Source organism: Pyxicephalus adspersus, chromosome 6 (genome assembly GCF_032062135.1).
Source record: "Pyxicephalus adspersus chromosome 6, UCB_Pads_2.0, whole genome shotgun sequence".
Taxonomy (NCBI): Eukaryota; Metazoa; Chordata; class Amphibia; order Anura; family Pyxicephalidae; genus Pyxicephalus; species Pyxicephalus adspersus.
Window position 1 is genome coordinate 80,191,363 of NC_092863.1, and position 72,089 is coordinate 80,263,451.

The window sequence follows — 72,089 nt, forward strand, 5'->3', positions numbered from 1 at the left end:
GAGTGACCTGATGGGACAAGAACTGGCCATTGACTAATAGTCTTTTTTTTACTAGGGATTGTTAAACAGAATAAATACCTTTAGTATTTCGGACTCTCATACACGCCAACACATCATTTTATTTATTTGTAACTACATTGGATATTACATGTTTTCATTTATTTACTTTTAGAAAATATCATTTAGTTGTTGATATACGAGATAGTTCAACCATGGATGCAGTTTCACCAGCATCAGAGGTTCCCTACATTTATATAAAGATTATATGGGTTGTAGGACATTGGAGGATATGCAATGTCAGTTGTCTGCTTTTGTTCCTTGCGATAATGTTTCCAGTCTATACTATTTCAAGGTAAGAAATCTTGATTTTTATCTGGTAAAAGCACAATACAGTGTATTTGAGGAAGAATTGAGGTTGAGTGTCATATTGAAAAAAAGTCAAGAACAAAATGACCTCAACATCTAAAAGAAGTACATATCGTGGCCATCTGGACTGCTGATAAGGGGTCAGTATTGTATTTTTAAGCAAAGGATTATTCACAGAGTATTATGGGGCAGGTCAGGATACTGGAGCATACCTACCCTTTGTCTACAATCCTACTTTAGACTTCCAAAAAATGTGAAATAGCTGAAAGTTTAACTAAAATGGAAGATCCCCTCCTATGATAGCCATCACCCTCTTCAAATCACCAACTATATGCCAGCTAAAATTATACCTGTTACAATTATACTTCCCTTGCAGCTTTCTTCTGACATTAACGCCGTTTCAGGTTTCCTTCAAACACAGAGCAGATGAAGTCAAAAATGCAGATCTATCATGCTGGGGCACATACAGCAAAAAAAAACATACAGGGAATTTTATCTTCCGTTATTCTACTATCTAAACCCCTATTCTATTGAATAATATATAATAAAATAGGTTTTGGCCACTTTTCGGTTAAATATCATGAGTACTCAACAAGTAACAAATAAGAACATAATAGGAACTTTTTTCCTACACAGAAAAAAATTGATCATGGAGCAATATTAGCCTTGTTGGCTATTCCTTTTGTTTTATAAAGCATCTCTGTTCATTGGGCCTGACTCTGGCCTTATGGGGTATTTTTTTATTTAACCTCATTGGACATTGGATCATTTATATGATGGTAGATGAGTTGCAGACCCAGCAAACAATATTAGTGACCCCTTCATAGAAACAATATAGCAGACACTGTGATGACAGCAACACAAATGTAAGCAATGTCCAAGACTGCAATGTGCTGGAATGGAATAGTCAAGGATCCCTATTCAAGGCTGGTTGTCAGTGCAGCTGACTTTGTATTGCCTAGACTTTTCTTCATTTCTGAAAGTAGAATATGTCTGCCAATAGTACGAGTTATCTGTAACATAGTTTAAAAGAACTGTCATTAAAAGATAATGCTGCTTCTTTTAATCAGTCACATTCTCTTTGCTGTGAGCTTTGTGGTTGTATGACTGTATGACCAGGCGCTAAAACTGAATTCACTCTCACTTTTTAATGGTGACCATACACCATACAGTAAAGCTTGCTGACAAATGATCACTGTGCAGATTTTCCACTGCAAATGTTTTAAAATAACAATGGTTAAAGGATAGATCTAAAATGCTTAAAATTTGTAGTTCAAGTGATACCCTTAATTACCTAACCTGAGATAATAAACATTCAATCTTTTGCTAGTATCCATTTGGCAGGCTTTACATTATAAACTATAGTTCTGCTGTAAAATGTTCCAATAGTAGTGATTAATTCCCCATCGGAAAATGTTTGGTGAATGTCAGATTCATTGCTTTATTAATAGACCCCTAAAGTCTACATTGTTTTAATAACTTACATTAAAGTAGAACTAAAGTCCCACTTTGAAAAATGGGGATCAGGCAGGTGGTTATTGCAGAATGTGAGAGATGATGCCTGATTGCAAAATAAAACATACTTACCTGGTTGTTCCCATTCTTTAAAAAAAAAAAATGCATGCACAGCTCAGTGTGTTTGGAAGTGCCAGGTATACCAACATCTCCTGGGGGTGCTGGGACTGAATGAACTTCTGTGCACATAGACAGGAGTTATATCATCGCGGCCCGGTCAATCAAGATGACTAAAGATCAGGAAATGCTGAAGAGAAGAAAAAGAAGATGGCAGCATCCATGATGGAACAGGGATGTGTAAGTGATAATAAAAAATGTGAGTAGGTAGGCAACTTATTTTATTGCAGAGAGGTTGCCTTTCCATTGTACAATAAAAAAACTTCCTGATCACAATTTCCTAATTTTTAGCTATAGTTTTGCTTTAAAGCCTGGCAAATCCTGAAAGCTTGCAATCAATAACTCAAATTACCAATGAAGGATATCACTTGATCTGCAAACATTCTGCATTTTGGGCTTAGATATCCTCTATTTACTGTAATTTTAAAACATTTACATGTTGAAAGATTAGGTCCAATGCTGAAAAATTATATATATATATATATATATATATATTAGTTTCATTTTTTTTACAAAATTTTCTGCAAAAGCAAGAAAAAACAAGTAAGTTTAGCTTATCAGACTTCCAGTTTCTTTGTATCTCCTGTGAGTTAAAGTGTTAAACGTTGTGACATACAAAATCTCAGCTACCTTTGTAATGGAGATGAAGAGAACAGAAAGTGTTTGTAGGTTATTTATGGGAGATGAGCCTTGGGTGCCAATGCTGCTCTTCAGTAGAATAATTGAAAATATTGAATGCCAGTTGCATGGATGTCTGTAGTTTTATTAGGCACAGACTTGAAATAGGCATCATGTAACTCCAGATCTGCATACTGCTCTCCATTCGTTTACGTAGAATTTTGAAGCTATTAAACTAGGATAAGGGCTAGATAACTAGCGGTTTCAGAAGATGGTCAGCAATGGCAGCCCCATTTATTTCGTAGATCAGATTCCTTTTTGAGGCAGATAAATATTAGCGATAAAAGACTAAATCCAAATAGTGATTATGAGCAGAATTTGTCTAATATTGTGTTTATTGTTGCCCATAAAGGCAGACCAGGCAGCCAGACATTTTATTATTATAGAGTATTTATATAGCGCCATCATATTATGCAGCACTGTACAAAGTCCATAGTCGTGTCACTAACTGTCCCACAAAGAAGCTCACAATCTAATGTCCCTACCATAGTCATATGTGATTAATGTAGTCTAAGGTCAATTGTTAGGGAGAAGCCAATTAACCTAACTGCAGCTAATTATTGTAACGCTTCTCCATTACTGTCTGGTCCAGAACCCTCAACCAGGGTTCCTCCAGATTTTGTAGGGTTCCTTGAGCAAAGAGCAATTTATGTCTCTTGGGTCAGTTTAAGTGACACAAATTATTGTTGGCTATCTGTAAGGGTGCAATTCTTTCCACTAGCCAGCAATGTAAGAGGCATTCTTCCTACTGCCAACCAAGCTGATGTACTGCAAGTTGTGGATGTTGTTAATATTGTCAGGGGTTCTTTGAAGACCTTAAAGTATTCTCAAGGGTTTGTCCCTGTTAACAGGGTTGAAAAACATAATCATAGGGTAGGGATGGGTCCATAGCAGCCTGGGCTCAGGGAAAATGGGTTGAATCATACTGGCCAACAATCAACCCAAAAGGCTAAAGACAACCAGAAACAGAAAAAAATACTGTGGGCCAGAGCTTTGGATTTAAGTGAGTATTGCAGATTTATTTTAACTTCTGAGGTTCCTCTTCCTTTTTATTTTACTTGCTTGCAGTGTTGCACCGTACCACCACGCATGCAAAACCTGGGCAGGAACCAGTACAAAAATAATGCTCAAAAGCCTTTCCTTCCATGCAGAACCAAATCATTCCCATTTTTGCTTGGGTGCTCACACCTGTACTTTGAGGTGTGTTTGCAAGACGTATTGAGGTGTCACCCAAAATGAATAGCTCTGCAACGTACTGCATTATCAAACATTGTTTTTGTGCATTGCAGTAATAGGCGTTGTATCATGTGTTGCCACAATGCGTAGTTGTGAAATCAACCAATAAAATATATTCCTGTTTTACACACAAATAAAAGTATGCTTTTACAAAAGCTACATTATACTGCGGATGACCTAAACCGCACCATCAATGGCTCCCTGTATAGTTACATTTGGCACTACATAACACCAAGATATCACAGGCTAATAGAGCTTTTAAAAACGCACCTTCCATTTTATTTCCTTTTTTCCAGCCGCACAACTAGGCGCTTAGTAGAGATATCATTTGAGACTGATTGAGATTGGTAGGATGCCGCCAACATTGACAACACATATAAAAATGTACTTACTCCCAGCAGCGGCACCTAAATCACAGATTATGTGGTGTCAGCGGTAATGGAATGTGGATGACAAATAGGTCAGAGATGGGATTATTACTCAGCCTAAATGTACTTTTGAGTACCATAATACAGCAGATGGCCTAAAAGTAGAGCTTCACACCTGTAAATATCACATCTACTGTCTGAAAATGCCTTTCCATGCATTGGTAATTTATTTACAGGCATAGTGCATCTAACTTTACTAAAATGCTTTCTTGCTGATTTAGTAGGTCACAAAAGATGATATTTTACTTAAAGATAGAGTTTGGTTGGTAGAGTCACCATCTTGATGCCTAGTGGACCGCAGGGATGGCATTTCTGCATCCTAATTCCGAGCCCCGATCCCCCTTCTGGAATTCTAGGTTGGTTCTACTCTTCTGATGCAAAAAAGCAACTGTCGTCATACTGGACCATGCAACTGCCCAGAAACACAGAGGGCATTATTGCCCAGCTACCCAGACATATATAGAGGTAGCAAAAACATTTGTGAAATACACTTTAATCAAAGATTTTTATATGTAGTTCAAGACTTTAAGAATGCTGTTAAAGCAATTCATGTGTTTATTACAGCAATTGCCTTTGTGATGGCAATGGGAGAAGGATAATTACACCATATTGGGGATGGAACAGTGCAGCTGAAAAGAACATTTCTAGCACTGGAAATTGGAACCTTTTTCTAAGTTCTATTGGTGCACAGCTTTCCCAGGTGATAAGCAGAAGCTTTGGCATAAAAAAGTTGGTGTTGTCTCTATGACAAAAAAAAAACATAATGAAGCATTTTTTGAAAATTGAATCCACTCCCTATGACTATCATTAGAGAAATATAGAGCTGCCATTAATGGGTACATCCTAAAAATGTTAGACCATCTCCAGGCCCAATACTTTGCAAGTCATTGACCTGGAACAAGTAATCATATGAGGAAAAGTCAATGTTCCGAATCTGTACCAATTCAGTTATACAGAAGGGTTTGAAACCATTGGATAAAAATAAAGCCATGCAACTACCATTATTTAAAAGAGGGTAACAATGGCTGCCTTCATATTTCTTTAGCAAGGGGGTCACCAGATACAAGCAATGCTTGTATCTGGTGGACTATAATAGCTATAGGAAACTATGAGCAGACCCCAACAGTGACAGGCAGAATTTGAATACTGCTCTTTAAAAACATCAATTTTACAGGTTTAGGGCCCATTCCTACCCATAACATGTGTTAGCACACAGCAATGCCACTTACAGTACAGTAGAACCTCGGTTATCCGCACCCACAGGGAATGGCCGATTCTGGATAAGTGTAGTTTTGGGTTAACTGACGTTAATTCATTTTTCCTTTTCTCAGCCATTCAGCACTAGACTTTAATGGGGAGACTTATCCCCATTCACCTCTAGTGCTGAATGGCTGAGAAAAGGGAAACCCTGATGACGGCTCAAGCGTCATCAGGGTTTCCCTTTTCTCAGCCAATCATGGAGCGGAGCAATCAGCGGAGCATGAATCATGCAGAACACATGCCACAGCTCCGCTAGGGCTGCAGGAGCAATCAAGAAAGCGGAGCTGTCGGTGCCGGTTATCTGAGTTCCGGATTACCGGGGTTCAACTGCATTGTATTCAACGGTGACCAAAAACACTGAAGCAGCACACTTTATTACCACACTACCCTGTGTTGTGGTGCATTGAATTAGGCAAAATAGAGCATGCTCTATTATGTGTGCGTCAAAAGGATTAGAATGCATTAAAACAACAAATATTAATGTGGTAACAAACAGGAAAAGTGTAAATGGTGAAGAAAACCTGAATATCAATTGTAATGTAAATGATTTTCCATTGTCCCTGAGAATATGAAACGTATTAGATTATAGTTATACGTAGGCAGTTTCAAGCTGAAAAGAAGGCAGCAGACAGAACTGTCATCCCACGATATTTATTAAATGGCTTTTCATATTACAACAAATGCAAATGCTTTATACACGATTGGATTGGATTTAGTGTCTCTACCCTTTCTACACAAAGGTGGAGGCCAATTGTAAAACCCAGAGGACGTGTCTACTAACCTCGTCATATCATTCCTACAGACCTGTGACAAGAATAATGAGGAAATAAAGCTTTATGCTATGAATACGTAAAGCAGATTTTATCTGCTCCCTTTTACAAGAATATGGCTTGAGAGTAACAGTAGGCAAATAAAACCAATGATTCATTCAGGGTAAGGATTACATCATCTCATTTATTTCCGTATTGGGTTCAAAGCGAACATTAACCTTCACAGTCACAAATGAACAATACATCCCAGGCTTTTCCTTAGCAATCTGCAGCACTGCATTATTCACAGAAAGGTGTACAGGATTTCATATTATAGTATATGCACAGAATATGGAAAGGGACAATGCAGAACAGAGGCCGGGACAATCACCGCCATACTGTGACAGTACATATGTCATGGGATGATGGCCCATCACTGTGCAATCACAGCAGATTCAATAGATAGATAATTTGAGTATTAGCTAGAATATTTATAGTAAGGGGGATTCTGGAAAACATGCTCTGAAAGCAGAACAGAGCCTTTGTATAGTAGTAGTAGGTGGCATCATGGGAAATCATTGCTTTTGGCCAATCTTTGCTTCCACAATCCTGGTTTACAGCACAGATATGGCATAATATATCATAGCACCAATTATTTCAAAATACATTCAAAAATCTGCGCAGTGTATAGAAACAATGGCTTCAGCAGGGGAGCTTAAATAATCAGACAGATTATAATGAAGAAATATGCTCTGTATTTATTATTAGATTCATTCCTGAACTGATAAATGATCAAAACCTGATTTGGGACTTGCTGCCTTCTATAACTTGATATCAGTAGTAACCTGATCAAAAATCAATAGGAATTCTGCCATTGCTAGCTAAACGAGGCACAAAGTTATGCAATGGCTAAGCAAATGCTGCTTCTACCACCTCAAACAATAAAAAGAACAGCCTTCCTGATTAATATTTGATTCATTCTTACATTCAAATTGACAAAGGTCCTAGTTGGTAATATATGTTCTAGCAATTCAATGTTTTTAGAGAATCAAACATAAAACCCATAGAAAAATTGCATGGTGTTTGCCTTAATATATCAATGGTCAGAGAAGGGAAATGCATTGGAGTGAATGTGGAAAACAAAACTAAAGTATTTGGTGTATTTATGTATTGCACTTTAAATGACCCCTGAGATGCTTTTGGAATGAGCACTGTTCCTAGGTGATTACTATGATGCCCTATACTTGGCTTAGGGATATAAAAAAGGGGTTTCCATTAGGTAGGGGGGTCCTGGTTTTGAAATCTGCCATTATGAAACAACAATAACCTTTAAATGGTTAAATTGATTTCCTTAATATTTATTCCAAGGTGTTTTTTATTAATTTGAATAGATGCACTTTTTTTAATGTGAGTACAGATACTTTTTCATATTCACCTATATTTTTAATGCACCACTTGGAAAACCACAAATCCAGAGCTTGGCTCCAGAGACCACAAACATGGATTTGCATAGCATACGATGTAAAAGGATTTACACTTTAGTTTTATAAAAATGTCCATGTACATGTCTTTTAACACTTATTGACATGCTATGCTGTATTTTTTGCCTGAGATGAAGTACAGGAACATGAAATGTTGAAATAACACTATAGCAGTGTTCTCCCCAGCCCCTTTAAGCTGGGCGCACTACCCGGCACCTTTCAGTAACCACCCGGCTGATTTTTGGATGTTTTTTTTAAAAGTTGGGTCACAATACAGGGGCTGCCACCCGCCTAAAGCTTCTTCCCACCCAGCCTAAACAAATGCTGGGGAGAATACTGCTATAGTGTAATTTATACCCATAGGCAAGCTATAACTCCATGTGTATTAGACAATTTTTCCAACTTTCCTGCCAACCTGATTTGCTGATCAATTGGCTTGTATTGTATCCATACCAAATGGAAATATTAAGGACATTTCCCCTCTAGATGGTAAAGTAGGGGAAAATCTACTCTGCTCAGTGTCACACACAACTTGGTAATATGGATGGCCAGTCGGGTGCACTAATTCGTACCAGAATGTGTATAATAATAATATTAATATTATTATTATTAATAATAATAATAATATTATTAATATTATTATTATTAATAATAATAATAATAATAATAATAATAAACAGGATTTATATAGCACCAACATAATATGCAGGGCTGTATTCATTTTTCTTTTAGCTTAATGAACTTTTAGAATTTACATAAGATTAAAAAAAGTATTAAGACTCCTGTGTAACAACGCACCTTATAAATATCAGCTTTAAAGAGAAGTTTGGCTTTTTTACATGAAAGTAGCTATGTTTCTAGTGTAGATATAGATGATGTTAGAAGATCAGTGCAAAATGAATGGTGGGGAGTGACTGTGGAGGTCAATAGGTCTGCAGTGCAATTCATTGTACCCACAAACATATATTTTCCTCCCTACAGCTAGTCTACAAATATGAATCAGCTCTGATACCGACCTGTAATCTGTGTAGGACAGATCATAGTTTTAGGACGGACAAGCACTGGCTGAACAGAAAGACATATGCTTTTGCAGGATTAGGTTTCCCCAAAATGGTGAATATTGACCTCATGTTTAACAGGGCTGTGTGATGGGTTGATAAAATGGCTAAGGGGTCAAAAAGGGGTACAGTAAATATTTTGTGGTTTATCACTGGTTCATATATAGTGGAAGGTTGACAATCGTGGAATGGGGTCAATAAATTTTTGGCATTCTCTGTAGAGCTTCACAATAGTCCTTGTATCAGAGGTGAGATGTTTCCTGGAGTTGGATAGCAGCCACCAGCGAGAATGACTTTGAGTCATCTCTATAGGCTTTGTGTTGTTACTGGCCTCGTTTACCAAGGTGTATGTCCTTATGCACGTGTAACCATCCATGAAGCATATATTAACTTGTTCATTTCCTCGTATTCTCGCTCATCTTATACTTTGTTGGTGAGCCAGTGATTACATTCCTAGAGATGAGTGGTAATAAAGAACTGGTTGCTGTTTACTAAAAAATCAGCTTTGTAACATCCAAAATGGCAGCTGCTGATGCCAAGAGGAAGTGTTGATAGTAATCAAAAATAAAAATGTATAAATATTTAATGTACGATTAAAGTAGTATTTTTTTTTTAGGGAGCTCTGGGGAGAGATTGACAACTTCCAGAGCGAATACAAAGTGAGATTTACCCAACGAGGGCAGACATCACAAAGATTTTCACCCTCATTTACAAAATTGTTTAATTACTGTAAGCCCACATTGGACAGATTGTGTTCCCTTCCTGTTTTGGTGATTACAAGGAAAAGAAAATACATTCATCATAGCTACAGAATTATCAGTAAAACAGTGGCAGCTCTAACCATTCCCCAATGGGAATGAACTTCAAAACAATTCTTCACGGACCTAATATTTGAAGGTAGAGTGGAGTATTTCATCCACAAAGTTCAATTCAACTGGTCCAAATTCTGCCAGTAGCTCAGCTCGCTCTGATCCGCCCAAAGCTCGTACTTAGAAAATAGAAAGTCACTAGAAAGGATGAGCTGAGCTGCTAAGATAACAGCCTGGACTACTTGGCTATTTTGTGAAATGTAACTATTTTGGTACCTGTGTACCCCTCTATGGGCCAGAGCAAATTTTATCTTTCCACTATAGGTAAAGTATTATGGAGATGGAAAATATGCCATTCTAGGTAAACTTAAGACAGAAAAAATGTATTGAAAAATGTTGTAATATTTGTATTAATATTATTATTTCTAATATATTATCTATAATATTATATATATTATCTATTATTAGTTCTAGATTAGGCTTTTTTTATACTTTAATATAGGTTTTACTATATATATATATATATATATATAAACATATTTCATATTCTATAATTTTTCCTGTTAAAAATAAACTTATGTTTTAGAAAAGTAATTGGTGATGTTTTTTTTTGCACATTTTCTTATTATGCAGCATTTACAAGAGTTACATATAAAAAAAAGAAATAGAAAAAAAGAGAAATCAAGAAAATAATAGTTAAGGAATGGAGAGGAAATGAGTCAATTGAGGGTGATTGGGTTTCAATCGAAACATTTAATTTGATTATAGTTAGGTTTATTACACATGGGTACAAGGATGTAATATTTTCCCCTATTGTCTTATGTCCACTTCATTAAGTCTCCAGCTATATCAATATACTGTATTGTATTATAAACATCAAGTGTTTGCATGAATTACTTCATAGTACCTGCAGCTACAGAGGTCAGTTGGGGGTTGCTGTAAAGCTATAGTATACTTTTTGTTAATTATTTGTGAAGAATATGGAAATAATTAAATGTGCATTGCCTGGTCACATTATCTTTGCAATTTGTAAAACAGTTAATAACATTTTTGGTAAGTATGTTCCAAGGAAATCTTGAAATAAAATATATTTTAAATGAGAATTAAAACACACCACTTTCATTTGTATGTTAAAAATGTTGGTTGCCCTTACCAAGATGTTGAACCTTTGTTTTAGAATTTCACTGGACAGCAGTTTTGGAAATGTCCTAATATTCTTAGCATTGTGTGTTTATTTAAAGCAATAAAGAATGTGATCCATGAATTAGGAAAGAATTATCATTGACCAGGATGTCAACGGAGACCATCAGGTGAAGGACAAACTCTGCACATCCCTGCCAAACCTAACAAGAGTACTGCGGTAATCTGATTTCACCCAAAAAAAGTTGGATTACAACACACTGATATCAGTTTTCCGTCATTCCTTTCACAAGAATTCAGGACAATTATGAGCACTGAATAGAAAAATACCGAGTTTGCTAGAATATATTTAAAAGTGCCAACACTCTCCTGATCTAACCCGTTTCTGGAACTACCACTAAATTGATATTCCTTGCAACCATAGGACCAGTGTTTGTTCTTTAGAAAAGAGCACCTAGAATCCTAAATTCCATTCCAGTAACTGCTGCTCTCAGAATTTGTACAGGACATGAGAAGTAATTTATTTAGGCCATGACTGCTGTCCTGTTTCTTTGGTTGCCTGTTTCCTGGGGAAATTTATTTCCAGTTAGAATAGAAATAGGAAAAAAATCTGCAATGGGTACACAGACAGGTGTTCTTGATGTCCCATTGGGGAAGCTTCCTCTCACATTCTGATCAAATATTTGGTGACAAAGCAGAACAAAAAGGGGAAATCTTGATGGGGACATTCAAAATGATCATTTGGGACTGTTCCAAGACCACAAATGCCTTGAAAAAGTCCCCCCCCCCCCCCAGAAAGAGCATGGGTGATGCCATTGTCTTCTTGAAGTTCCAGTCCAAGCAAGTGGATTCTAGTGGGATTTCAAACTCCCAGCACGGTGATGTCACCATCACCATCCCTGATGTGTCTGGGTGGCTTTGGGCAAGAGCTGGAAGCTCAAAGTTTCAGTCTTTTGGAAGAGTGCGTTCTTGTGGGGGTTCAAGCTACCAGTTCTTGCTAAAAGGTACAATAATGTCACCCACACTACCCCCGGAGGAGTCAGGAATGTATATCTAAAAAGCAAAGAAAAAACCTTGGCTTGGTCTTGGATGCACCTTTCAAGCAGGAGTAAGAAGCTCCTGTCCATTACAAGAAGAGTAAGAGTAAGAAGTAAGAAGAGTAAGAAGTCCCAGTCCATTACAAGAGTTCATTCTTGTGGGGTTTAGAGCTCCCATCTCTTGCCAAAAGGCATTCGGTGGAAACCCTTTTGGAGGCGCTGCTTCAGTGGGTCTGGGTATAGCAGGAAAGGAGGACACGGACAAGGAGTGGAAGCCAGAACTGGATTGCTTTTATAGTGACAGTAATCTGCAAAATATAACATTTTTATAACTTCACATACCCATGTGTTCTGTTTAAGTACAGAATACAAAGACAGAAGGCAGAACTGGAGTTGAGGACAATTCTATGTTTACATAGGCAAGGAAGACATTATAAAGACAGAGAATGGGAAGAAATATCCAATCAACTGTGTGATGAACCAGAAGCCACAGAAATAGTTACAGTGAACGATGTCAGCACCCGGAGCCCAGAGCTGGTGAGCATCACAAGACCCAAGCCACCAACCTCAGAACATATGACCATGAATCAGGGTGCCGCAAGACCGACTTCACAAACCTTGTATTTTCTGCTGACATTCCAAATCCTCTCCGTTTCCAAACCTTGTAGTTTCTGCGGACTTTCCAAACCCTCCCCCTTATCAGAAGATGTAATTGTGATTACAGAATAAAGGATGGACAATGCTGTAGTTTTCAAAACAATCTTTATTTTGTTTGAAGGTCTAATACAATGTTTTAAAGCAACTTAAAACGAGACACAGAGCTTTATCAAAGCTATAGCTCAAAGTTTCAGAGGCACAACTTTATTAAATTGCCTTGTAAAGGCAAATTACTACTAACCATCCTTTCCTCCCCCAAACAAAAGACCAAAGTATTAATGGTGTTTAACAAAGTTAATTTTCTTTAATGTTGAATAAACATTAAAACAGAATTTCTGTTTGAAATAGGAATAAAAAAAAAAATAGCAGCACATTGGGCAGCTAATGCAGTCGTACGGTGACATGTAATAATGGATTTATTTGACGGAGCAAGTCATAAGAGTGACGCATTCAGCTGTTGAGGATATAACAATTTGGCATGTTTCGCATCTGCCAGGAAACGAGAAAAAAAAAAACACTCATTTCCAAAGAGAACCTGAACACCACACAAAGAGATGTGACCAACACAATATACCATGAGTATATACCATGAGTACCCAGGCCTACAGCCAAATGCCCAGATATTCAATGAAAGATGTTAAGTCTAGCTCACTGTGTAATACAGGCTACACCTAAAATCGAAGTGCCTTTATATGAGATATACAGATTAATGTAAAGGTTTTAGGCATGAGTTGGAACTGTGGATATCTGTGGTAAGGTAATATATATATATATATATATATATATATATATATATATATATATATATAAAAAAAAAATCAATCCACACAACATATCCAAGCCATCTCTGGAAACAGGTGAAAGCTAATAAATAGCGGTCTCCTTTTTCAAGAGATAACTTACCCAAAGCAAAAGAAATTTGCAGCAGTGTGGGAAAAGTTTTCAGAATATACTTTTCTTTACACAAAGGCTGAATGGACAGTTTATTTATCGATTCACCTGGATACAATAAATTCATGTCATAAGGTAAAAGATGCCTGATGTCACAGAAAATTCATCAAATCCAATTAAAGAAACAGGCTACATTCTCCAAAGCACCAGCTTCACAAATAGAAAGCCTAGTGCTAGCACCATGTATGCCAATCGGTACATTTATAGGTCAAGAAAACATTCGATTTTTGCCAATTTTTTATACCGTTACAAAAACATACAGGAAGCCAACTCTTAGGGGAATCAGCAATGTGAAGTAACCCATAGCACCAGATCAAAAATTCACTTTCACTGGTCTCTTATAAAAAAACAAAAAAAAACCCTGAAGTCTGATTGGTTGCTTTGACTTCCCACACATCATTGCTCTTTGCATATAAGTCTTGCATTTAGCTTGCCATCTGTCATGGTACAATTTTAGATATCTTATGTTCCAACCCAATCAACCTGGTTTCTTTGTCTAGCTTATGTTTTAGGTACATAGCTTTAAGAGTTATTTACAATAAGAAAAATACAAATCGGTGAGCTTTGGCACTCCAGAAATTGCTTAAAACGTGATCAAATACTTGCTGAGCACCATGGGGCACGTAAGCCCAGCTTATGGCTAGATTAAAGGCGACTCATGCATATTCACAATGACTTCATAGATTTAAAGGACTACCAAACGTAAAACCACGAGTTGCTTTATATAAAAGATTTCTTTTTACATTCATACATAAATTACATAGTTAAAAAAATCCTGCCTGTAAAACCAATGAAAGTCACTGAATTCAGCCTCTTCTAGGCAGTAGTTAGTTGATATCAGACAGCAGTCATTTCTAAACAATGATAGGTAAAGATTTGACATTCTGTAATTCTCTACATTTTGGCTGCCTTGTTTCTGAATCTCATCACAGTGTTCCAACTTGTATTTACTTTTAGTAGCCCTTTAAACCAATTGATTTCCCTACTCTTAGCAAACACAATATACACGTCATTAAAAAAAAAGTATTTACGGAAACGATTGAGTATAGTGTTGTGCTTCAGAAATCGCCATGGTGTACCTTATATAATAGGATGAACAGTGCATTTCATAAACTTGGATCTTCCTTAATAAAAAAAAAAGCTTCAGCTATTTATGTATTATTACCAGTATGAGCGATTAAAATAAACTTTACCAAAAAGGGGAAAAAAATATGGCTTAAAATCGGGAAAATAAAATCAAGTATGCTTTTCCCGGAGTCTTACGGAAATCTGCATATGAAAAATAATTGTCCTAAAACCTTAAATTATCAAAATGTCTATAATAATCAAAGTACCAAACATTTTCCCTTATCACTGTCATACAATGATACAAGGGTTACTATTCACGCATACAATAATCAGGCCGTAGGATTCCAGCGCTTAACATTTCTGAACAAATGAGAAAGTATTAGATGTTTATAAAGTTTAACATGATGGCATTAACACGCAACTGATTTACAGAGTGCGGAAGCAAAAAATAAGTTTGTTACAAGAGCAGGAATAAAAAAAATCTGAAAATGCACAGACCCCAGAGTAAAAAAAGTTTGGTTTTTAGAATACGCCATGTAGTTCGTATAAATACGTTGGCGTCCAGGACTTGAAATCTGCAAGCTATTTGTAAATCCTGGAGCGTCAACAATGCACAATAACTGAAAATCGTTGTGGGGTACTAATCACCCCGGTCTAATGTGTAAAGCAATGTACAGTGGCTAAGGTACGGTAGTCAAATAGCCAAAATAAAAATGTATATTGTGTCAGTAAATACAAGGCAGGCAGTTGCAAATACTATAGAATACAAAACCCGAGCAGAATGTACCACTGCTTGAAACAGCCACCAAAAAAGAACAAAGGTTGAAAAAAAAAAAAAAGTTGACCTGTGTCACAGCAGGGTTCAAAGTGCCAATACGGTAAAACAATATGGTACAGCCAATGACAACTTTGTATCCTACAGTATGTCACACTTATCTGGAAGCCATTCCATTAAAATCTTTGGAAACCAAAAATTGGAGGTCAGAAATTCTGATTCAGAAAAAAAACAATTTTTATTCAGGGCTTTGAATAAGCAATTGTTTCCAAATTGCCTCCCTTTTCTTTTCTTTTTTCTTCTTCCAAACTCGTTTTAAAGTTTCTTGTAAAACCATTGCAGTGACATGATCCTATGGCAGGGTTAGCATGCTACAACATTGAAATGATGGGTCTATCTTTCAGAAAAAAAACGGGAAACAGGCAGAAAGTTTTTTGTGCGTGCTTTCCACCCACTTAGAAGCGGTAAGGTCCCAGGACGAGAATGTCCCAAGCACATTACCAAAAAATATAAAGTACCATAATTCAAACCATTATACAACACTGTCAAACTCTGATTCTTTGTTTATATATTTATATATCTTTTTTTTTCTTCTTTATTAAGAAAGCAGCTTTGAAGCTCATTAGGCACTGCCCAACAATGCATTAAATCAAATATTTTAAGGGAACTCTCAATTTTCTTCTTCTTTAATCTTGGGCTTAAGCCAAGTTCTCTGTACATTGTATGGTAAAATAGCTCTTGTTTAAAGTTCCTCGATTCTCTTTAATTTCACCATTCTCCTCTTTCCTACAACATACTGCACAATTCTTAAACACAAAAATAGACAACGAAAACTATAACAAAAAAAGGTAACATTTCACGGATAGAACGGTATGTTATTGGTACGTATAAAACAACAAAAATAACAGCTTAAAGGAAAAAAAATGGATGTTGCATAGCATTAAGGATTCAGCAGTCAGCAAAATAAAAAGTTGACAGTTTGGTATTGGTAGGTTCCATTTTGATAGCTAGTCCCCAGTTGCTATGTACATATATATATTTATATATATACTATTTATAGTCTTATTCCATTTCTTTTTGTCACCATCCGTGTTAAATAAGTTTGTCTCAAGACTTAAAGTCTTATTAAAACACTTCCTGGCACTTTGCTGCATATACTCATTTGTGGCTGAATTGTGAACCAGTGTCCTTATGCAGATTTCTCTTGTAGAAACTTCTGAAAGTGCCATTCTGCTACATATGTTTTTGTTTAGGAAAATTAAACAATCTGCAAGGCTGTGTGGGTAGATCAGCTGAGCGCTAGGCCACAAAGTCCTCCAAAGGCTGCAATGGAACGTTTTGTGTTCCCCAACCCTCCCACCCCACCCCGCTCCCCCAAAAAACAGTACTTTTAACAAAAAGACACCTTGGCTTCTTGGATCTGCGGTGACCAACATTCAAGCTGGTAAAGCTTCAAAAGAATGTAAACAAGCACCATGGTGAAGGCCTCGAGGAACCTGCAGGCCTGGGAGATAGGCTTGTAATACCATATCTTTCTGTTGCTGTGCTTCTTGGGTTCTTTCAAAGCAAGCACAATAGCTTAGAAACATACATTCACAGCTTAACACTCATCTCCTGCTTCCATGGCGAAAGAAAGCTCTTTTCTCATCTGAAGGTAGCTTTGATACTGCAGCTCAATCTTGTGAAGTAGGCGGACGAGGGAGCTTTAGGATTGGATTTTATCCCTTTGCCGAAAACCGGCATCAGCTTAGTCGATGGAGAGTTTGTTAGGTGTTCATCGCCTTTGCTGGGCATATACTGGATATGCTAGTGTGACGTTCAGAGAGTCATTGTGCTGTACAAGTGATGTATGTTGGTAATGTAGCACCAGTTCTTTTAAAGAGTTATATAAGTTGTATGGTTCCGCAAATCCATAGCCAGTAAGGGTCTTGTTTATGACACAGTGCTTGACCTCCCCATCGGCCCTGCAGGGGGAAAAAGAAAAAAAAATGCATAAACAACTCATTTACTATAGCAAGACACAAGATAACAAAACCTATTCTTTGGGTACCAACCCTACATCCCTCAAGACAGTAAATACTGAATCTGCTTCAAATGTATTGAAAGCCCAACTCCAGCCATATTGGTTTTGTTTGCTTTGTACAGAGCTGGCAGGAGTTAAGATTTTTATAGTTGTGTGTCCCTGATGATATTTTCCTTTCTGTCCTCCAGTTGAGTCAAATGATTTCTGTACTCGCTGTCCCAGTGCCCCACTATCATTTCCCAATCTGGGCTCTCCAATGATACATTAAAGTATGGTAACATGAATAAATATACGTACACCACGGAGCAGGCGTAGCACCCTTGTTTGCTGCTCTCCCGTACGAGGAATGTACCGTCACGCTTTCCGCGTAAGAGATTCTCTGCTTGACTTCTGTTAATGTTTCCTACGTTCCATGTTCTTTCATCGTGGTGGGGTAGGTCCTCATCTTCCACCATGGAGTATTGACTAGAATGGAGAAAATAAAAAGAAAATGAATCTGATGAAGCAGCACAAAGTATCTTTTCTTTAAATCTAGTATCTATGCTTGAGGCCCTAAGACAACATTGTATATATCATTGGCTCTTGGGCCAGAAGTTAAGGAACTCAGTAGGTTGGTTATACAGCTTAGGGATTGTGATTATGACTTTATTCTTCTGACAAAGCAAATTCAATTGCATTGTTTGAAGTTAAATCTGGAAGGTATGTAGTAGTGTATACTTGTAAATTGCCAGATCCGACCTTAGGATGCTTTTGTAAGAAATGCTAACACTGTTCTGATTTTTAATCTCTTTGCTGCAGTTCGGCAAATGAGAGTTCCTATTCTACAGTTACCCATCAAATAAAGTGGTCAGAATTCCGATAACCTTAGAGTCTAAAAAAAGCTGAATTTGACATTTATGCAGCCATACTACAGCCAAGAATGTCAAATATGTCACCAGATCACCCCACAAAAAGTTACCCTAGATGACTCAGTAACACTTACTCTTCTGTGTTTTCGCTGCCCAGCCACTCGTTTAGTTTCTTCAGTCGAACACCTTTTTGTGTCAGCCACCTGAAAAAAGAAGAACGAAGTTGGGTGAGCTTACGTCACTTTCACAGGAGGAATACAACATGTTAAAAGAAGAGAAATGTAGGAAGATCCTTACATTAAGTACTGATCTCTGGTCTTCCTCAACTGTATGAGATCTGGCTTAATGCTATTCATACGTTTGTCAATTTCACGGTATTCTGCGGCCTGCTTCTTCAGGTCTTCTTCAAGTCTGCGTTTACTGTCAACAATTTCACTGATTCTTGACTTTAATTTCTCGTAATTGTGCAAGATCCTAGGGTGGGAAAAAGAAAGTGGTTACGGTGTATGTCTAGATAAAATAATAATAAAAGAATAAGAACAATGTATCTATAACACCGGCCAGAATACCAGTGTGCACCTAACTTCCTGTTGGGATAACAGTGCCTATGCTGCATGGAAGCCCTTAAGCAACATTGACCCAGCCCAAGTTCCACTCTGCTGAACTGCAAACTCCACCTGGATCCACTTTCTGCTATTCTATGTTCTTTTCCATATTCTTTCCTTATTCTGCTTCTGATTCCCAGGAAACAGCTAGAGAAGGCTCTAGAGAGTGATGTAGTTCTGGGGGCAAGCCTACATCGATAGGCACCAAGCTTCAAGCAGCTGATCCTGCAAGAATTTTACAATGCAGGGAATGGCAAACTGAAATTGATATATGTTGTTTTTCACTGGAGAAACAAGTGAACAGATGTTCTAGAAGGGGCTTATGAGGTTTTTGGATAAAACAGTCAAGCCTTTTGAAACCTTTTTTAAGTTCTCATACTTGACAATTGCATTGTGCTCCCTATTAAGCCAATAAAAACAGAGTCTTTCAAAAGGGCCACATTACTCCACAGATTAGCAAACACTTGTCTCGGTTGTAAGCCCTTTTCCCTTTTAAGCGAGAACATAGCGTTCTGCATCTTTAGAAGGACTCGTATTATTAGAAGGAAACAAATCTTTTTTACATGAATGTCCATCTATTGGAGGTGCAGAAATCTTTGTGTACTGGTGGTCTAGCATCCATGGTGCTTGTTCTTGAACTTCAACAATATGAAGTTCATTCTCCTTTCAGAAGCAATTACAAAGTACATTACTAAGTTGGGTTCATTTGCAAATCAAAGTCCCGGCATTTGCATCTTTCAACATCCTTTACAAGAACAAAACTCAAAGATTCAGCCTTTATGGCCAAAGAAAAATGAACAACAGTGACCTGCATACCTCTGAATTTCCTTCTCGTTCCCCTCGCGGCGGAATTTGTCTATGTACTCCTTGCTGTACTTCTCTTGCGTTTGACATTGTTCTTCAAATATTTTAATGGTTTCATTAAATGCTTCGATGGCTGTTCTTTTCATTTGAATTTCCTGCAGGGATCAAAGAAAACTTTATGTTATATCTGGCACAAAGAGCCAAGGCCTCACCAAAGAATCATGGGAGTTTAAAATCTTATAAAACGGTTTATTTCCCATATCTAGGTATTAGAGTGTCTTTGATGTATGTCAGTTTTCATATCCCTTGCTACCATGTAGTTACTAAAGTTACCTTCCCGGTGGGTACTAATAATTGCGATGTTCTATTTTACCTGAGATGTCCTGGTGTAGTCCTCATACAGTCTATCATATTCCTGATTTTTCTCTTGGAATTGCAGATTGTATTCATGCAACTTCTTCCCGACCGCCTCTATACTGTCTTCTTTTACTACTTGATCCTTGAAGAAAAGAAAAAGGTGGTCATTAAATAGTTCCAGGCAGGGACATTTTGAAGACTGTATAATCATGCACAACATCAGCAAAGTCCAGGGAAGCTTCACCTACCTGTTGTAGTCTTGAGACCGGATACAGAAGCTTGACGTCCAGTTTTGGATTATACTGGGCCAAAGACTCATTTCGGTAGTGGGTAATAAGTTCAACCACCGAGTTAAACGTAAATGGTTCAGAAAAGCCATACTTCCCGTCTCGGTGGAAGATTTTAATGAGTTTGTTATTTCCCCCTTTCCTAAAAATAAAAAATGCACAGGGTTAAAGTCATGTAAGGAGTAACACAGATGAGTAACTTGGGTTGGCTGATGAAGAGAACACCTGCAAATCGCGCCGTCTCACCTTAGTGTAAGCGTGTAGTCGCCATGCATTTTTGTAGATGCATCTCGTACCAAGAAGGTACCATCAGTGGTATCACGTAGCTTCTCATTAACCTCCTCCCTGGAGAAAACAAAATAGCAATCTTTAGATCATACTCTGCATATGCTTATGGAGTACAAGTCCCTATAAACAATTGCAAATTTCACAATACTGCACAGAGCTATATGGAAGTCAAGACAACACAAAAAAAAACCTCCCACAAACACATGGCTAGACGTGCTGCAACATGATATCACATTTTCCCGTCTAATATGCTCCATTCAAACAACTATTTTTGACTATTCATTTGATCTCAAGGTATTTGGAGCTGCAGTCAAGTAGTCTGACACTTGAATCATAAGTGGGTGTTGTGTGGAATCTGGAGTGCAGGAACAGTTGCTAGATACAAATCATAAAAATAACACTACTTGTAGGTAAATTGGGCGTTTGTCCAAACTAAAGGATCCAGAAGTGTGCACAAGGGTTAAATGTATGTACTGCTTGTAGCCCTGGTGCAAATACATTAAAAAAAAAAAAAAGAACACTAGGCATGGACGGCTATTGTCTGCGAGGAAGACTGACAGCAACAATTGGAGCTCTCTGCAAACATCAGGAAGGACATACCTTGAAATATCGCCCCAGTACCATTCAGCATCTTGTAGGGACATGTTGTGGTTTGTACCGTTGTTTATTACAGGACTGGGTTTGGGAGGTTTTGGTGGCAGTGCTGAAAGAGAATACAGAAAAAAATCAATTTTATTAATATTCAAAGTCACAAAATATCTGCAAAATCTAGAATGTACTAAGTAATTTTACATTTCTCAGAACAAAAACCTCTGCACACCAATTAGCAAATCACCTATACAATGCACTATGTTGCTAGGCAGAGCCAGCCTTCATTGACTTGCAAAAGAGGTGACGAAATGCAGCCTGAAGAAAAAAGTACTTTGAAGACTAAATAAATGAATGCATGTGCTTCGGCTCCGACAACGCCACCACGTCAAACTGGTAAAAGCATCAATCTGTGACCCAAATATGTCTGATGCTAATCTCTGCATAAAAAAATACGACCTTTTAATCTGCCTTGATATAACATGGGCTGCTTCTCTGCTAGCGAAGCAACAATGAAAGACAATATACAATGCAATTAACCCATAAGAGAACCAACACGTTGATCCAATCCAGTGCCAAATCACAGGGAACAAAAGACGGTCACTGACAGCAATGTATGATGAGCAGGAACAAAAGAGCCACACTGTACATGAATAGAAAATGTAAAATATACATACATATTATATAAATAAGGAGCTAAAGCTTTGTAGATAAAAAGTACTGTAAAAGCAAATCTAATTTCTGCACGCACTGCCTAAATCTCATTTGTTCCAGGAGCAGAAAAGCTTTCATTGTTACCTGGTGCATCCATCTCAATATAGAAAATCAGATCAGCCTCGTAATGTATGTCTAACTTGTCATAATCCGGGCAGCCTTCATCCACACGCCACATAGTGTTGCACATAGTCCAGATAAGTATTACAGCCCCGCAGCTCCTTTGAAATGCAGTCCTGGAATTAATTTTAAAACCTTTAAGGGGCTGCACAAAAACCTATTACATCATCCGAGCCGTCCAATCGAATGTACTACAAGAAGTCTCTGTCCGTTTCCACACTAACCTTAGGTTCACGCAATGTGATTTGCATTGGACGGGACCATAAAATGCTTGTAATAAAAAAAGACTTTTCACCCAGGCTGCTTGCATGGGACAGAAGGGCATACACAATGCGATTCCTTTATTTGGAGTGTGCAGAATGGTACATTCCACTGTTGGCAGCCTGCTAAGCTGATGGGCTGCACAACGTACCACTGACAAGCTCCTCTTGTGTGAAGGCACAGCGACATGCAGCAACAACCATATCGCTAATATGATGTCATGCAGATAGCCAGACCAAGACATTCCTCATACAAACACAAGGATTTTTAATATCTCCCTCTGCCATGTTCAAGCATCAAGTCCAAGTTGTGTCACTTCCTGAACGGGCAATGACTAACATGTCAAACAAAGGTTGAAAAATTCCCACGCCAACTCTATATGGAAAGCATGGTTACCTTGGCCATATCTCTGTTTCGCCAAACTTGGTCAAGAAGCCAAAGCACCAGAGATAAAGTCAATTTGCAGCAGATGCTAAACTTCGTGGGTGGCATTTAATCATTTTGTACCACCTTGACCCAAGCCGTTCTAATTCCCTGGGTAGTTTAGGCCTTCTCTGCATACACACAACACAATGAAGTCATAGAAACACAAGGGCTGAAACCCCAATCTGCACAATCAACTTATAAGATTTGCTTTGCAGTTTGCTTGCAAACACAGATCCATCTACCCCAGGACAAATGAAATATTCTAAGCTACCTTTGTCCTTGCTTGCAACGTGTCATATATCAAACCATTGCACTCTATGTGCACAATCACACGGACCTGTATTTTGAACCTTTAGCATTGAAATAGAAGCAAAAAAAGACATTTACAGTTTTTTGCAGGAAACAAAGACACATGAGATGTGAATCTGCCTGCAGCACAATGGGAGCGCTCAGCACATGACAAAGCAGAGCGTGCACACCAGACCTGTCTAGCTGGCTGTGAGAGCGGCATGGACACATTTCCAGCCTCTCCATACAATACAATCTCAATGCAGCTCAGAAAGGATTAACTCTTACAGCCCATTTAACTCTTGGAGCGCAGTATTAACAAGCCTGCATTAAACATGCGTTTTTCACAGGAATTTGCTGGCTCCTAGTCCATTTTCCTTTTCTTTATTGTGCAGAATTCCCATTACCATAGTTTTTTTATTATTATTATTTCTTTTATTAATACGCAGCCTTTTTTACAACACCAAACATCAAATACGACTTTAGCAAGAACAAAGAAACCAGAACAAACCCAACACTGTCACCAACTATCCAAAAGCGACAGACCGGTCTAAGGATATTCCATAATGATAGAACAAAGGAAGCTAAATAAAACCACTTACTGAGAATATCGTGCATTGTTGTCCCGCTTGAGTATTAATCCAATAGGATCAGGTAGAGAATTTAAAGTGCTATATTTCCAGGAAAGTGCTATAAAGTCCAATATTCTCCGGTGCTGAACAGAGAGTTAAACGTAAATCCCATCCAGGTGATATTGTCCTCCGCCGTTACTTTGCAGGGAAATCAGTGGCTGGAGGTAGTGCAGTGGAATCTAGTCCTTCATATCCAGTTAATGATTAAAAAGTGAAGGCGATTTCAGTACAGTACTCAGAGGAGGGGAGGGAACAGGGAGGGGGTGAGAGACTCCGGCTTTGCACGTCTCTCCCAGATAAAGATCTCAGTTTCATGATTAACTCGAGCAGGTTGAAATATTTGCTGAGCTATGGATTTTGGTTGGGGGTGGGGAGAGAAGAGGCTGTCAATCACAGTGAAAGCTGTCATCGGCTAACAAGTGGCTGATGTGGGGAGCACGCTGGTGCTGGTTTTAGCTCGGTAACGGAGATTGCCATTGTGTGGGGACTTAAAATAAACTCTGTTACCGGCTGCAGAAAAGAGGTGGGCAACCGAGCTCTTGTCAGGAAGTGGCTCACTTTACTAGCAAACAATAGCATAGGAACTGGCGTGCAAAAGAAGGCAAGAAATAGACCGACGTGTCTGTACACAGCCCCCTTCTTTCTGCTACCACATAACAGGTACACGGCGGTGGCTTATAACCTCTGCACGCAGCATGTTCCAGGCGCCCCGTGACTAATCGCTTTACTGCCAGAGAACAGATGTGCATTATTCTGCACGTACTCCGACGTGACACAGCGGGCAATCTGCTGCACACCGCTCTGACACAATGCTGCTCCCTATCATTCACAGCCACACGTACAATGAACAGGCTGATCGCTACACACTGATGTAGATCTGGGTAAAAGGAGTAACGTCTAATGAGATCAAAGGTCTGGATATCGGTTCAGTGATCCAAACCTCATGCACTGTATAAAAATGTCAGGCTGCGGTGTGTAAAATTACTTCAATCCTGGATTGCAAGCTCTTCTGGGCAGGGTCCTCTCCTGCTGCTGTGTCATTGTCTTTTATCTGTTTTTTGCAACCCCTATTTAATGTACAGCACTGCATAACATGTTGCTGCTATATAAATCCTACACAGAAGGAGGGCTCCCTGACCCAAAAAGCTTACAATCTAGGAGGTGGAGGATGTAACACACAATAGGAGGGGGATATGGATTGGTGGGTAAGCAAGTGTGAGGAGCAGAAAGTAGGAGCAAGCCGGACGAGTAAGACCATTCCAGAGCGTTCAGCTAGCATAGGCAGATCTTCTATTTTAATAGAAGAACCCTAATAATTCAAAAAGAGACAAAAAATAAACAGAAAGTAAAAAAAGAAGAAAAAGCCTGATTTCAATCTGTGTGATCATCTCAGCCATGAGAAAACCACAAAAAGTCCCTTTTGTTTTTTTTCCCGTAATAGAAAATGAAAGAGAAGGGTCGATTGCCCAGTTTTTGCATCATCTGACTTTTTTCCGCTCATTATCACAATCGTTTCCAAACTTTGACAACTGAAAAGTGCCCAGGTGCATTCTGTACATTAAAATGAAAGTGGAGGTTTGGCCCATAATAAACAGGTTCATGTTATATCTTAAAACAATGCTTTATATAGCTGCAACATGTAATGCGGCTTGGTACAATAAAGGAGGGGGCTGGGTAATTGTGTGCAGCACAAACACTAGACAATAAGTAGCGACCTCCTCCCTGTAAAACGTGTTGGAGTGGGTGCGTCAGATTACAAGGATCCTTCAAATACACAATGGAGACGTCGTGTCCTATCACTCTCACTAATGGCATTTTAAGTGGAGGACATCAATCTATAGTTCCAGAGTCTGCCCCGGACTAGATCTATTGACCTCAGGTCTTAAAATATGATATGGTATAGTCCCTGATGGTCAGTCCCTGTCGGCGGTGAATGATTACATCATCAAATTGTGAATGCTTTGTGCCCGAGCAAGAACCAAGAATCTCAATACTGGAAAACTAATACTAAGCAAGCAATGAACTCAAATAAATAAGAACTCCAATAGTGTTCTCTCCAGCTACTTTTAGCTGGGTGGACCACCTGGCACATTTCAACTACCACCCACTGTTTTTAAATGGTTACTGAAAAAGTAGGTCGCAATACAGGGGCTGACACCCACCTACATCTTCTTCCTACCCAGCTTATACATTTCTGGGGAGAATACTGCCCTATGATCAGTGTTTCTCAATCAGGGTTCTATGGAAGCATGGGGCTTCTTCCAGACGTTGCTAGGGGTTCCTTTAGCAATTTGTGACTCTCAGGCTGCTATGGACAACTACTCTCTGCAAGGTACCTGGGATTTTTCAGCTGCTTTATTGAGCGATCCTGCAAGATATGCTATGTTACAAACCTGCAATTTGCTTCTTCATTTATCTACTTGTTTTTTAGAAGCTACCGCTTTGATTTTTGTAAGAAGTGCAGTTAATATGCACAATGCCTTAAAGCAAATCAGCTGCTGTTTAACGTTTGGATCGCGCAAATGACACACGTGTGCTGGAAGCCAGTCACCGCTGCACGGACAAGAAACAAAAATGGCTAAATGAGGACCTCTAGTGGCACGATGTGTACAGAACAAAGATTCCAAACAGTCCAGGGAAAATTATAACCCTCGTTAAATGCTACTTGATGAAATACATTTCAACTCCTGCTAATTATAGGCAATTACCCAATGTAGATCACATTCCAAAATCTTCTTGCTTGTAAAATACCCAAATCATCCCTGTAGTTGTCACCTGTCTCCCATCATTTTCTCGTGACCCTCAATTCCAAGTCTTAAAAGGGAACTGCAGTTGTTGGATACACATTCTGAACATGCTGACCCCAGACATATAAAGACCAGGACCTATTGACCTTTCTATGACTTCCCTGATCTGTACACTTGTTCTAGGTCAGTAATGCAAAATGCAGAGACCAGAGGGTCGACATAGCCAGCATTTTTCCTAATGGAAATCAGAAATCCTGGCTTTTATAGACTGGTTTCTTTTGAGCTCTCCTATCTGAATATTCCAAATGTGGCAAAGACCATATAAAGGGCTTTTTGGTTCTGATACTATACAGTTTATGCGGAGTCTTGGGAAATAGATCCTGGAAATGATTTTACAATGTATCCAGCTATACATCCCAGGCCAAGCTCTGCAATGTAGTGTAATGGATGAGATTGCAGAGAAACCAATAGTTCTTCCAGTGAGTCTTGTCATTGTCATACTTATAAGTGCAGATACAGGACCAGAATCAAGACTGCAATTTATGTTTGATCGTTCCAAGAACACCACAAGCCTACACAAGAAAATGATAAAATTTTACAATTCACATGCTATAGGGGTGGTGCTTGCTCTTTGCAGGTATAAAATGTTATTTCAGGGAGGGAGCAGACAAGGACACACGTATGGATAACTTGCACTGCGGTACACACTGTCTCTGGACACCGGTATAAAATATGTACAGACGCTTCTTGGTTTACAGCTCAATCAGAGATGTAAATGATATGCACCAAGAATATATAATTGCATCTGCTGACTAGAGCCCTAGGTATGAAGGCACAACAGATCTTGTGTTATCAGTAAAAACATAAACAGACACACCCCACCACGAGCTATGCAATGACCCAAAATCAACGCTACATGGTGGGGGATCAGCTGCTCAGCTATTAACCAAGCATATATTATAAATAGACAAGGAATCAGAGAGATGAAATGTCATACACAACAATGATTTCGGATAGGTTGCTACCAAAGAAATAGCTGGTACTGCTCGGTATGAACGAACATGTGACCGCCTGTGTAAGCTAGGACTCCGGACACTTGTTGATTGCACATGGCTTTGCTTTCACTCCCTGCAGATCAAGCAGAGGAGCAAGGCAAATAGCACATTTCCATAAAGCAAAAAGAACACATTGCATGCATATATTCTGTATTAATGAAAGAGTCCAGCAAGTCCACAGATGCCTCATATTTCCCCTCCCATTAGTTTAAAATCCCAAGAGGCAAAAGACAAAAGGTATGCTGCAGACATGTCAAACCATACATTGTATCTTTATATATGAGATTTTATATACATTGTTTGGAGGATGATCAGCAGCTCTCTAGGCTTAGTGGTGCCTTAAACAAAGTACATGGCTCCCTCCCAACATGTAGGGGTGTTAGCAGCGTGTGGGGCTAGAAGCACACAACCCTTTGGCTGTACAGCCCTATAATTTTGGAGGTCAAGGAGCAGCATCAATGAAACCATAAATCCTTCTTGTGTGACTAGCAGAGAAAGACACCTGGCTAACCGCAGCATTCCAATGGGTGGGGTGTCAGCAGAACGACATGCTACTCGCATTGTCTGCTAATGCTTTCTAATACCTGGATGTACGCTAATCGCCCATTGGCTCAGGTAAAGTATAGGATCATCCTGACGTGAGGACTTCCTAGTCTACCATCACATTCCAATGCAAAGCAAAGTCACAAGAAACTACAGCCAAAGCTTAGGATGCATGCTAGAAGATTCAACGTTTATGAGCAGCAATGAGAAATATAAATCAAATCATACTAAAACAATACATTATAGAAAAAAAGATTTGTCTTGTATATATTTCAATCGTAAAGTTGGTATCTCATGTCCTAATTTCAGCTACAGGCACTTTGCAAGACCCAGACAGCTACTTAAAACACATTGACTTCCAGTATTCGTTCACATCTGCTTCCTCATTCAAGATATTGCTCAGTCACAAAAGGGAACCGTAAACAATACGCTAAGCTTAGCTTCCCCTGCCGGTATCATATTTCCGATAGGAAGACCATGTAACCCAAGCCATCAATGCTCCGAGTCGTCCACACTTCATATCTATCCAAAACCGGCATACTACTGCTCACATGCACAGCACAATCTGCAGGAATTACTGCTGCAGGACAGGTCCAGGGCCATGAAAATCACAAAACACACAGATGGTTAAGTCATATCCTTATCACCGCCTCCAGCAGACAGAGGTTTTCTGAGAAATGTAAAAATACATTGTAACAAATGGCCAGGGGGGATTTCACTGCAACAATGTCCAAGCTGAAGAAATTTGGTGTACCTGGTGCAGCTTGACGTTCATTCCATTCACTCGCTATGAGAACTTCTAGGATCTGAGAGCTGTACTCTGGACCTTCCGCACTATAGAAAAAGGAATACGACATAGATAAGAAAATTGCTGAAGGTAAAAAAATATGTAACATATGAAATATGTGTAGTGAAATGAACAATACATTTACATTTCCTTAGCTCATGTGATTTAATCTCTTAATTTTCTGTAATATATATATATATATATATATATATACACACACACACACACACATATATATATACATACATATAGATATACAGTGTTCTCCCCAGCCCCTTTTAGCAGGGTGCAGAAACTGGCACATTTCAGTAACCACCCAGTTTTTGGGTGGTTACTGAATAGTCGGGTCACAATACAGGGGCTGACAACCGCCTAAAATGTCTTCCCAATTATGTCTATTTTAAAGTGTAGAAGTACAAATCATACAGCTACATTATTGTACAATTGTAGCAGTAGCAGGGTGAATATACATTTTTATGTATTGTGAGACATATTGTTTCCCCCCTGCTACAAGATCCAGAATGCCCAGGGATGACACAATATGCTGTAGATTGCAGATCCTCAGTGCAAGTGCCCTCCCATGCTTCCCTTTCCCAAAAAACTAAAGGCCGTTGCTCACCTTAGTAGCTGGTTTCTGAACAGAAGTGGGCTAAAGATTTCCGCCAGTAACTTAGCATTGAGCAGGTTCCTATTGGAGCTTTGACAGAGCAGAAAGAAATGTCTCAGCAGGTACTGAAGAGTGAGCCAGTACTGATTAGGAACATTTGCAGACTGGATGATCTTTCTCAGCAGTTGTGCATGGTCGTCCGAGTTCACAAATTCTGCAGACAGAAAATGAATTCATAAATATTCCACTGGGTCAATGGTGTGTCACAATCCTATAAATCCCAAAACGACCAGTAATGCAGACAGAAGCCTAAGCAGAACTTGCTTGTACATAAAAGATTAGGACCATACACCCAGGAGGTGTGATAGTTCCAGCCTTTGCAGGTCAGTGCAGACTGAATACTGAGAATTACTTGTATGTACATGTGTGGTGCAGACCACACAACCCAGGAGGTGTGATTGTTCCAACCCTTGCAGGTCATTGGCTATGGAACAGTACCTCCAGGTCTTGTACTTATTTGAAGGTTATCAGATCAATATCCTGTTTCTGCAGCATGTGACCGAACTTTAGGCTTGTGGGTTAACGCTGTCATGTCCTACACTTGCTCTGTATGGACTTTGTGAAAAGATAAGGCTTTCACAGAACAGCTGCTGCTGATTCCTGCACAGGCTGCTGAACCTGGGAACGCCATGTCCTCCCCAAAGACCGTGCATGTGCCAGCACAGATAAAACAGGTTAACAATTACCTAGCAGAGCACACAGACAGATGGGGCCTTCATATTGTTAAATATTACACATCAAATTCCCCTAAAGAGCAAAAATTAAAGTGCGTGTGAACCTCCACCCTATGCAGACATAAAAGCTTGCTATTAACATACCAAAAGCAGACAAAGCAAAACAAACAGATTATTCAGTCGTTATGTCAGGACAATGGTATATGGAAAAGTTCTAAAAGTGGAGGAACCCACAATAAGCAGATTACATTTAGATTTGACTGAAATAAATGATTACAATGCACATTGCCAGGTCTAAAAGGATCGAAAGCTCAGCAAATATATTTAGGGCAGGGTCTGATTTTTTAAAATTCTTATTCAAATCCTTTTAGTCACATTAAAAATAGTCCTTGATTTGTACTGATTATTATAATTTGTATTGAGTCATTGCCGCTTGCACAACCTTGGTACCCCTTCACATTCTAGATGTCACTGGGCTGTTTAATAGTGCAATGCACAAAGACATAAATGAATGCTTGCAGCAATGGCCGATGTTCTGCACATTGCGGTGTATTTGGTACTGCACGGCTCCATGCATTTGTCTGTTTTGGTGATCTGTGGCACAACAGACAGAAACAAGAGGTACAGCACACAGCAACCATTAACCCCTAGTGAGAACAAGCCCTTACTGAATAAAGCTGGCCGCCACCAATCATCACTTCTTAGAATATGCAGACTGATTTGTCAGGGGCTTGTCCACATAAGTGACAATCTTGAGATATTTAGGTGTGTACAGACACTTCCAAGAACGAGAACGTATCTTTGTTCAGCAACCTGTGCTTTGGATCTGCCATTTCTGAGGTGTGCTGGATGTCTCCATTCCCCACCATGCGTTGGGATCCCAGCAAATGCGTCATTGGCTTGTCCTTGGATGACACAGCAGCTGGCAGGAGAAGCCACGGGGAAACAGACATCCAACACACCAGGAAAGTAAATGAAGATACTGAGGATTCGGCTGGTGGCATTGCAAATTAAGGGGGATCCAATGCACAGAAAGAATGACAAATGCTTGTTTTGAAATCATTAGTTCATTGGGCGAATCACACTAAGCCCCAGTTCAGGGTACAATCGCCAACTTCTACTCAACCAAACACCAATTAGGATTTTATTATTACAGACAAGAACCCTTCCACTCCTTACCTCTTACAGCTGAAAGCATCTCATTATAAGTGCCTGCTGGAATGACTGGGTTTGGGAGATCCAATAAAAACCTCTTCAAAGTGTCGCCCAGAGTAGGCAAGTCAAGGTGCTCGAGATCGGCAGCCGAATCTGTAATATAAAACAAAAACCTCATCAAACTCCAAAATGAAACACTTTGGTCAATGTCCAATCTGCTGGTGAAAACTTTATATCAATATGTTATTGTTAGACAGTATTTATATAGCACCAACATATTACACAGCGCTGTACATTATATAAGGGGTTGCAAATGACAGACGAATACAGACAGTGACACAGGTTGAGGAGAGGACCCTGCCCCGAAGAGCTTACAATCTAGGAGTGTTGCACAAAAAATTCCCCACCAGCCTCACATTCCCCGACTTACTGCATCAATTCCACGAAGACGCCGGTTTTAGTTACAAAACACACAAAAGTAACAGATTATACAACTCAAAAGTTGCTGCAAAATAGCAAGCAAGGTTATAAAAGCTAACTTTAACAAGTCCGTGTTTTGCCTGTAAATATTATGTATATACAAGACACAACACAGATCTTTTTCTGGGTTGAAGAACCAGGCTGGCAACTCCGAAACCAAAAGAAAAAAAAATGCACGATAGTGCTAAAGTAACCCCACCGGTAGAAAAGAGAAAACAAAACAAATAGAAACTTAGAAAAGTAACAAATTAACAGAAAAAAAAGTTTACACAATCCAGACAAAATATAACTTATTTTAGCTGAGTACAATGGGACAATGGGAGAAGGTCTCTGCTGGATATTTTTTGATGCCTCTGGACTCAATAATAAAATAAGAAAAAAAAAAATCAAAAAGAGGTGATATTTAAAATAATATATATATATATATATATATATATATATATATTTATATAAATAAATGCTAAAACCACAAATCCTAAACATGGAAATAAATGTGATCCTAATCTATTTGATCATCGGACTGCATGCTAATCTTCTGTATCACATGATGGTATAGGGAGCCATTTATCACTGGATAGAAGGAATTACTGGAAGGTCTGCAGCGCCCTCTACTGGTAGAAATGTCATCAAACAATCCTAAACATCTCTATTTCCAGGAAGGACAGCAGGGACTATCTAAATTTATTTATCGGGCAAACACCAACACACCAATACACCTGTATTGGTTTTAGCTTGCCCGATATATAAACTTAGAGCGCACACATTGCACTGCATACTTCTAAAAAGCCTCTGCCATGCAAATGCACCCCAATAGCTGTATACACAGCAAGTGAGACCTGCACTGCTGCAAATAATCCCTACACCAAACCTATGAAACCATAACAGATCTGAAACTCATTGCTTTACTGAAAGCAGAACTCTCCTCGCCTAGTTCCCAACTATGCAATGTATGCGTGATCCCCCCACTCTTCTTTCGGGGGTGAGATCTTCACCCACCTAGATTGCCTGCTGAGGTGTGTAGGAGTTCGTTCATCCCGGCATATATGGATTATGTACACTGAGCTGCACTGTATAGAACATTGTGAACAGGCAGACTGGAAACCTTTATTGCAGGATATACAGCATTTATCTGCTGCTATAAAATGCCTGCCTGGTCATAAACTTTCTAGATACAGTTTTACATTAAGTCTCTGATGAGGCTGCAATGTGCATCAATATACAAGAACACCCAGTATTCCGGGGTATGAAAGGGGACTAGTACAGCCCCTCTATCCTCCTCTGTTGTTCCCCCTTTTTCTTTACAGGTAGTCCCCAAGTTGAGGACATTCGACATATGGACGACTCCTAGATACCAGCCGTGCTTGATGGGGGGGTAAGGGGGCGGTTTGCATGACTTGCAGAAGAAGGCTTTTGCTGTTCTGCAAGCTCTTGTAACTCTTTAATGACTAAGACAAGCTCTGCAGTTGTTTCTTTTTGCATATCAAAGCACAGCTTGCTCCAGAAGTTAATGAATGTCTAGGCTCCATAAAGATTTTATTTTTTGCTTTGTGATTAACTCACAGTGCGGATTTTATACAGTAACTGACATCACACTGCCTAATAATATGTTGAGACAAACATCTGTTCCAAATGCATTTATTAAAAAATGTACCTGTTCCGACTTACATGCAAATTCAACTTAAGAACAAACCTACAGTCCCTATCTCATATGTAACCCGGGGACTACCTGTATAGCAAAATGTACTATTTAAGTACCAAATGTGTTACACTTACCTTTCATCCAACCTCCAAAACATTGCATTGGTAAAAAGCATCTTGTGGGTCTGTGTACCTGGGGTCATTTCTTTATTTTTATCCAGATCAGAATTTATGTAGCCACTCTGCATTGCAAGCAGCAGAAGAGCCGGACCAGAGAAATCTATGTCTGCGTGGTGTGCACAGGTTTTCCATTTTCTAATTTAGGAATGCGAGGGCTCAAAAAGTAGCCACAGCATAATTTTTTAAACTATTTTAAACACTACTAAGTAGTACCAGGACCAGGCGAATACAAACACTAAACACATAAAGTAGATTCAAGCATGAGTTGCATGCTTGCTGTGTGATTTGGTAGGAGAACTTACCACATTCAATGATTTGGCGGAGGTCGGGCACGCTGCTGGCACTCTGTGTTCTGTACAACGCTGGGGATTCCAAACCTGAAAGAGAAAACATGTCAAGTCTCTAATGTAAACTATAACATCTTACTACCAAAGAACATTTTGTGCAAAAGTTTCCAACAACAGATTAATAGCCGATTGGGCTTCACCGACTGACCTAAACCACAGGAATGTAAAGCAGTACTGCACTGTCCTAACCTAGGAGTCCCTCCTTGTTTGTTCCTCTTTTCGGTTCAGAATCTTTGCTCAACTTGATGGCTTGCACTGGGATGAATGAACTCCAGTGCATGATTATGCTAAAAGCTTTGTGAGCAGCCAAGGAAGAAAACTTTATTGAAGGAGTCAAAGTATGGGTGTTCTGCAATAATAAGCCTGTCTGCGGATTTGTAAAGTCAATCTAAAAATTCCAGGTTAGCATATTACTCCAGATTTTATGGGAGGATAATAATATTCATGGCATCTTATTTTATTAGAATGTTCCTTTAATAGAGAGCAAAACTATTATTATTTCCTTAGGGATAAGCAGAATGGCAACGTCAATGAGCGGGGTCTATTTATGATGAATTTAAAATGCACTGGGTTACTACCAAAGTGGAAAACAGCCATTCTCAACCGGGGTTCACCAGTTTAAGGGGTTCCTTGAGCTTTGGCTGACCGACCACAAATCTGATGGTGTCTGAAGTTCCGGATTCAAATTCATTTGGAAAAGCCAGTGGAACTAATCCATTTAAAAAAAGTGTGGCTTCCTGATCATCACCATAATTGGTGTCATTCTTCCTACCGATCCGTAATGAACTGATTTTATCAGAAAGTCCCAGTGACCCAAAATTTCAAGTGTACCTCTGGGGTAAAAAGGTTGAGAAAGGTCTAAAATATTAATTAACTGTGAACTGTTAATGCCCCCACTGTCTGTAGGTGTTTTAGCCTCCCCTCAGCCAAAAAATAAAAAAGTTCTGTAATAAGGAACTTTGCAGCACTGGAGGAGTCCTGATAGAAGACTGCTGAGCAAAAAATAAATTGCACACATACCTTTTCTTTCTATAGATTCCACCAGCTTGATGAGGATTGGCGGAGCTGTCTCCGGTGGTGCGAATTGCTCCGTCAAATCAGGCAGTGTGAAAGCTGCGAGAAAGGAAAAAAAGAAAAAAAAGGAAAAGTCATTAGTGCCCAGCTTGAAGCACCAACCTACATAGAATCCACAATGTGCTAGTTAAAGTTTAAACACTGAGCAAACATTTAGTATTTGACATGTCTGAGCAAATGTTGCATTCATTGCTTCTGTCTACAAGGGCGGCTGAACAATTAGCATGGCATAATGCAAAGTGTTATTAAAAAGTAATGTAGATGTGATGCAATCATATAAAAGGTAGAGGGCGCCAAAGACAAACTTATATACCGATGGGGAACGAGCTAGGAAACGGCAAAACTTGCTAATAGGTCAACGTGGAGAAAAGCATGTTGGACCTTGCTTTGGAAATATAGATTTGCTGAAAATTATTTTTTTGACATATATATATATATATATATATATATATATATATATATATATATACACATATAAATAAATCTCAAAGCAAACACTGGTGGTGATCGATGCGGTCATGTCCTATATTACACCCAAGTTTTACTTTTAGATTTCAGAGCCTCATCTTGCACCACTATATCCCGCAATTCGACAGTAAGATTTCCCAGATAGTCGCCTATCTCAAATATTTACTTTAAAAGCAGATCACAAGGGAAGAAAACCGAGCGTCTTTTTTCCTAGTACCAAAGGGAACTGGTTAAATTATTGAAAAGGATGTTTATAGAAGGGCCGATCACTGCTGAGCAGCTGGCATAGACATCTGTTTTCTTATAAACTCCCATTCATTCCATGACTGTAGCAAGACGGCAGCCATGTTTAAGAAGAAATATGTTCCAGCCGTGCCCCGCTTCGGCAGCAGAATTCAAAAACTGCTGATTGTGGAGGAGCGCACCGACGGGATCCAACATAAACATGATTTGAACAGGAAAAGCTCTTACAAGCTTTCAGGCTGAAAAGATGCATTATAACCAGCACACAGCTGTAGCAACAAGAGCCGGAGAAGCTGAAGAGCGGGATTACTCAGTCCGGTACTTGACGGCTAATCTTAAAGTAAATTAACCCCAGAGAATGTCATTTTTCCGAGCAAGTATCGACGTTGTCTTTCCTTTTTAGAATGCTGGTGTGCAAATTTTTACCGTTCCTTAAGCTAATTTATGCACAGTGGGGTCGATTTGGTGTTAATATTTAATACCTAACTATATTTTGGTCAATGCATTCAAGTGACCAGTTATTCACCATTAATTTAACAGACTGTACTCCTTTTGGTAAATGAACCCAAGCACAGGGTGCCATTTTCTTCTTTGGGTACTCTAACTACACGTCTGTAGCAATAGGCCTGAAACCATTGTGCAACTGAAGTCAGTCCAAAACCCCGACCTACACTTCTAGGTAAATGAATCCATGTTCTCAAGCCATCTAATCAGCGTGTCCTCTAACCAGTATTGTCTAAGGGACGCTAAGCCATGGTTGCCTCTATATTCTTATCAAGCACCAGCAGTCTGCACAGCACTTCAGGTAATAAGCAGCTAGACATTTGTCTGCACACACATGGGTACATCCCTGAGAAAAGTAATCCATGATATATCATTTCATACCGAACTTGGAACATTGACATGTAAAGTCACTGAACTTCTGGATGAGCTTGCATAACAGATTTGGCATGAAGCGCCATACTGCCCGATTATAGAAAGTGATGCTGCGGTGACACTTGTCAAATATCAAGCCGTATATGGGGGATTATTATTTAGTTAGCCAGACCAAAGAAGGGGCAAGGAGACCCAAGAACGAAAATGGAGTTATTGGTAATAGCATCCAGTCAAGTTTTACATTTTCTTTTTTATTATTATGCATCCATATTGTGGTAGCTTGTACTAAACTATGGTTTTGATACTTATTTTCCAGGTGTACAAAGAATACATTTCTTGGGAAACACAGTATTCTCCCCCAAATTTTTTTTAAAGCTCTGTTGGAAAAAGCTGAAGGCAGGTGGCAGCCCCTGAATAGTACTGGGTGGAGCACCCAGCTAAAAAAGGCCTGGGGAGGTCACCGTGACAGTATGTTTTTGGAGGTGTGGGGGAACCTGCAGGAAACCCATGTGAACATGGGGGAAAAAATGCAAACTTGGCTAAGATTTAAATCAGGAACAGTGCAGCAGAAGTAAGTGAGCCATCTGTACCACCCCCGAGGTTCCAAATTTAACTGAATAAAAATAAAAATAACCTAAGCGTTCACCAGTACACCAGATCACATAATTAATGCCATTTATAAAGCTTTTTTCCCCTAAAAACTGAACAAAAACTGGTGAGCCTGCTATGAAGGTTATTGCGCAGGAACTTCCTGGTATGGAGTGACATTCCATCCCCAACTCCTAATTGTACTCAAGTGCTGCTCATGCTCTCCCAATACAAATGACAAATGGCTGTGCTGACACATACTGTAGTCATGGTCCATGAGGAAACCTTGCATGTGCCACAGCTGGAGATCGTACAAAGGACAGGAAAAAGCTGCAAAAAATTGGTAGTTCTGAGATGCAAAAAAAAAAAAAAAAATAAAATAAAAAAGAGGGAATGTATTCAATTCTATAATATGTATTGCTTTAAACAACTTAACATTAGGTTAGGTCTGGACCCACTTTAATAACACAGCCATTGGGGAACCATGCACAACTACTACAATACCAATTCAAAAAGCCCCGTTCAGCTTACCGTGACCCAAGAAGGAACGTAACTAAACCTGTGCCAAACCTGGCTGCATTATTAAAAATTCCAAATCGCCAGTTGCTCGAAAAGATATTTCCAAATGACTTGCTTCCTTTGTCCTGTAAACCATTTAATAACTTAGGCATCCAAACGAAACAAAACCAAAGCTCCATAAAGAAAAAGCATTCATTATACTGACAGGAGACAAGAGAACAATTAATCCTCTGCTTACAGGAATTAAACAATAACCCCTCTTAATCCTGTGCAATTTACAGACAGGCAGCTACCTTGGACCATATTGCAAGCGTTTAATCTTTCTGCTCTCATCGGCCGCTCAGACTTGCATATTCAGCAATGAAGTGAAGGGCAAAGTGCAGCCAGGACTTCTCTTCAAAGATGAATTCTATAAAGGACAGCCGGTGCAGACATAAAACATGGTCACATGGCTGCATGGAACATCCACAAGTTTAAAGATTACCAGGGCAAAATTTTTTATTGCTATGTCCTGCCTGAAAAACTATATAGAAGCTTATATTAAATGCATCTATAGCAACGTACTGATATAATCAATGCAAAGCAACAAACGGGCGACGATGTTAAAAGGTGACCATCTGACCGGTTAGCTGTGAGCATATACAGGTATACTAGTACTTGGTACCTCAAAAAAAAGTAATGACACAATACAAAAAAAGTGGTGCATATATGCATTTAAACTTGCTTGACATGCTTTGGAGCACTCTGGCCAAACCAAGGAGCAGCCATTTTGGATTAAAATCCTGTACGTTTTATGATGCTAGATTCTAAACACAATCAATTCTTGTAATATACCCATGGATCACTTGTTACATTACAAATTATTTGAAATAACATTGGGTCCGATTTATTAAAGCTTCTCATGAATGGAGAAGATAGACTTATCATGGGAGAACCTGGGTGACCCAACAAACTTGGAATAGATCTGATCGAGAACTGAAAATATTTGCCAACTTATAGCAAATGATTTTTAAGAACTACATTCCAGGTTTATTGGATCACCCTATTATGATAGTCGATCTTCTCCAGTCTAAAAAGCTTTAAAAAGCTTTAAAAAAGTCCAATATGTCTGTTCAATCCACACAGTTCTGCCCAGTTTAAAAAAAATGACCGCTGCAATCTGCATACTTACAATGCACCACAGCCTTAAAGAGGTGCTTTAATAAATGAGCTCCTTTACATAAAATACAATCATAAACCAGTAAAAAAAAAAAGCAAGTTTTTAAATATTAGGTGCCCATTCACACCAGCAGTGTTGCCCAATGCAATCCCAACATAAGAACAAGGCTACATACCCAATGCCCAACATGCAATGCACCACAGCTAATGCTAATAACTTTAAAAGTTATTTTGTTTTTAGTATCAAGAATACATTTAAATGTGTTCATATTAACAGAACAAAGTATTATAATTCACAAACATCAGAGAATAAAATCTGATAGAAACAAAACCAAAACTAGACACTGATTTGCACTTAGCACATGACCAGAACCTCACGACTGATGAAATATGCCCCCTAAATTACCTACACACCAAGCATTGGGTATGAAGTACAGTCGGGCAATAGATCAGAAATGTAGCACTTGCAACAGAACAACTTTAACGTCTGGCACCCATTACCCCTCCCCACCCCATAAAACCATGGAAGTGCCCAAAAAAAGCTGCATTTCAAAGCCTAAAGTCAGGAGGAGTATGAGCTGTGAAAATAACTCCCTGGGCATCTCGGTGCTAGCTGTAAATGCTAATGCTGGATTCAGGAATGGGACTGTGAATAGTGCCTTTTCATTTGAGGAAAGCAGACAGGAAATTATAATCGCTGAATTGTAAGGAAGGGGGAAGAGAGAAAAAATATGCTGGCAAGTCAAAAGCTCAAAGCCAACGGGGGGAAAAAAAAAAAAATGAGGAGGCCATTAAAAATACAGAAGTCCGCAGCATGAATAACATGTCCGCAATGCAGGAAGAGGAAGCCGGAACTGGTTTGTAACACAGTCTACTTTAAACAGCCCCAGTGTGACGATTTGGAGAAGTTTCCCTGCAAACAGTCCAATATTGAAATTAAGCAGAAGGTTATATACCTGCTAACAAAATTTTAGCTTGCTTGGAATTTTGAAAGACAGCCTGAAGCTTCGGAGCACCAAATCCACCTTTGAGAAACTTTGCCACCTTGTTGATTCCTTTGCTGCAGTCCACGATCAGCTTTTCACTAAGAGCGATCATTTTTCCAAAGCCCGATGGATTTCTTCAACCAAGGACACACAACCAGCACCTGAGCACCATTCAGAGCTCCTCGCTCAGCGCGTTGATCAGTGTGAGCCGTCCAAGCTGCAGCAGGTAGTAGAAGTCTGTCTAGGACATGTCATCCGCCCGGCATTTTCCACTAATTCTATTTTTACATGCATGGAGTGGCAGGGAGCAAATCAGTTGGCCTCGTAGCTCAAGATGCCCTCCAATCCCCTGGCTCTTGTCTCCTGGTAACAGAGACCGGCCCGAACAGAGACAGCGGGGCCGGCGGCATACCTTACATTTAGAGGCCTGCCAACATAGCTTCACAGTGCAAGATGAAACCAGTTCACAGCTGCACCTTTTGGAGGGCTTCTCAGTAGAAAGAGATATTATAAAGCTAATACCTGGCACAGGCAAGTGGAAACTTAAAGCTTCTATATTTGTTTCAGACTCGCATACCTGAGCCGGAGCACTCATGCTGTCTGATGTATGTGAAGATGTCAAAGAATAAAATGTAGAAGTGTGTGCAAGTACAAGTATTACAGTTACAGCAAATTTATAGACATATACAGAGTGTACCTAACCTGGCGGATCGCAGACAAGAACGATATGTTACTACGTTATACATGTTAAAAGGCCCGGGCACCATGGAGCTCAGGCTGCACCACCATCACCTGCAACTAAATGTTTTTTAATCCTCCGCAGACCTTTTTTTTAAGCTGGGTAGGAAGAAGCTGTAGGTGGGTGGCGGCCCCTGTATTGTGACCCAAGTTTTCAGTAACCACCCAAAAACAGCCGGGTGGTTGCTGAAAAGTACTGGGTGGTGCGCCCAGCTAAAAGGGGCTCTTTTGCTTCTTTGCTGTGTAGTAAGCCCTATAAGTTGCCTATCGACTGGCTAAATTAAAGAATGAAACAGCCTGTAACCCCCTCCAAACTTGACTCCGTTCATCCACAGTATTCTGTATGGTCTGTATGGGGCTGGAACATAAAAGAGGGATTGGCACCATACTAAAATCAAGATGGACATGACAACTCTACAGTAAGGCCATTACTCCTAACACAGGAAGGTCAAAAGGGGCAAACTCCGTAAAGGTGTATCTAAACCTAAACCATAAACATACCATATTACAGTTTGACAACCCTTAGATATGGGAGCTGTATTAGTTTTCTGCAAATAGAGAAACTTAAAAGAAGAACCATATCTCTTGTGCAAGTAATGGAGAACAGCAGTATCTAACATGCATTGCAATAGGACAACCCATTTATTTGGATGGGCTGCTCAATGCACTACACGGTGCATAGAAAATTGTGTTGCTTTTAGTGTGCATTATATAACCAAAACGCACATAGGCTATATACAGCAATGCAGTGTTCAACCCAAAAAATGTATTAGGCTGGGTGGTAAGAAATTTTAGGTGGGTGGCAGCCCGTGTTGTGATCTTACTCTTCCGTAACAACCCAAACACAGCCGGGTGGTCACCGAAAAATGCACCCGGCTAAAAGGGCCTAGGGAGAACACAGCAATGCATTACATTTTTTATGCCTTTGATGTTCTATACCTCTACAAGTCACCATTTTTCCAACATACACCAGGAGTAAATGGCAGGCCTACCCATACAGCATGGGTAAAGGAAAGGGCAATTTTGTAGCATGGTGGTGTTTCTTTGAGGACCACTGGGTCATATTTTACAGCTGGTTTACTACAAACATACTCAGTATTATTTCAGTGGTTCAATTCTGCCTGAACCCCAGAAAACAAAGAAGCAGGTTGCACATCATCCCAATTCCCACTCATTCTTCCTGGGCAATACAAGTTGTCCTTTTCTGGGCATCAGACACAGTATCTACCTCTAATGCCAAGAAGTCAGAGAACTACTGTTTTCCTAATCAGTCCAGTAGTTTAAAGAGCAAGTTCAGGTGAACAGTCTGCGAGGTGTCGTACATCATGTTCAACGGTTGAAGCCTCAGTAACTTTATAAATTATGAGCTGTCACCCACGTTTTATCTGCTATAGAATATACTTCTTAGAAATGGGAGCTATAAATAAGAGAACAGATGGCTTTTGTTGGCTCCAATCAAAGCAGAGACACTTTCTGGAAGAAAGCCCCAAGGAATTAACGAGGACTGAGTGATGCTGCCCCCTATATGCGTCCTATAAGCAGCTCACGGAACCTCACAGAGAGCTAAAATAATGCCAAAAACAGAGATTGTTCTAATTTGTGTTTAAATCCTGCAGAAGCACTTTCTATTTAGGCAGATTTGTTAACAAATATAAGACACGGCGCTTCTTTTACAATAGGGATTCTGAATCCTAAAATACAGCTTAGGAAGTTAAGACACCCAAAGTTTTGACACTACCAGAATGTTCCAACGTGAGTTACTTGTGGGACGTGAACACTGGATTTGGGAGAACAATAGGAGGGGAAGGAATAATTCAATCCAGTCCCCAATTGTCTGAGCGCACGCATATCCAAGACACAAGTGTACATCCCGTAAGACCATTTTGACTTTATTCCTAACAAACATGAACTATGCCTAAAATTGGGTTTTAGCTTGACCATACATTGGGGGCAGATGACGCAAGCAATGGTGACCTTGTGCAGGTTGCATGGGTCTTTGGAGAACATGAGACCTGGGATGTACAGCTAATGGGTATTCAGTGTTCTCCTAAACCCCTTTTAGCCGGGTGCACCACCCAGCACTTTTCCCTGGCCATCCGGGTGTTTTTGGGTGGTTAATGTAAAGTTAGGTCACCGCCAACCACGGCCGGTTTACGCTCAATGCAAAAATGATGGTTACCAATGGACCAAACACTGACAAATCCTACTATTCAAACCAAAGCACCAAAAACAACACATATCATTGCAGCTGGTATTATGTTCAACATCTGGGCAACTTATTGGCCAAATACTGCATACTTTATAGGAGTTTGTTATCTTCGTCTTATGGTCCACCTTAACAACTCAAAGATGATTTGACTTTTGCTTGGAGTAATAAAACCCTTTATGTACCTAAGCAGCCCCAGCCTCATAGGTTTGGCAACGTTTACTATGCACCACGGTTGAGCTACACTAGGGGGTGAAACTGGTACAAGTATGTCTGCTCTGTAAATTACCTTGGTTCACCTGAGATGAAACAATGTTTTGAGCCTGGCATGGATTCACAGTGTGCAGCTTGTCGGAACCTGCAGTCTAACCTACACCTGCTGTTGGCATAGAAAGCTGCCTACTGTGGATGATATGATAGAGAACACATACGTCACTGCATAGATTTTAGTAGCATGAAATTACAATGTGGTTTGTTTAGCATATATATACGGCTATAATTTTAGGTATCTAAAAGTCTAAATATTGCACAAACACAAAAAGTAAAAAAGATGAGTTAATCATTACATAGTAGTTGCATGTCACCCTAACATGTTATCCGCCTCAGCTAGCAATGGAAAGAATTCAGAATTATTCTTTATTTTCTAGTTTGGTTTGGACTGGAGTACCTGGAGTCTTAACGTCCTATAGGTGATGACAGGAGATCTGCCTTCTGAAAGGGCAATGCTGCAACCCAGTAATAAAGTTGTGCACACGGAGGAGGGATGGAAGAAGGTGACCTGAGCCCAGGGCAGGAGAGGAGCCCAATAAATATCTGGCTAGCTTGACAGGTCAAGTCAGGCTTTCTGGTGAAGTTATTTTTATACTCTGCATCAGTTTCTTCTACACTCAAATATTTTCCACAATAAATTATTTTTTATCCTGTTTGTTGAAGTACACGGGTGAATAAATACTTAAAGCAGTGTCAGGATATTAAGCCCTCGTTGCATGGTTTGTACAAGTGGGTGAAATCAATGCTTATTAGGAAACTCCTGTAGGATCATTAGTTATTAAAATGACAGGTAATCCAAGCTAATTGCAGCTAAACTGTGGGAGGAATATTTACTTATGTCACTTTCACGCAGTATATATAGAGTGCTGTGTGGTTCCATGACTCCTCCATAGTAATATACAAGGAAGCTAATGTATTGATGGAGCAAAGCAAATGCAAATTGCTGACCAGCACTAAAAACAAAAAAAAGAAAACTAAATTAAATTATAGCTGAAGGGTTGTTGGTTGCTAAGAGCTGGCCAACGCATGTTTGCATTTTTCTAAAGTACTTGCAAGGTGCCAAGAATAAACTTTATCCCATAGTTAAGTATGGACTGGAAACAATGATTACACTGTTGAGCACGAGTCTTGGAACTGGACCATAGAGCAATGGAAGAAGGTGGCCTGGTCTGATTATTTACCTTTTAAGAACACATATATGGTGCATGTTAATTTTCTGCTAAGAGATTGGGGGGATACACTATGGGAAGCTTGGGGGATTTAGGGGGTTCCAGATCTATTCTGAATTGAGTGCATGCCTTGATGGGTCAGAGCCGTTATGTGGCACATGGGGGACCTAAGCAATATTAAGCAGATGGTTTTAATGTGTTGGCTGATCCATGCATATTGAAATATATCCATTCTTCATGTCAAAAAGAAAATACTGCCTAAGGCAAAGTAAGCTGAGCTTTTACTGGAAAATGAAGCCGTCAGAACAAACTGTCATCTGACATCTTTGTCTGCCTATACAAGATAAGGCAGACAAAAAACGAGACGGTATCTTATGTGTACAGCCGCCTCCTGCCACATGGAACACGGCTTTAGGAGTGTTATGTAAGAGGCACTAAACTTGTGCAGGAGGGGCGGCTTGGGTTAATAGTTTTCTTTGTCATAAAACAGTGGGGTGCTTCGAAAATTCACTCTAAAGTATGCAAAGTATCGAGTTCTGAGCTTACTCACACGAAAGAGGACATGAAATCATAATAGCCATTAAGAGGCTGCCAACATAACTAACGGTGACTGCTTCATTTTCCACCAATCTGGAAATAAACTCGGTACATTTTTTATTACTGAAATACTATCATCTTCAGCCCAGAACAACAAATTGAAACCACATTTTACTCTACGAGTTTTACGGTCACCCTGCCCTCCCCTAGAATAGTGCCACTTTCTTGCCCACCAAATACTGGTCCATACAACGAGGCATTTGGTTGGTGCTCTCTGCCATTCCTGCCAACAGAGGGATTTTTTTTTTTTTTTGTTACTTTAAGAGGAGAAGGAAAAAAAGGCTAAAGCTACTTGCCAAATTAAACAGCAGTCTCCTCAGGCAATCGAATAATGAAACGCACATGTAGTTGCTTGCACGAATTTGACAGATGAGAACCTCTTAAACTCGGTTAAACTGTTGCACAATCTTTGCAATGGGGGAGGAGGACGAGGAATGTTCTCTGCATTGTACATACTAAAAGTAGCACTGATATGCAAAGAGTAAACATAAGGAGGAAAGAAGATTTTGAAATGTGCTTTCTGCTAAAATACCAGACTGTCCTCCTGCCTCTGTTGACTGATATGCTAAACCCTCTCCATGAAGGTTAATCCTATAGGCTTAATGTTTTATGTGAGACAGTTGTTAAATTGGATGGAAGCTATATACACCCTCTGCCATTCCCCCAGGTTCTTATATTAAGATCTATACTAACCTTAGTAATACAAAAAAGGTGGCACCTTCATTGCTTTGTTTTACCGGTTTAAGATGCTTTTAAAGCTATCATACAAGTCTGCACAAAATACGATTTATAGTGATTTGCTGCAAGAGTTCTAAATCCACAACAGGCCAAGCCAACAATAAAAAAGTTTAAAAGACTTTAACCATACTGCAATACAGTAGACCATTAGATCTTGTAAAAAAAAAAAAGAAAGAAACAACTGCAGAGTGTCTTGGTCATTAAAGAAATACAAGAGGTTGCTAAAAACAAAAAAAACATTTCTTCTGCAATTCATGCAAACCGCCCCCTCCCTCCACCAAGCCTCCGTCCTGCACACGAGCAGCAGGAAAGCCCCGTTTGTATCTAGGAGTTGTCTGTATGTTGAAAGTCCTTAACTCAGGAACTACCTGTACTTTAAATTGATGGCTAGAAGCTGCTTGATGCAGAATAAACGTATGTTTTTTTGTTAAACGAGGTTTTGTCAATGGTCAATCATTAAAGCAGAACTGCTAAACACTGTTGAAATAGATTCAGTATTATGAGTTAAATGTGCAAAGATTTGCAAAATCTGTTCAGCCGCTCTTAGATTTTTATACACCTCTGCCACATGAATGCCAAAGTGAGGACTCCGCTATGTCCTCCTAGAGACTTTCAGCCTCAATAAACGACGCAATGATATTGTTTCAACATCTCAAGGGCAAACTGGAGGCAGAGAGTTGGGAAGTTGAAAAAGAAAACAGGACTGTCCCCTGTCGTCTGGCTGTGTAGCATAGCAGAGATGTGGGAATCACAATCCAGGTTATAACAACATCATTAGTTTTCTCTCTATTTAATAGTATGTCCAGAGTTTATGTGAATGCTTTAATATACAGTGACCTTTTTCTGTAAACCAGGCTGACAAGAATCTGCAAGATATTTCCTCTTGGTCTATTTTAAAACTTCTGATAAGATGCATGCACTCTGTGCCGTACATCAGGAACATATTATGTAAAGGACGGAGAGGCTTGTGAAAGTTTCACCCTCAAAAAAATATGCATACATTTCCCAGCATTTTCTCAACTTTTTACTTTCTGGGGGGGGGGGGGGGGAGCTGCTTCAGAGGAGGGCATCCAGATCATCATGTATAAATAACAGAAAAAATGATATGATAAGAGAATAATTAAAAAATGGAATTGCAATGGATGGTGAACCAGTGTAAAAATATATATCAATCTAGCCAGTTATTTCTCAGAGGAAGATCATATAGCATTAATGAAAACTTTTGCAAGCCGTGTAAATGCCCCCTGGTTAGACAGCTCTGGACAAGAATCAAATAAAGCCAAGGTCAGGATGGCACCTTGGATACATTCACAGCACAAACATATCAACAAAGCCTGAAAGATGAAAACATTAAACAACTGGAGAAACTTGAAGGCACCCATAAAGTTCCTCTTGGAAAGCAAGGTTCCTGGCCATCATCCCACCCCTAAAGTTTCGGTAATCTGAGTCACTGATCTGGAAAATGTATGCATTTTAGAACTTTTTTTTTGTCTTGAGATCCACTTCAATATCTTTGCTAGTGGCAAAACCATTCACAGCACAAAAACTGGCTTCTTTCCAGACAACTAATTTGCATGTAAAATGCCTTGTGTGTCACCTTCATCCCACGCATTCCTGTGAATGGCACTTTAAATATAGACAATACATTCTCTCCCATAGTACTATCAAAAAGGAACCTAGTCTAACATTCACTAAACATGGACCATTCATATTTATGTAAAGCTGGGTTAATCTGGTGACCATTATTCTCTGACAAATCTAGATCCTGGGAAAAGTACAAAGCCACATAACATTTAATAAAGTAGGCAAAAAAAGGAAATACAGAAGCATTTTGTGAACAGAAACTACTTGTTATATCGTAAAGTGTTATAAATGGCTTAAAACAGAATCTGACAAAATCTAGAAAATGATAATGGACACCGGTGCCTCAATCAAGAACCAGCTTAGACACTTAGGAGTGAGCTATTGTCTCAGCACCCCACTCCAAAATAATAAAAAACATAACAAATATGTCACATTATAATATTTGCTAAAAATCAACTCAGAAAAAGCAAAACTTGACTTTGGCTTTTTAATCACTACGGGAATTGGCAAGAAATACAAAACTGGAATGACATTTTACACAGCAAAACCACATAAAAGAAATATGTTTTGGGTGTCCAGTTACTTTATATACTGTACTGTCCGCCATAGAGAAGGAAGGGAAGGATGAATTGGCGCCATTCTACACAACAGGAAACAATAGCGGTCAGGCCATTAGCGTTCCGGCACTGTGGATCACCGAATGACAGTGCATGACTTCAGTTCCACCTCTAGACGGCCAGCTGAGAGGATCACAAATGTTCCATGTAGGTGATGAAAACAGAGCACCCGTATGAGACTTTATGGCCACCTCTCCTTGATCCAGGTTATGGCTCATGAAGCCTCCCATCTGCTTATCAAATTCTCAATTCTTTACTATCTGGACCATGGACCATGGATTCATTGATATGACAGGACAGCTCAAAAGATTTTAAGAAGCAGCTTATCAGCTTAATGGACAATATCTTGATGGATCAGAGACAGGTGAAATTTTAAGTATCTGTATGCCTGTCAAGTGGCTCCTAACCAACACTTAGAATTAAGCTCAACTAATTTGTTGGAAAACAGTCTCCAATTTTGGTCCACAGGAGTCTTTGCCATTATCCACAAGTATGCAACACATAAAGGGGGACGTACATGCTAAAAGTAAGTCCTACAATGCTGCTTTATGCTCTCTGGAACCTCACTGGTCCCATCTTCTAGGTTTAGAGTCTTCGGCCATCTCCATTGGATGGGCGAGATTCATTACCTAGACACAAACACAGGAGTTACTGTGCTGGGATTGTACACAGCTTAGGCAAAAGATTGGGTGGTCTATATTTCTTGAAGACAGACTGTTAAGTAGACTTGCACAAAAAAGCCAATGTGTGCCCCTCATAACAAAAATGTATATCAAAGGTCGTAACAGTAGAATAAAAGGGCGTACGTAGGCATTTACAGATCAAAGTCTAAGGTTGTGGCTACCCCACATGTGAAATTTCTAAATGTTTGTTGGCGGAACATTCAGCTTCTTGTGCACAGGTATAACAGCTTGCAAAAACAATGCATAGTACAAATTGTATGTCTTCAGCCTAAAATATACCATGCACATCCATAATGTCACACCATGTGCACCCACACACCTTAGGGTTGTTAGTTTATGACATCAACATGGCTTGGAACCTGCAGCCAAGCACGAGCAACCAACCTTCAAACTGACAAACCACACAAAAAGAACAGATTCTAGCAGAACCCCAGCTTTATTACAACCGAATAAAATAAAAAGGCTCATTTGCTTTAGATTACGTAATTGCTTTAGTTATTATTTTTAATATCAGAGGAAACTGGGGTTTTTCATAAATCTGCAAAATATTGCAATATGATTGTGGTGTTTATAAAGATATTGGTCCTGGTGCCTATGTAGACAACATGCTAATCTTAAGCCTGGTCCAAATGTGCTCTACTAAGTTGAATGGCACCCTGGGTGCATAATATTGTTGCTTTTGTTATTTCTTATTTAATTGCAAACACTTTGATAAATGTTGTTTCCAGAGAAACATTTATATGCAAAAAAAACAAACAATTACACGTCATACTTTTCTACCATATAACAATTCATGGCTTATCTTAATCTTGACCACAGGAGCCAATTTGGAAAAACCTCTTGGGAGTCAAAGTCCAAGGCTCAGCCTAATCAACTCTGGCAGTTCCTTTTTATAATGGGTATTATTCTTTATCATCACTTATAAATTGTTTTACAGATTGCATTTTAAATGACCAAATTTTTGGTGCCGCTGGGTCACACATCTTTTTGTCCCCATTTTCTTTTATTATTTTCTAGTATTTATATTGCTGTAAACAAATGCTGAAGATGATGCTTTTATAGACTGGCAAAAGGTATAAAAAACAGAGTAGGATCAAACCTCCTCGGATCGTTAACGTTAAATGTGAACCAGATGGCCGGCATATGACATTTGATTCAAGACAGCAATTAACTTCACAATCAGTTTTCTTGGCCAATCCACCAGTAAGACAGGTTTCATGAGAGGATATTTTTTGACTGATGGATGAAGGCCAAGTGACTAAGAAGATCATAGCTCAAAGCTGCCAGGGTCATTAAAAGAAAAGTAGCCAACATCACTGCAAATCTAAGCCAACCACTAAAAGCTCGAAGGCCGGGACTTAAATGTGCAAGTAAAATGGACCTAAAAAGAGGTTTATACAATATGGCTCGCTCATAGAAAGTTTTGGCACAAGCATTCCGTGTGTGCATTGGCTCTTCATGACTTGACAAAAGGGAGCTGTAAATCAGGTTGCAGCATACAAAGGAAGACGAGAACTTTCTTTTCCGCTATAGACATCTGGTTTTGGAATGCATATGAGGTTTGAGGGGGGAAAAAAAAACACTCGGTAACTATTGGGGATAATGGGTTATTAGAAAGTGTATAAATTAAAACATATTACGATGGATCAAACCATCTTGCACAAAATTTGGAGAAGGGAATCCTGGCTTGCATTTCACAACAACTAGTGATCTGAAGCTTTAGGGGTTCCTTGAGCAATGAGCAGTTTGTGACTCTCAGGTCAGTTTGACGTCGGAGCTTGACGCTCGGAGCTTTTGACTATGGCGACTATGGCGGCTGGTGGAAATGTTCATATCAGAGTGCTTCATATCAGAGTGCTTATCAAATGTTCATATCAGTCATATTCAGAGAACTAAAAGAAAACATAAGTAGCTTATAGGTAACTGGAGCTGGTTATTACACCCCTTTGGTTATTTATCAGATTTCACACTCAACTTCATGAAAAACCGTTTCCACAAATGGATGGATGTTCTGTCGCTTTGCTTGAAGAAATACAACACAAGGCATGAATTTTTTTAAACTGGGTGGGAAGAAATTGTAAGCAGGTGGCAGCCCCTGTATTGTGACCACACTCATCAGTAACCATCCAAAAACACTCGAGTGGTTACTGAAAAGTGCCGGGTGGTAAATCATGTGTGGACCGGGTCAAATTGCTGTGCAAATTACACATACGAGTATATATGTTCATGTTCATCCAAAAATGCTGTAAAGCAATGTATTGGAGAGTCATTATTTGGACAAGACCTGCAACATTTTTGACAAGCAGTGGCATGCTTGAACATGCCATAAAGAACCAGGGGGTTATTTAAATAAACCTAGTCTAAGGCACGACAAACACTCCCCTCATTTATCTGGAACTAGAAATTCTGGTGTGGTTTCTCTAGGAAGAAGAGACGCGTTTTCTTGATTATAACCCATGAGATGCAATGACTTTGAATACCTCTGGGGAGACTCCATGATTGCCTAATGTTCAGGCCATCTGAGCGGACTGTTTTCCCAGTGAATGGAGGAAATAACTAATTAGAGACACCTATATACAGTGCAGAAAAATGAGACTGGGACTATGTTGTGAGGGAAAAGATAAGCCAGGCCCACCTATTGTGGGTCAGAGAGACCTACATGCAGCAGTGACAAAAAGAATTATAGAAATAATGCTAAGGTGACCTTTTGTAAAGCTAAAACTGGGCCATGTGATGAAAAATTTGCTAAAAAGAACAACTGTGTAGCACCTGCATAAGAATTATTGTGTCAGTTCATTCTGCCCCAGAAAAATGAAGCAGTTTGGTCGCTGTTGATATTAAAATGATTAAACCAATTGTTTAAATGCCAGCAACAGTCGACTCCACTGCAATTCAGTGTTCTCCCTAGCCCCTTTTAGCTGGGCGCACCACCCAGCACTTTTCAGTAACCACCTGGCGGTTTTTGGGTGGTTACTGAAAAGCTGGGTTACAATACAAGGGCTGGCACCCCCCTACTGCTTCTTCCCACTCAGCTTAAAAATTCTGGGGAGAACACTGTAACCCCATCACCATTGGAGACCAGCAACCCTTTATGGGGTTAAGCCTTTGGACCTTGGATGGCATTTCCCACTGCTCAGGGTTATCTCAGTTTAACATAACTTTGCTTAAAAACAATGTAAACTTTGACAAGTTGCAGCTGTAGAGCCAGACAAGTATGGGCTTCTGCTCTATTTAGTGCCCAGGCTCCCATCAGAAATTAACAAAGGCGCTCTGTACGTGCACAAGTGAAACACAGCAATGAATCTACATCTCATTTTACAGTGGACAACTATATGGGGCTTCGCGGATTAAACCACCAGTCAATCAGAAATTCTAGATGTCTATATGCCTTTAGTTACTTTTTTTTTTAAACCAACATATAATTTGTGTTTTAAATTGCACCTGTCACCCAGACAGTGTACGCAGCCATTTTGTAGTCTGATCCAGTACTTGAGACAATACTACAGCCAAGGACGTGTAGTGGAAAAATTACAAGGTTGAATAAAGTAATTTTGCAGCTTTTACAAAGCCTTTTATCTGTAGATATAAATTTACCTGCACTTACACAATAGGGGTAACCCTGAATAATAGGCACATGCGTGGCATTGGTGTGACCAGTACAGAATCCTATTCAGAACTCGCTGTTTGGGCATCCAACAGAAGCTGGCATTCTCCGTCTATGCAATGGAGAGTGGAACCTGGTGCTAAAACCTTGAATGTTTTAATAATATTGTCTGGACCAGTGCTTCTCAACCTTTATACCATGAGGAACCCTTGAAATAACTTTTAGGATTTCAGGGAAGCCCTACATTACATTAGTGTGGTGGTCAGTGGGAAGAATGCCTCTTACATTGCTGGAAATGGGAAGAATGTCACCCTTATAGATAGCCAAAAAAGTGAGGGTTGGATATGAAGAAAACAAATATATGGAAACTTGCTAAACATTTCTTTTCTCCTTAATAAAGGCTAAAGCACAATAGAATCCCCAAATTGTTCCATGTCTAAAAGGATCAGACACTTTACCGAGTTTATTGGTGAGATGAGTCAGCAATAAGCAGCTCAAGGAGGAATGGCCGAAGGCATAAAGCAATGTCTCGGGTTTGTACAGACAGACTATAATCACATCATGTAATGACTGGGGTCTTTACTAGCACAAAAAGCAGTGAAAAGTAATCCTTAACTAATAGCAATTGATCTCTCACTGTTCCACTTTATGATAATGATAAAAGATTATATGGAGCTTCTTTAGTTTAAAACGGAACTAAACCTAATTAAGGTAAAAATTGTGAACAGGCAGAATCATTATTGCAGAGGCGATATACGATGCCCTTTCTGCAATTAAAAAGAAAAAAATAAACCTTACCTGCTTGTTCCAATGTTTTGGTCAATGTACACCGAGCAGTGCATGTGCAGTGTATGATGCCAAGAATGAAACAAATCCAATGCCCAATCAAGAAGGTAAAAGATCTGGGAACCAGACCAGATGAAGATAACGGTGCCCACAAAAGAGCAGGGAGAGGTAATTGTAACTTAAAAAGAACTGCAATCAGGCAGGTACCTTTGTTATATTGCAGAGGGGACATTAGCAGTCCCAGCTGTCATAATCAACCCACCAGCTTACAATTTTTTCTTCCTCAAGTTTAGCTTTAACTTCAGGGCACTGATCCATCAAAATATTGCCAAGAAAAAAAAAAGTTTAAAAGTTCCTTCCATTAGTGCTAAGGGTACACAGCTGGTCAAAGGGCTGTTACTTTTTTATTCATCTTTCCTGGCCGATCACATGTCCACAAAGCCGTAGTCTGTACTGCGGGCCGGATAGGTTCTGGTGCCATGAAGCAGGGAGAACACTTCCAATTATTTTCCTAGAGGAGATATCAGCCCGCTTTTTGAGCCAATAATGCTCACAGGTTACAATATTTATAAGATTACAAAAAAGTTGTAGAAAGCGGACAATGCTTCAGAGAATTAAAGATGGGAGCAAGAGGAAAACCTTCCAATGGAAACAAATATTCCATTGACAAGACGGGAAACCCCCTTAGTCCAGCCAAAGCTTTACTTACACTTTACAGACCATGAATATCATATGACATACTTCAGTCAACAGAAGACAGAATGTGTTTGTCAAAGAGGAAGCTTAAAGGCAAATTGGTCACAAAGCCAAGCAAATAAAACTATGAAAGTGATAAAAAATAAAAATGCATGAGTAATGTCACAGATAATGTGTCTTGGTATGTTAATGTGCCAGTTCCCGCCTGTGCCTACAGCCTCATAGCTACATCTGGTGTGAGATATTCCAGGTTCTGCTATCACCATTGTGAAGGTTTGCTGGAAAATATACTGAAGTGGGTAAAATATAATCGGTAACTAGATCGGTAACTGCAGAACGGTTTGCTGTATGGGCACTGCATGTCAAGCTATATAGGCACGACATGTGCCTTTTATTGTGGCCTCTCTGCTGAAATCCACATGCGCCAGAAACATTTGGGTTCATCCACAAACAGAAATGACTCAGACCCTCTTTTCTATAAAGGTTCCATAGACTGACCCTATGGATTCCTGCCAAGAGCAGATAAGCATGGGTGATTGATTCCACGGCCACCTGCACCACAGACATCTGTTTCGGCTTTGGGAGGTCAGCACAGAAGTCAAAGCAGAGACAGCAACCATCAGGGTTGTGGTTAAAAGTACTTAAAGGGATAACACCACAACTCTATCCTCCAGAATAGCCAGCACAAATCATTACGCTAAAACAGTCAACTTACATAGAAATTATGATAAAGTATAGATACACGATGGCACTTTGTGATAAAGTAGAATGTGATGCATGAAATTCTAAGAATATCAATATGAACTAGTTTTTCTTAGGTCAATTAAAGTGGAAGTAAAGTTTGAACTTTTTCAGTTCTGATAGCTGGTTATTGCAGGGGGACAAGCGATGTCTGCAATAACTGCCCTTACCTGACTGATGGCCGTCCAGTTGTCAAATGTTGCCGAGCAATCCTGGCATCCTTTGTACGTGCTGGAAACAGACAAACTCACTTAAAGCGTACCTATACTCTGAAATTTTACTTTACATAAAATGGTAGACAACCGGAGCGATCGGGCTGCCCTGCAGGATTGAAGGCATGTGTATTTTTTTTTTTTTTTTGCCGGTTTAAGTTTAGTTCCTATTTAAGATATCTAAAAATCATCTACAAGAAGTAAAGAAGGAAAATTGTGGCGCCATGCGATTAAATGGGGATAGACGAAAGTATACAATTAAATCTGACTGGTCAATATGGTTCTCCATATTTGTCACATAAGTTCACCAAAAAAAAAAAAATCATTCTCTTAACCTGCTCTCACCCCCCTTACAGTATCCTAATTCCCCCTCATCACTGCATACTTAGTGAGATCTGAAGGTCCGTGGCCCGCTGTTTGTTTACATTCTACAGTACCATCTTATGCAGTGTGGCCCTATAGACTTCTATTGGGCTCTTCCACCCTTACCTACCCTCCTGAGAGTAAAAACCCATAAAAGTCTATGTAAACATATAATATAGGTAGGAGAAAGATGGAGTTGAGCTCTGTGTATAAACAAATGCCCGAACTGCTGCCCTGCTTCATACATACAGAACTGTGAAGGCTGAGGGTGAATTAAATAAAATCACTTTACGAAAAGAGAAAGGAGAAAGAGAAGAGGTTTTATTAATGTGCACTTCCCTAAAACTTTACTTTTAGTAATCAATAGTCATGTCATAAACACAATCAAATGACACAAATATAATAAAGTCAAATCTGAATGATTCACCAACAGGAAATGCAGCAGTAAGAGAAATAATTATAAAGTACTGTGAGGTTATACTTAGGAAATCACCAGATTTTTCCCACTAAAACCCTTTTATCTTGAAATGTAGGGCATCTACAGATGAAAGGATTAGACAGCGGATGGGCTTTTTCAACTATGCAACCAACGTTTTTCCCCGAAGGAAACAACCATCAAGCAGAATCCTTGATTTGAAGCATTCCTATTAAATGGCAGAGTTTCTCAGACAGAAGTTCATACATACCTATAGAAGCAGCCTTTGATTGTGCTAATCCAGCAAGTCCAAAAGGTCAAAAAATTCCACATATTGCTCATTTCACACATACTCTTATCGCAGGCTAAATGTATTCTACAGGCACACGGCAAATCTTTTAATGTCATTGTATAATGCACAGTAAAATACCATATTACAATTTGGTATCAGTTTCAACAGCTGCTTTCAATGTATTTTATCCATGTGTATGGCGTTGACATATTCCACAGAAGGTGACCATGAACCTTGCACCACTGCTATCAGTTCTACACTGAAATAGCTTACAATCTAATGTTACTGCAATACAAATACAAAAACGAGGACCAATTTAGCTTAAATTATCCTCATGTTTTTGGATTATGGAAGGCATCTGGAATTTCTACAGCACCCACAAACTCTGTGTAGAGACAATTGTAGAAGGGTGACAAACTTTAAAACAACTCATGGATAACTTCTACCCAACCGCTACTGTTGCCAAAACACCCAGATGGTTCCAAGCAGGTGAATTAAATTAGTAGGCTTGTGTTTGTTCCACAAAGTGATATCAACATGGAAAATGAGCTTGCGATATTTTGGTAAACCTGTCAAACCTAAATAAAAAACAAAATAAAAATGTAGGAGCAGGTGGCTGGCTTCAGGGAAAATGTGCGGAGATCTAGGCATCAACAGATCTGGGCCCAACTCCCTACAGCAGTGGTCCCCAACCTTTTGAAGCTCACGAATCACTAAACGCACGGATTTCGGACTGCACATGCGCGGAGAGCCATGTGTCACTTAAAGGGGAAGAAACTTCCCCCAGAGTGATGTCATCATGGCAGAACCCACCCAACTCTCCCATCGCAAGTCTGAGCCTGTCCAGAGACACAACCCGCCCACCGCCCTGAGCCTGCGATGTGTAATGGAGACATGGCCCGCGGTTCTGGCCGGTGCGCCCACACCCCCCCCCAAGCAGGGCCCATCTTCTGTCCCAGCTGGGTCAGGAGAGTAAATATTAAGTTATAATAAATGATCTGTAAAAAAGGGAGAACCGGGTTCTTCCCAGCCCCTTTTAGCTGGGCGTTTCACCCTGCACTTTTCAGTAACCACCTGGCTAATTTTAGGTGGGGCCTGGAAAGCTGGTGCATAATACAAAGACAATGGAAAAATGTGACATACAAAGAGGGTGAGCATTAGAAAGTTAGAACAAGGTAGGCGGGCGGCGGTAGAAAGTGGTCAGAAGTATAAGAGTTACTGGTTTCATATGACCAGCTGGCTACTGCATCTTTCCAACAAGCCTAAAACTAATTCTGGAGAGAACACTGAACAGGTCAAGCTGATTTTTCAAGGGAAATTTGAATATTTTGGGTAATACTGCTCAGTTTATTGTACTTTATTCACTAAAGGTCACTTCTTACACATGATCAAGTTGAACCGACCTAGCTTATGACCCTAAATCAGTCTTTTAGCCGAGGAGACAAAGCCACAAACCTTGAGCAAAATGTACCATTTACATACAACACCAAAATACGGAAACCAGATGTCACGGGTCCATGCTCTAACGGGTTGGCCACTAATTTGGTGATTCTGGAAGTGTGACATGGACATGAGGAAGAAAACTCATAATAAGCACAGTTAAAAAAGAAAAACTCATAAAAAGCCTCATAACAGTTTGTAACTCATGTTCACTTAGTGGTTAGGTCAGGCAGCAGTATAATTAAAGGTAATTTTAACATAAAAATGTATATAATATATGCAGGATCAGCCATGCTGCCGTCGTCTTGCATTCTCTACTGAGCATAGTCGCCTATCCACTTCCCCGTCTGTTTCAAGCAGGACTACACCAGCTCAGACAGGCTCGCTCCGGTATCCGATTACTGTAGAATAATCCCATGACTGTGGATAGAAAGGCAACACAATGCACTAAAGAGATCAAGGCGCACACACTATTTTACAATTACAGTCTAACAAAGAACAATACACAACATATGATTTCCCCAAAGCAGAAAAAAGCTAACTTTACACTCATGAGCTCTAGTGTGGTTTCTGCATTCAAAACTTCAGATATATTTTCTACTGGTGCAAATGTGGTTTTTCAAGAACACATTGTGAAAGAAAACCAACGAGCATGTTAATGCACTTTGTACAGGAAGGGTTCAAAGGAAATGATCACATTTGGTCAGGAATGTTTATATGGTCATCTAAAATGTTAGGTGCAGCTTTCACCTCCTCGTCTATATTTGCACATTTCTATAACGAACGATATATCAGCGTAGGCGTCTCACAGGTGTCTACAAATACCACAAAAATAAAAAAACTTTACCATCAACAGAGCTCCTGAAGCAAACTAGGAGATCTTGCTAACCCATGTGAGATCTCAGTAAAAATTGGCTTTTTATGTCCAGCTGATGTTACTAAGGCTATGTACACACGGTACAATAATTGTTGTTGGAAAGGATCTTTCACAATCCTTTCCAACAACTACACGATGAACGAGTGCTGTACATAGAGCGCAATTCTGCTATATGGAGAGGAGAGAACGACGAAGCGGCACCCCGCTGCGCTTTCTCCCCTTTACTTGCATTACCATCGTTCGTCGTCCATGGATCAGCCAGGACAGACGTTCGGATGATGGGCGACGAACGCTGTACACTCGCTCGAAATTGGCCCCGAACCGATTATCGGACGAAAACTATTGCACGTGTGTACCTAGCCAAAACTCTTACTTGAACACAAATATATAATGTACATAAAAGTGCAATGATAAACTAAATCCATAGTTTTATCTTGCAACAAGCCCTCAGAAAATAGTGTTCTCTCCAGTGCCTCTTAGCCAGGTACACCACCCGGCACATTTCAGGAAGCGCCCGGCTGTTACTGAAAAGTTGGGTCACAATAATAACCAAAGCCACTGTTTATTATTTTTTTTCTGGGGGACTTAGGATTATTTGTACAAAACCAAACGTATATACATGCCCATCCTTCTCAGTAACACAAAGTTGCCGTGTGGCACTGCCAGTTAGGTAAAATAAACAAAAGCCTATGTTTGTCTTCACGTGTATTACCCCTCCAGACTTCTCCCCAGGAAGGGGGCTCCTTTTTCACTTTATCAAACTTCCTTAAGGCTTAAAGCGAGGAGTCTAATTACCAGAAAGGAAGCACAAGGAAGGCTCTTTCTATTCTTTGAACATTTACTGTTCTTCACCTCCAAATGGCTCAGAATTGGAGCCGGTTTTCCAGGTTGTCCCACAGCTGTGATATTTATCGGAAACTGACAGTCACATTGCAGCACTTCCTCTCTGGGCACTGCAATCAGGATGTTCACTGCTGACCATCGCTTCGCAATGACGCGAGGTGTGACAGGAAAAAAAAAAATAAAAGCGTGTGACCGCTCCAAGATGACAATGCCACAATTTGCTGCATTTACAGGAAAGATACAAATAACTGGCATGCCAATATCAAACAATGGACTTCTGCTGACTGGTAACACTGTGCACAATTACATTCCATACGATTTGGTTTTACTTACCCAAGCCAGGTACAAATCAGCATTTAATGCCCCCGTATGGCCTGGCAGGTCGCTCCCTTATGGTTTGCAGTCCTTTCTCAGGCCATAAGCAAAGCATTCATTCACCCTGCAGTGTATGGTATGAATGCTGCTGTTGTCAACAATGGGCTTTATCTATGCAGAAGGCCCCATGTGGCCCAATTTTCCATGCACCAGCCCTAAACCTTCATGTCACATGCATATACGTTGAGATGTTTACTTGCCCACCATGTGATTGTGACCGTTGAGAAGTCTCTTTCACAGCTGCTATTACTATGATGGTAGTTCCTCATTTTGAATGTTTTTCATACATGGAAACTCAGTGTTAGGGTAACTTAATGAACGTCATGCAGCTATGGACTTGCTTTTTATTCAATGAGTAGTAGTTCTTCTTTTACGCACATTTTATTTATTACTACATAGAAATATTCAGGCTTTATCTTCCTACAGATGGCCCTTGTCCTAAACTCCTCCATTGTTTTCCGAGGTCCTAAATCATAGGACGACAGCCCCTACGTTTTCTCTTTCCTGTAGAAGACTTCTCAGCATGACTATTATGGGGGCAATGAACTGAGGGACAAGATGAATGAACTACGCAACCGAATGACTAATTAAATAAAAGGAGATGTGAAAATTATTGCACAAAGTAGGACAGTACGATCAAAGTGGGAAGAAATGATCAGCCCTAATGCAAAATTCTATTGAAAATGGACCTTCTGCTTCAATATGTTTAGATACGGTTTTCAAGCCAAAGACCATTTAAAGTCGTTTACCAACCAAGCTTCCATGGAACACGAGGGTTCCTCCAGAGGTTGCTGGGAGTTCCTTAAAGTGACTTCAGAGTCACAAAATTGCTTAAGTGACCTCCAATTATTTTTTTGGGATTGTGACGTTTTATGTGGCAATCCAAACATGGCGTCATATCTCTCTGTGACTTTTGGCATGGGATGCAAAGTATTGACACCCTCCTATGGCCTTATAGAAAGAACAGAAGACACCAATAGTGATTGGTGGCTTAGCGGGATTCCTAAAAATTATGACATTTATAAATCAGTGAATGCAAACCCAAAACGAAGTCATGCATTGGAAGGCCATCAATTTTTTATTGACATTGTCTCTGCCACAATATCCTAAGCTCTGGTTTATTGGCCTAACCAAACAGGTTAGAAGACAGTTCTTGTTTGCCAAGTATGATATCACAGTCTGCACAGGGATTAAAGTGCTAGAAATCAACCGTCATCAAGTGAAGTAGAACGCACGATAGGTGTGCATGTTTTAACTAGTCTGCAGAGCTAAACCTTGCCAACTGCAGACGCCATATATAAGTAACGATTGAGTCAAACCTTTAATACGGTGCTGGAAATTAAGCAATTAAACACCTGTCCCATCACTTCTTTTGCTCATTAGCGCCTGTTAAGGGCTCATCTGAGATTTAGCAGAGCGACTAATCAGTGTTTAAGGGGGAACGATGGCATGGCTTCATTACTGGCATGGTTCGGGCTGACTCAGTGATACATTAGGATGTAACAAATTAACTTCTAGAAGACAAGCTGGATTCTGCAAAGACAATGTCAACAAGAGTACTTTTTGTGAACCTTATGATCTCAATGAACTTGCGTATAGGGCTGAGCAGTCTTTGGACGTACGTGAGCTACAGGACGGAACAGTTTATAAATTATCATAGGCCTTGCTGAACAAAGTCGCATTTGGCAGCTCATTATTGGCATTCTATGGCCTAACTCCCATGTATGCACACACATAGTAAGTAATCTCTCCAGGATTTTGTATAATGAGCTGCCCATGCTCATAGAATGCCAGTTGCATGGGCAGCTCATTATACAAAATCATGGAGAGATGACTTACTATGTGTGTGCATACATGGGAGTTAGGCCATACAATGCCAATCGTTAACGATGCCAAGAAGATGTCCACACTGGCAAGGGAGCTTGGATGCTGGATAGGCTACATACACACGTCAGATGATTTTTGTCCGAATATCGCTTCAGAGCTACTATCGGACGCGAATCTGGAGTGTGGGTATAGCAGCTCCCTGATCATTCATGGATCGGTCCTGGTGGATCCACGAACATGCGGGGTGCTGCTCGCTCGTTCTCCCTCCTCCCCTCCCCATGGAACAGAATGGCACTGTATGTACGACGCTCATACATTTATCTTTCAGTCTTTTGTCGCTGGAAAGAACCGTGAAAGATCCTTTCCAACGACATAAATCTAACGTGTGTACGCAGCCTTACACAAATATTCAACAGATTAAAATTCCGCTTATGAAGGATTTGGCTTTATACATGGATCTGCTGTAAGATCCTTGACAGATATAGAGCATTAAATTCACATTGTAAAAGTTCCAGCTGACAGGATAATCTGTGCGTCATCTCAGTGATCATGTCAATGAGAAATGTTGAGAACCTGTCATACATGCAGCATTGTCTGGGAGAACATTCTTCTGTAACCTAATAACAGGGATGATGTGATAAGCTGGATAAGCTAACGACGCAGCAACAATATCAGTTCATGAACGATGGGACCTCAAATCATACCCCATGTGATAAATAGACGACATCTCTACATCGGCAAGCTGAAATTTTTATTTCTTAAGGGTCCAATGGTGAGACTTTCCATGGTTGAGTTTCCTCCCAGAAAGTGATTGTATGTATCCTGTCCCTGCAATGTCTTTATTCTTCCTTACAGCTGTAGCAGTTTGGTGCACTTAAGATCCTTTCATGCCCGCGGTGTGCAACTGTACGGCTGGCATCAGCAAACAGCAGAGAGGGTAACCAGACAAATCTTTAACCGCATGGTGCAAAGTAACTTTTTCCTTTTGAGAACTATGCCAGATCTGCCATATATGCATCCAAAAAGGGTTCCCAACCCTGCCATTCACTTACTGCACATCTGAATTGGCCCTTTGGGTTCTAGTGGTGATATCTGCCCATTAATCCTGCAGAGATACCAGCGCCCAGCCAATCTCCAATCCATGATATTGCGCTGTATTCCCTTTGCTGGGATATTTATTCTGGAAAAAAAAAATTTCCACCTGATGTAATATGAATAATCAACTTCGTGATGATTTTGATGATTGCTGCTGGAAACGATCTTTAGGAGAGAAGCCATGTGAGCGGTGCTCTCTGTATAATCCTCATTCCCAAATGGTCATTCACCCATCCTCCACGACAAACCGATGAATGATGTCAGAGTGCCACCGTACACATGGCAGATCGTGGTTGTGATCACGTGATGTTCGCTATGGAGCCTGACAACCTCCTAGATCCATGTGCATGTGACAGATAATTGTGATGATGATACATCATCAGATAATCGCCTAAAATAAATCTTCCAATGAAGGCAAAATCTGATTATCTAACAATCGACATGTCATCCTGCATCGTGTGCACAGACAATAAATGATTGTACACAAGGCGTGCGTGGCAAGCAGACGCGGTAACTTTCACTGACGATTATTCGTATTGAATGACTATTATCTAACACGTGCATGGAGATTGAAACTATGACATAACTTTCACTTGTAAAAATGAATGCACATTCATCCAAACTGTTCAGCCTATAGGTTGGTGTTCCCCACCATGCGAAGAGATGACAAACCAGTAGGGGGCACTTTTAAGTCAGGAAGAATCTTTTTCCTGACCCTGAACACTTTGTATATTATTCTACAATATCTGACATTAAGATACAATGTGCGGAGATTGTATGGATCCATACACCAATACAATCAAACAATCACTGATACGATGACACATAACTACACATGTCCAGACATCGAACAATATCAGCAGATTGGTTACCAAAATATAAACTTTTGCAAAACCCTGAATACCGGAGACGTTTTAAAAGTTTCATCTTGTTTTTATTGTTTGCCAACTTGTTACGATCACAAGAGATTCTCGGCTCATTTATTATGGGGGGGGGGAGGGGGTGCAGCGTCTATGGGAAAAGAGAAATTCAATGCACTGAGCCTGCACAAACCCCGAAATGTGCCTCAGCCGGGCTGCTCCCTCCACACTGCACGCATGCTGACATTTCACAAAGCTGCATTCCAAGCTCTATGAAAACTTTGGATTACTAACGGCTTTATCTTGAATTGATCACAACCCCCACACATTGGATTGAAGGGGGAAGATATCTGGAAGCCTCACACATCTTCCATGGTCTTTAATACCTGACTATGCAATGACCTTTTCATTGCGATTTTTGCATGTTTTACTGAATCCCTACACATGGTCTGTGTGTAATTTGTGATCGGTATTACGATTGTTTTCACCATGCAATTAATTAATGGAATGTGACCAATGCTGACCGTGCAATGGGTGAAACTTCCAATGCAAATCTATTAGATCGACGATTGGCATAATAATTGTACACTGATTGAATTCTGTGCCCAATTGATGCCAACAGATGTAAGTTAGTTGGAGAAGCTCTGCCAGCTATTGATAACCCCCCCCCCCCCTCATGCTCTAACCACCAATTGGGCAAAGAATGGGGTGAATGATTGATATTGGTGAAATATTGATCCGTTACACGCACTGATTGGCCAAGAAAAAGGGTTTTTGATTTAATTTGCCAAAAGAAAAGTTTGCCCAATTAGATTTTTGACCGGCCTTATCGAAGGAAAATATTGCACGGTGTATGGCCGGTTTGATGTTTTCCTAAAAGTCACGCAGAGCCAGAAAGCGATGGCGGTGTCACTGATCAGTGCGAGCTCTGCGCTCCATTGTCCTCTACACAAAGCCTGCAGATCTGCAGCACAGGAAGAGAGATCAACGTGCACAACGAGGAACCTTCTCTGTGCAAGGCCAGCACATTCCACACTTCACTTCCACTCAAGAATGTCACAAAGTCTATACAATCACTATGAAAGATCGGCCAACGGTTAGACGGTGCAGACACCACATTTATAGATCATATACATCTAAGCAATCTGATTGCCAGGATAAGCGGGGGCCGGGTGACATGTCAGGGGTATCGGTGGCTTTCCTGGAATGAGAGATGAAATGTGAGGACATTGTGTGTGCAACCTGTGACCTGCCGTGTTTGTAAACACGGATAGGACACGGGAGTCTCGTGTAGTCTACAGACATACAACATATAGGGGGCACTGACCATCATCACAACTAGATGAGAGCCATACAATGGGGCCCCACCACCATCACAACTAAATGAGAGCCATACAATGGGGCCCCACTACCATCACAACTATATGAGAGCCATACAATGGGGCCCTTCCACCATCACAACTTGATAAGTGCCATACAATGGGGCCCCACTACCATCACAACTAGATGAGAGCCAGACAATGGGGCCCCACCACCATCACAACTATATGAGAGCCAGACAATGGGGCCCCACCACCATCACAACTAGATGAGAGCCAGACAATGGGGCCCCACTACCATCACAACTAGATGAGAGCCAGACAATGGGGCCCCACTACCATCACAACTACCAGCCACAATGTTCTATGGCAGTCTGTATACCGCTGGGGAAATTTCCCTTCACTTCCCATCACAGAGAAACAACAGCAGGATTGCAGGAAATCCTCCAATGGGGGAATTGCCCCACTGACCCGGGAAACAAAGAACTCTGTATAGGATATGTTGTTCATTCTATGGAGGGGGATTCATGGGGGTCTGGTTTATTAAAGCTTCCCAAGACTGGATCACAAGAGAACCAGGGTAAACCAGCAAACCTGGAATAGATTTGTTACAAATCAGATGGCAAATGTTTTCATTCCTGAACCAGATCCATTCCAGGTTTGACTGATCACCCAGAATCTCCCATGATAGCCTATCTTCTTCAATCTTGGAGAGCTTAGACCCATTGTTGTGTCGTCCTCCATAGGAAACAGAAGGAGTCATTGGATGTCAATTGTTCTGTGATACGGCAGAATGGATTACTGAGCAAGATCAGGGGACAGTACAGGTAGTTCCCGGGTTAAGGACATCAGACATATGGACGCCTCCTAGCTGTGTGCAGGACAGAGGCTTGAAGGGGGCGTTTGCATGACTTGCAGAAGAAATCTTTTGCTAAACACAGCTGAGGTTGTGGGTGATCTTGGGGTGAGCTCTTTCTGCAGCCTCTTGTAACTCTTTAATGACCAAGACAAACTTTGCAGTAGTTTTCTTTTTGCAGCTTGCTCCAGAAGAAGGCTTCATAAAGGGATTCTTTTGTTTTATTTGTGATTTAGTCACAGTGAGGATTTTATACAGTTACTGACACCACACTGCCTAATAATATGTTAGGACAAAATTCTGTCCTAATTACATTTATTAAAAAAATGTACCTGTTCTGACTTACACACAAATTCAACTTAAGAACAAACCTACAGTCCCTATCTCATATGTAACCCGGGGACTACCTGTATACCAATACTGGATTCTTGCAATCACCAATGTATGACAAAGAAAATCTAGTGCCAGGTTTACATGGCTGTCCCCAGAACAGTTTTTCCTCTGGAATGTCGCTGGCGGACTTTCCTGGCGGATCTGATTGGGCAACGATTGTTCGCTATCTATTGTGTGTAGGGTCCTTCAGTGATCGTGGATTGTTCTGCAGTACACTTTCTCCTGTACATGTCACTTCCTGCATCATTCAAAGGATCGCATCTAGTGTGTGCATTATAGGTGGATTATATTTAAACAATCGTATCGTTACACAGTTACTGAATCGTACACTATATGATTGTTCAAAATAATCGTTAATCTGATGTTAGTCGTTCTCTTTCTAATGACAATATTTGAACGTGTGTACCTTGCCTTACATCATCCTGGCCAGGCCAATCCATATGATTGAAGATCCCAAATCCAGAACAAGACCAGGTGAAGATGTTGGAGCTTGCAGCAGAACAAGGGGAGTTGAGTTTAGTTCCACTTCTTTAGCCCCATACAGATGTTTGATGAATGCCAGATTATTGTTGCTGACCATTTCTAGTGAATGGAGAATGAATAAACACTGTACACCCAGGACTGTTCTGTCTTATGGATAGGGAAGGGAGGGAGATGGGTAAGATGCATCCTGCTGTTCTCTCCTCCAAAGGAATGAACAGTTATTCCTGATGAATAATTCTCTAATCCTTCACAGTGGATTAAGTGGGGAACGGCTATACGTGAGTCAGATTTTCACCCAAGATAAGCATACACTGATGTGTATATCTTAACTTTTTCTCCTCTATTCAAAAATGTTTCCAAACGTTGCATGTAAGATGGGAAAAATCTCCACAGTGGATTTGCACCTAGTGTTTTGGTTTTGGGATCTTTGCCATCTTGATTGGCCAGGCTGGAATGATTAAACTGCATGGGGATTTATTTTTAATCAGGCAGCTGAGTGTGCCAGGATCATACACAGCATATGGACAGCTCAATGTACCTTACAGAGAAGACTGAAGCAGGTCAGTAAGTTTGATCTATGCAGGGACATCACATCACCACCTGTCCTTCTGCAATATACTACCTCCATTCCTGCAGTTATATTGGTCCCACCACCTCTGTACATTTAAAGGCCTTGTAGTTCTTATTTGGTTGCAAACTTCAAGTTGTAAACTTTAATTTTCATTTGATGTTCCAGGTTCCAATTTGTGCCCAGTGCAGTTCATATGAACAGACGTGGAGTAAATATAAGCAGCACTGCCGGTACTGTCCCTTCTCTAACTTCACTCGCCGTATACTTGTTCTGCGTCAATACCTTACACATTTGTATATCCTGATGCCAACATGTTGGTGTGGCAGCCACTGTGCATTTCATTGTATTATTGTATGGCATGGATCATGATGTGCTCAGAATGCGAGATCTCCGGTATACAGAGGGAATTCATTGCATATCATGAACCATGCCATACAATAATGCAGTGAAATGCACAATGTGTTCACACCTATAAAGTCTAATTAGTAATTCCAAGGATATATATTACAAAGCTGCTGTACAGAACTGAATACAGAAAGGGGGCCTGAACTTTTATGTATAACTTCTATTGGCGTAACAGAATTATAAACAGGATTTGTCCAGCTTTCCGTTGCCAGGATCAGTCTGATTTTATTAGAACCAACGCAAGCAAAAGATACGTTTCAATCCCAATCACATTGTACATGTCCTATAATCCGAAGAGAAAGAACAAATCTAGTTAGATCTGGAGTCCTGCAGGTAGACCTCCATCTGTCACAGCATCAGTTTCCAGACATGTCTGTCCTAATCCCTCATGAACTTCACATACCGCAGCTTTTCCATTTTACTGGCATCCGGCATGTGCACACTAATGTAGTTATTCTGCTAGCCAGAATTGGCAAAATGGATAGTAACATGAAGTAAATCTATGAAATGTGAGGCTGAGTTATATCAGGAACACGTGTCTGTACAGATTTCAAAGAGCAATTATGATGTAAAAAATAACAGAGTAAATTAGTAATTATCTTTATTAACCAGGGCTGAGCTTTCACTAATATAACTCCCAGGACTGGATTTTCCATTCGGTGCAGGAGGCTTGTACATAGAAGAAAAGCAATGAGAAGGTTTTTCCTTGTTAAAGTGAAAATGTACCCATTGGTGGATGATGACCTTCTGCCATAACATTCACAGCTTACATGCCACTTGTGTGCAGACGCCCTGCAGCAATGCCTGGTCCAGAATCCTGTCGCCACTACATCCTGGAACCTGCTATCTTTGCCACCAAATCCATGGCAGGCTTCTGACACCAAGGCCATTGATGATGTAACTCCTGCCCCATTGAGCTCTACATGGCACATGTACTGTATAGTGTAGGGATAAAACAAAAAGTCACCAGGAACTGGGACTTTTTTGGCAAAAGAGATTTCCCATGTCTCATTTGTCATATGGCTCCACCTCATTATTAATATTAAACAGTATTTATATAGTGCCAACATATTACGCAGCGCTGTACATTAAACAGGGGTTGCAAAGGACAGACAGATACAGACAGTGACACAGGTGGAGGAGAGGACCCTGCCCAGAAGAGCTTACAATCTAAGAGGTTGGGGAAGCAGCACACAAAAAGAGGGTAGATATGGAATGGTGGGAAGTAGTGAGGGTTTTATGAGACAGAAAAACAGGGGTAGGAAAGTTTGAAAAGATGAGTTTTTTAGGCTCTTTTAAATGGGCAGAAAGTAAGAGCAAGCCAAATAGGATGGGGACGACCATTTCAGAGAGTCGGGGCAGCTCTAGAAAAGTCTTGGAGCCGTGCGTGTAATAAAGTTATGAGTGAGGAAATCATTAGTAGGTCATTGGTGGAGCGAAGAGAGTGGCTAGGGGAGTATTTTTCTATCAAATCAGAAAGGTAAGTGGGACAATAACTGTGGAGGGATTTGAAGGCAAAACACAGGAGCTTGAATTTGATTCCAAGGTGAAATGGAAGCCAATGAAGAGAACTACAGAGAGTCAACAGAGGAGGAGTGGTGGGAAGGATGGATGAGTCTGGCTGCAGCATTCATAATAGATTGCAGACTAGTTGTTCAGCTTAGGTCTGCTTTAAATGCCACACTTTGTTTCTCAGTAATCAGTAGAAATACGGTAATCTCTCATTAAATTACTTTTTACATTTATAATACTCAATTTTAGGTAAAGACAAGCAAAACAAGAAATGGTATGTGCAAGAGGTAAACCTGGTGGTGGTGGGGTGTTTCAAGCTACAGTGATGAAAATCCAGCTCTAAATACTGAAAAATTGATATCTGATTTTGTAATATGGGTTAGAGCTGTGCTGATGGTCTTTTGTTCTTATCACAGTTGCTCTTGTCTCTCAAGTCAACGGGAATGCAAAATCAGCACAAAGCAAGTCAAATGCAGGTCAAGAGAAAATATCTCAAATTTGCCTATTGACCTAAAGCAAAAGCTCAAAGACCCCAGACTATATTCCATTAAGCAGAAATATAGTTCAGAATTCCAAAATTGTGAGCTTTTTTTTATTGCAAAAGGAACTTGCCATGTCCCATCTGCAATAAAACATGCTTACCTGCCTGTTTTGCTATCTTTCATAGATACTGAGCTTAGCATTCCATGGGGCTGCCAGGACTAAATGAACTCCTGTGCAGGAAGTACGTCATCCCTGTCTGGCCAATCCAGATGGCCGAAGATCAGACAACCAAAAGAGCGGATGGTGGCATCCACGACAGAGCAATGTAAATAAAAAATGGCGGTCAGTCAGGTATGATTATTATAATGTTGGCAGGACATTTAGTTCCACATTAACACTAAATTCACTCTGACATATATCTTGCCTGCAGCTCATTTTCAAAGGAATTCAAACTGCTGACAACAAGTGCGTGGCCAATGAAATCAGAACCTCTTTTTTGCATACTTGTTGAAGGTCAGTGACTTGGGAATAATTGATCTGAATGATAGCCAGACGGTTGGGACAGTGGGAACCTGGATTTCTCTCGACACAGGTTGTTGATAAGAAGGTAAATGTGCCAGATAAGTAATGCCTGAATGATGACGTGCATTATTATAAAGTGTCATTCGTGGCCTTTTTTTTGAGATCTACGTTCTCCTCTCATTTTTTTTTTTTTTTTTGATGCCTGCATAACAGACTGTCCAGACATTCTTGAGAATTCGTGACAAGGTCAGTCTGTTCTAAAATAAAAAATACTTTGATAAGTAGATATTTGGGAAATTGAATATTTGCATGCACCGCGCTCTCACTCTCAGTTCTGCTATCCTCACACTTATAAGACTCAACTGCAGCAACCCCAATTTGCTGTTATTGGGCACCAGCCACAGTCTCTTCTGGGGCAGTTTTGCAGTCAATCAGATTATTCGATAGATTTCCTCAAAAAGTGGCACCATGGTAAACTATGATAAGAAAGGTCCGGTACATGCAGCCTTCCATCTATACTCAATGCTCATCATGGGAAATCTTCCTGTTATTCCAACTGACAACATAAAAAAAACCTATTACACCTAAATGGGGGAAATCAATTTTGTATAGAGTTGCCCTTTAAGTACCCTTATCTCTCTGCACACACCTCTCAAAAGAACTTCTGCCCAGTATTCACCTTTTAGCTGAAAATATCAGCAGTGTGCACATGGACATGCTAATTTCATCATAAAACAATAACAACTGAATGAATATGCAAACTAGATTACTACAGTTTTAACCACTTTGCATGTGTTTATTCAATACCTTTCCTTATTTAAATCTGTAGTAAAAGCAATATGTAGGTTGGCATCACTGATCTCTCTTTCAAAAATGCTGGTTGTCAAGGTCATATACAATGCGTTCTGGGTTCAATCCATTGACTTGAAAAAAGGATGCAGATCAGGAACTGTAAGTTCACTGTTATTTTGGGATTTGCATGCTTGTTCCATTTCAGTAAATTATTTCATTCAGAGAAAATCAGCCTTTATCATATATTCAGTTCTTTTTCTAGTTGCTTTGTCGTTGACAATGGCTGAAAACTTTGCAAATGTATAAAGCACAGAATATAAAAAATAATTTTTTAATTGCAATGTGTTGCATTTTTCAAAAGCAAAACCACTAAAGAAAGAAACACAGAAGGCCGTAGTTATAATGAAGAATGGATATTGCTGATTGCCGTACTCCGCAGAGATATTCCACACCATTATTATTACACAGTATTTATACAGCGCCGACATATTTCGAAGCGCTTTACAAAGTCAATAGTCATGTCACTAACTGTCCCTCAAAGGGGCTCACAATCTAATACCCCTACCACAGTCCAATTTACCTAACTGCATGTTTTTGGAATGTGAGAGGAAAACCACACAAACACAGGAAGACGCTGCAAACTCCATGCAGATAGTGTCCTGGCCAAGATTCAAACCTGGGACCCAGCACTGCAGAGGCCAGGGTGCTAACCACTGAGCCACCCTGCCACCCATGACCTGAGAATTCCATGATTGGAGGTGAGGCCGAACACATAACACATGACCAGCTTGTCATCCCTGCTTTTGTTTGTACCCATCCTCAGTATAAACACACCGATGCTTTTTAAAAGGAATGCATAACCAGCAATGTGTTTTTTAATTTCTTTCTTGCTTGTTAAAATGTTAAAAATAGACACAAATCTACAATATTGGATGGACAATTTTCACATGTCTTATAGCACTAAATTACTTAATGCATGATGGAGATCCGGCGATAACCATGTGTCAGTGGGTGGCCGTTGAGACTGCAGAATGGTCAATACAGGATAAAAATAACTTGCTTCATAGATGTCTGTTGTCACTGATGTTGAAGGAACAGCTTGGTTTCCAGCATTTTTCCAGGAATAAATCTGATTCTGGAGATCACAGCCTATTGGTAGCTTGTATAACATGTCTTTAAACGTGCTGCGGGTGCCTGGAGAATAGACCTTTTGTGGGTCTGATCAAAGGAACAGCCACTGTTCATCAACAAATTTAGCTAAGACATTCACTGCTGCATATGGAATGTGGGTTGGAAAAGGACATAAAATGCTACTTAAGACACACTTAAATTTTACATTATTTATATATATTTTCTTTTCACCTCGGGGTCATGTACCCTCTGCCAACAAAAAGATGAATACATCATTTCATAATTAAAGAGCATTGGCAGCAGATCATGCATTTCTGGCAAAGTGATTCAACAAAGAATCAACCATACATTGCTGTGACTGCCTCAGGTACATTAAATAATGGCTTGTTCCCCTACTAATATATGATCTTTTGAGGTCAACCAGAGTCTCCTTCATGAATGCTGAATCGTTTTTATTTTGGATGAACTGGTAGAATCCAGGGTCTTCCGTGCCATTGAAGTCTTTAATTAAAAATGTTTCTACATCATTACAATTTTATCTGGCACATTGTAGTGGCCTTCTGGGCTGAGGTTTGCAGTGCGTGCGCCAGGTGAAGTGGGTGCCAAGCTAAGCATAGCTTGGAGGAATTTTATGTGTCAGTTTATCTGAAGGTAATTTAATACACTCCAAGAGCTAGCATTTCTACGAATATTAACAATGCACAGTAAAAAGTGAAAATCACGTTATGCAAGCATGTTCAGATAACAATGACTGTTTTGTTACATATAGCGTTAGAGCTTTTAGAACTGAGGAATGGCGTTAAAATGTAATCTCTAATAATTTCAGAAATTGGTTAGACCAGG

At 39.9% G+C, this 72,089-nt stretch overlaps 1 protein-coding gene across 3 annotated transcripts; it reads right to left on the reverse strand.

The window, feature by feature from the left end:
* Positions 1 to 12,619: 12,619 nt before the first annotated feature.
* On the reverse strand, positions 12,620 to 40,323 carry PIK3R1 (phosphoinositide-3-kinase regulatory subunit 1). Of its 3 annotated transcripts, none has more exons than XM_072416327.1 (15): positions 39,722 to 40,323; positions 34,860 to 34,952; positions 33,795 to 33,869; positions 31,219 to 31,347; positions 29,318 to 29,519; positions 28,666 to 28,745; positions 21,138 to 21,240; positions 20,496 to 20,594; positions 20,211 to 20,391; positions 19,979 to 20,104; positions 19,618 to 19,760; positions 18,494 to 18,670; positions 18,331 to 18,399; positions 17,646 to 17,813; positions 12,620 to 17,289 (listed from the first exon to the last, which is right to left on the reverse strand). In XM_072416327.1, exons 1-15 carry the CDS (start codon positions 39,861 to 39,863, stop codon positions 17,100 to 17,102), a joined length of 1,977 nt encoding a protein of 658 aa, XP_072272428.1. In that variant the 5' UTR covers positions 39,864 to 40,323; the 3' UTR covers positions 12,620 to 17,099. The 3 variants fall into 3 exon arrangements, with proteins under 3 accessions (XP_072272428.1, XP_072272429.1, XP_072272430.1); XM_072416328.1 differs by lacking the exon at positions 39,722 to 40,323 and adding an exon at positions 37,350 to 37,397; XM_072416329.1 differs by lacking the exons at positions 28,666 to 28,745; positions 29,318 to 29,519; positions 31,219 to 31,347; ... (1 more) ...; positions 34,860 to 34,952; positions 39,722 to 40,323 and adding an exon at positions 23,537 to 23,755.
* Positions 40,324 to 72,089: the final 31,766 nt, after the last annotated feature.

Coding starts and splice junctions, on each gene's coding strand:
- PIK3R1 (XM_072416327.1), bottom strand. CDS start 39,863: ATGATCGCTCTTAGTGAAAAGCTGATCGTGGACTGCAGCAAAGGAATC. Junction 21,241..28,665: donor TGAACGTCAAGCTGCACCAG/GTACACCAAATT, acceptor ATTCTCTTTCAG/CACTGCCACCAAAACCTCCC. Junction 18,400..18,493: donor ACCAGAGATCAGTACTTAAT/GTAAGGATCTTC, acceptor TTCTTTTTTCAG/GTGGCTGACACAAAAAGGTG.